Source organism: Ursus americanus, chromosome 24 (genome assembly GCF_024610735.1).
Source record: "Ursus americanus isolate L20-20 chromosome 24, mUrsAme1.1.p, whole genome shotgun sequence".
In the NCBI taxonomy this organism is placed as follows: Eukaryota; Metazoa; Chordata; class Mammalia; order Carnivora; family Ursidae; genus Ursus; species Ursus americanus.
Window position 1 is genome coordinate 36,608,590 of NC_142150.1, and position 71,113 is coordinate 36,679,702.

The 71,113-nt window shown below is 40.9% G+C and overlaps 3 protein-coding genes and 1 long non-coding RNA gene across 11 annotated transcripts; 1 reads left to right on the plus strand and 3 right to left on the minus strand.

Annotated features, from left to right (window-relative positions):
- The first annotated feature begins 6,293 nt into the window (after positions 1-6,293).
- On the plus strand, positions 6,294-9,936 carry LOC123785353 (membrane-spanning 4-domains subfamily A member 4A-like). Its single transcript, XM_087855250.1, has 6 exons — positions 6,294-6,554; positions 6,985-7,116; positions 7,333-7,389; positions 7,796-7,927; positions 9,263-9,361; positions 9,811-9,936. The coding sequence occupies exons 1-6, from the start codon at positions 6,357-6,359 to the stop codon at positions 9,889-9,891; spliced, it is 699 nt and encodes a 232-aa protein (XP_087711376.1). The 5' UTR covers positions 6,294-6,356; the 3' UTR covers positions 9,892-9,936.
- LOC123785354 (uncharacterized) lies at positions 9,905-14,740 on the minus strand. Its single transcript, XR_006777614.2, has 3 exons — positions 14,515-14,740; positions 14,310-14,408; positions 9,905-10,026 (listed from the first exon to the last, which is right to left on the minus strand). It is a non-coding gene; the product is annotated as an uncharacterized LOC123785354 (long non-coding RNA).
- Positions 14,741-17,700: 2,960 nt separating this feature from the next.
- On the minus strand, positions 17,701-26,425 carry LOC123785355 (high affinity immunoglobulin epsilon receptor subunit beta-like). Of its 4 annotated transcripts, XM_045787097.2 has the most exons (9): positions 26,299-26,425; positions 24,265-24,365; positions 24,019-24,137; positions 23,678-23,835; positions 23,138-23,269; positions 22,452-22,508; positions 21,647-21,790; positions 19,894-19,995; positions 17,701-18,402 (listed from the first exon to the last, which is right to left on the minus strand). In XM_045787097.2, exons 4-9 carry the CDS (start codon positions 23,783-23,785, stop codon positions 18,277-18,279), a joined length of 669 nt encoding a protein of 222 aa, XP_045643053.2. In that variant the 5' UTR covers positions 23,786-23,835; positions 24,019-24,137; positions 24,265-24,365; positions 26,299-26,425; the 3' UTR covers positions 17,701-18,276. The 4 variants fall into 4 exon arrangements, 3 of the variants coding, with proteins under 3 accessions (XP_045643053.2, XP_045643052.2, XP_045643054.2); XR_006777615.2 differs by lacking the exon at positions 24,019-24,137 and having other exon boundaries at positions 21,647-21,983; XM_045787096.2 differs by lacking the exon at positions 24,019-24,137.
- A 6,099-nt stretch (positions 26,426-32,524) lies between these two features.
- On the minus strand, positions 32,525-44,229 carry LOC123785098 (membrane-spanning 4-domains subfamily A member 6A-like). 5 transcript variants are annotated; one of them, XM_045786776.2, is made up of 7 exons: positions 44,027-44,229; positions 42,231-42,390; positions 40,587-40,721; positions 39,372-39,428; positions 36,800-37,009; positions 34,827-34,928; positions 32,525-33,881 (listed from the first exon to the last, which is right to left on the minus strand). In XM_045786776.2, exons 2-7 carry the CDS (start codon positions 42,360-42,362, stop codon positions 33,786-33,788), a joined length of 732 nt encoding a protein of 243 aa, XP_045642732.2. In that variant the 5' UTR covers positions 42,363-42,390; positions 44,027-44,229; the 3' UTR covers positions 32,525-33,785. The 5 variants fall into 5 exon arrangements, with proteins under 5 accessions (XP_045642732.2, XP_087711050.1, XP_087711049.1 ...); XM_087854924.1 differs by lacking the exon at positions 44,027-44,229 and adding an exon at positions 43,375-43,575; XM_087854923.1 differs by lacking the exon at positions 44,027-44,229 and having other exon boundaries at positions 42,231-42,481.
- Positions 44,230-71,113: the final 26,884 nt, after the last annotated feature.

Consider the following 71,113-nt stretch of genomic DNA (forward strand, 5'->3'; position numbering starts at 1 on the left):
TCCCACATTTCTCTGAAATAGCCTCCACTATTCCCTGGCCAAAATTGAGGTGCTCAAATTTTTACCCTAAGATTCCACTCCTGATACTACCTCTCTCCCTACTTCAGGACTATTGTAATGGTGAATAAAAACATTTAGAATGTTCCCTGCTGCCAAATGGAAATAGACCTCTCTCTTCCTCACTCCCATCTCTTTTCTAAATCATGTCCTTGAGAAACATAGTATTTGTGAATCCTTCTTATGTTCCTTTGATATGTATGTATGTAATTTTTTTGGGGGGGGGGGCTAAATAGACCTCTTGCCAGCATTACAACTCAGGAATATTCTTCTTAAAGGCCTAGAGCCTTCTCTTTGAAATGTAAACAATAAGAAAAATAGTGTCACCATTTCCTTGTCACTGTGGGAGTTTGGCTTAGTACCTTGCTCCAAACTGTAACCATCTACTTGTCATAGGGATACCAGATGTTTTATTATTCCTTCATACAAAGACAGTGAGCTAGCACAGATGGCTGTTCCTATGGCTAGATAAATTTAGGGATGAAATATAAAAGAAAGTATGTGCTATCAAGAGGTCTGCCATGAGGTCGGTTGCCATTATTCTTGGGAACATGTATCTAAAGGATTGTATCTACTGAGCTGTCTAAAAATCCCTTTTGTGGATTAGCTATAACTTGTTGAGGAAATATAATTAAAAACAAAACCTGCTCTCAACCCAGAAAATCACTGCCCAAAGGAAAAAGAGAAACAAAACCATTTCATCATTGAATAAGTGTTAAACCAGAAGGTGAAGTGAGTAATAAATTTCTCCTGAGTTCCTGTCAATCATGTAAGTCATGTCACGTTTATATGACAATGTAGGCCTTACAACAATTTTTACATCTTCCCAAATAATGTTTCTCAGATGCAAGATACAAAGACACACATGGCCACCATCTAGTCTATCAGGAGGCAATTTTGCAACTTAGTGAGAGCCACCTGTTGGAGTTGGACTCCTACCCTCCACAGAAACTGGGACGTAGGGCACTGCCTTGATGACTGTGTTTCAAAGTTATGGTCCCAAGTTGTTGAGAAGGACATTCCTGAGTCTTAAAACTGTCAAAGAGACATATTTTGCTTTTCAAGATGATGCTGGAAGGCTGGGTATAGGGACCCAGATTGGGTCCTGCAAGACCAGCCAAGAAGGTCTTTGGCTTCTCGAAGGACATAATCAAATGTGAGCCAGCAGGAAGTGAGAGCAGAGTTTACTGAAGATGTAGAGAGAGAAGATAAAGAGAGCATCCAGGAGACTCAGAAATAAAAGGAAGATGAGTCTCATCTTTCTTCAGGGTCTGGGATTTTTATTGAGAATGGAGGTCTGGCGTACATGTCTTCTCAGGTGTCCAGGAACTGGTTTGAGCAAAGATGAGGGCCCAGGAGTCATTCCTTAGAGACAGGGGGTCTTGGTGTCGAGATATCTAGTGCCAGTGGTCTGGAATACACATATAATGGCTTTGTCTGGTCATTCTTACCTGGTCCTTCCTTAGATGTAATCTATTCTAGAGAAATCATTAACTCCTTGTCCCTTACCAGAAGGACATACGTTATTTGCATTCTGAGGCGTGTACAGTGTGGGGTGGAGGTGCAGGTCCTAACAGAATAGAAGCAGGAAAAGGAGAAAAAGCAGATTTTTATGGAGTCCTTCAGTTTCCCTGTCTCAAAAAGGTGTACATACATTTCAGTGAGACAGAGAAAGAACTTACCAGTTTTCTAAAGTAAATATTACAAGAAAGGGAGGAAGAGGGAAGTCTTTTCCCTCATTCTCAACAGGGCAAATTAATCCTTCTATCTTTAACTTGTATTTGCTCTTACAGGTGTATTTGGTACATTGGCTCATGGTTTTTCAAAGTAACATTGGAAAATGTGTGAAGGGAAGTGGAAGATATAGGCTTCCAGTTCTAGCATGAATAGGTCACAGAAGTGAAAGGCACAGCATAGAGAATATAGTCAATGGTGTTGTAATCATGTATTGTGACAGGTGGTAGCTATGTATTTGGGGAGCACTGCCTAACATTATAAGGGCCAAGGGCAGGTCACCCTCAAAATATACCACAACAGCATATTGATTATCTTGAATCAAAGCGACTTGGTAAACAGTTGTTGCCAGGACACTCAGAACTTCCTCTGCCCCTCTGAAAGCAGGAAACAAATGTCCCATATAGAAAAATACCCTTCCTGTACTAAGAAGTAAAAGGACACCCTTATCACCTGAGAAAGGGACTTTAAAGGCAAGAAAGCTGTAGAAATAAACCTTGTTACTTTTTTGCTAATCTACTACTCCAGCCCAAATTCTGCTTATAATTCCTTACTCATTTAAGGTCCTAACTACCTGTTTTCCTTTTCCTGTAAATTCCTCCCAAATGGAGAGCCTCTTTGTCTAAATATATAAAAACTGCCTGCTTTGGTCATTTCTTTGGGCCTCAACTTCATTATTGGACCTCTGTGCACACATAATTAAACCGTTTTTTCCCCTCCTGTTTATCTATGACCTATAAATTGAATTCTTAGTCCAGCTGGAAGACCTTGAATGGCAGAGGAAGAATTCTTCCTCCCCTGCAACATGCAGACATGTCTAATCACTATGTTGTACACCTGAAGGCAATATAACATTGTGTGTCAACTTTACCTCGATTTTTTAAAAAGGGAAAAATTTGTGGATATAGTAGGCTTGCAATACAACTGTAAATAAATTTGCTAGCATTAAAAATGAAGTAAAACTGTTTTCTGTCTTTTCTACATTTTGTGGAAAGGATTCTGGGTTGGCAGGATTTAAAATTTTCTTCATCATCAAAAATCCTCTCTTTATCTAGACATTTGTCTCAGAAAGCACCTGTTCAGCTTTATTACAAACCACTAATCAGGGACTCCTGGGTGGCTCAGTCAGTTGAGCGTCTGCCTTCGGCTCAGGTTGGGATCAAGTCCCACATCGGGTTCGTTGCTCAGCAGGGAGCCTGCTTCTCCCTCTGCCTGCTGCTCCCCCTGCTTGTGCATTCTCTCTCTCTCTTCTCCCACCCCTGGCAAATAAAGAAAAAAAAATAAATTCTTAAAAACCAAAAAGAAACCACTAATCAATTTTCAAGAGAGGTGGTACAACTTTATGATAAAAAAGCAAGAACAGGGTGAATGGATACGATGGGAATTGGCTGGTGGGACTGATGTGGGGTCATTGAGCATGATGGTCAAGAAAACATTCTTGAGATGTTTTGGTGCAAAAAGGTGCTTTTATTATAGCATGAGGATAGGACCTGTGGGCAGAAAGAGCTGCGCTGGGATTATGAGGTGCAACTGATTATATACTTCTAAGCTGTGGGGGTAGAGATATCGAAAATCTCTAAAAGGATTTCCCTATGTTAAAGAAGACTTACAGGACCCTGGAGGTCTGGCTGTTGTCAAGATAAGGTTGCTTTTAGTCTCTTGCAAAGCATCAAGGCAGCTGTGAGTTCCTCAAGGAATGTCGCACTCTGCGTGTCTCAGGGATTTATCAGTGGGCTACAAGTTGTAAGGAAATCTAATTTTATTGACATTTCTCTTGCCTTGGTTCTCCTCATCAGGATGACTCCCCATCTGTCCTTATATGAGTGGGACTCAGGAAAGACAGACCAAAGAGACTGACAGGGAGCACTATGTGTATGAAATTAGTTGAAGATTCCATTACCTGATTATTGTTAGTGATCCTGCTTAAAGCTTGACCTCTGAAAGAATAGGAGGTGATTGGTTTTGCTTTTCCTGGGTAGTCTTCTGCCTCGGTGACCTCCTGAGAAGATTTTTATTTACTCAGAAATTGCTCAATTAAAATCACCTACTACTCAAAAACTTCATGGAGAGCAGAGACTAGGACCAAGGGGATAGGAAATCCTGAGAGAGTAGTATAGAAGAACTAGCACACTTTCTAGAAATATCAGCAGAAGCCTGGCAGATAATTACTGACATGGATTCTTAACATCTCAACAAGGAGACATACTACTAATTTTAAATACTGCCAAGTAGAAAGGGATATTTGGGCACATGATTGGTCCCGAAGAGGAAGTACATTTTTGAGCTGATTTTTTTTGGAGCAATTTGAGCCAATTTTTGTGACGTAACCTGTCACAGTGGGTAAAGGCATGGATCCCACAGTGTTGCCCTCAGAGGACAGTTCCTATGCATGGGTGTAGTGTTAGCCCAGACAGTTTTTTGTTTTGTTTTTGGTAATGCAAGTGTCTGACAACTTACGCTTTGATTGTGAGAGGCATTCGTTTCAAAGAGGCATCCGCCTCAAAGACAGCTGTCTGGAATAAATACACTGCCAGCCACATGGTAAACAGCCAGGCCTCCTCTTGCACGGACTCCTTCGTTTCAGAGTTCTTTGTTGATTTTCCTAAATGATCCTTTGGGCCACTTGTTTCTTCTCTTCCCAGTGCTTTCAATTCCTGCTCTTGTGTTTTAAATTCACCAAAAAAGAATGAGTCCCCCAAACCCTAGGTCCTCAGCCTCATCCCCAATAAAAGCAGAACCCTAGACCCCTGCTCTCTCCTTCCCTCTCACCCTTGACCTTGCTATGTGACCCCAGTGTGCTGCGTAATTTCCAGGTCTTTCTTGATGATTGCTGCTGGAGGGCGTTTTGCAATCCTAATAACCACAAATGTTGGTCCAGCCTTAACATTCGTTTGGTAAGGGGAGATGTCTGTGGGAGGCTCACTGGGGCCCAGATGAGTGTTCCCAGGCATTTCTAGCCAATTGCACTACTGTCGATGGGCTGAGACCGCACAAAACCCTGGAACTGCATGGTGATAACAAGATTCACACCGTGGAGGAGGGATTTGTCAGTATTAGACTCACAACAACACATCTTGTCTGAGAGAGGAGGATTCCTGTGGGATTGCTGTGTGGATTATAGCCTAAAACCAAAACTGTCCCCAAGTCATCTTAATCATGTTGAAAAGGACTTGCTAGCCCAAATAGTGACAGTAGAGGGAGCACTTTCCCTCGGGAGTGGATACTGTGGACAATCCGCTGTAGAATTGACTAAGTATTCTAATACAACACATGACCATCATCATCACTGGGCTTTTACTCTTATTGAGGAAATACTGTTGGGTATTGGTGGAAAGCTGATGTCTGAGAATCAGTGTTCCAGCCTGTAAGAGGACCAGCTAAGGGGTGGAAGGAATGACTTTGTGAGAGAGATACAATCTACATGAACGATCACTGTCCTTCACGGGCACATATGCCATGAATAACTAGGAAATACTTCTTGTGGTGCATCAGGCTAGAATTAGATGGAAGAACAGCACCACTTTTATTTAGTGAAGTGGGTATGCCCTGGGTTACAAGTCCAGAAAATTCACATAGATTATGTTAAAAATTTCCACTACACAAGAAAGTTTAATATGGAAAGTGTATTGCATAGTTAAAAATGTATTGTAATAAAATCAACTTCACTGATCATATAAAATAACGTAAGATAGCATTAATGAAAACAAGGGCTTCAGGAAATCTTTGGTTTATGAAAACTTATAAAAATCAGGGTAGCATGGGCCCAAATAGGTGAGGATGTGGCATGCACCGACTTCTGCACAGAACTCAGGAGGAACGCAGCAGTGGGGAGGAGCTGGTGTTGAGAACATGTGTGAGCTTTGATAAAGTCCTTAGTGCATGGGAAGTGGAGTCAGATTATTATCTTAAGGATATGTTACCAAGATGAAGAACATCACAGATACTCATCTGGCAGGTTGAATGAGATAAGTCACAGGAAACAAATGGCCAACACAGGACTCTGGGCAATGTTTTCTTCACACATCATACATCAGAGCAGGCCATTGTCTTTGAACACTGTAAGTTAGAGACCACACACCAGAAGGGACAATAACCCATTTGTGTGTACTGAGAATATGCAAAGGTAGGAAGAAATCTTTTCTCATCTTAACCCCATGCTTTGTCTCCGAGAAGGCATCTAAGTGGGAGGGATACAAGTGCCTAGACTATGGGGGTCTCTATAAGTTGAGCTAGAGGAAATTTGTAAATGGAAAACTCTTGTTTGAAATCTTGCTGTGAATGGGCAGTTGCTTTTGCTCCTGAAAGATGAGGGGGAAAGGTAAATATCTGGGTTTCAGTCTTACAGGGCTGCAGTCCCTGCTTTAAGATCAATAGCTGTGTGTACATTGCTGAGGATAGGAAGCTGTAATTCAATCTAGATTTATCTGCTTGGGTAGGTATGGGAAAAATCTGGGTTATGCCTTGATCCAAACATGGAAGTAAAATGTGGTACATTTCCCAGAGACACGAAATCCCCTGCCATTGGATTTTGCTATTGAACAAGGAAAATATTTAAATGTGAATCTATGCTGAGAAGTGTTTTCTTTCCTGGTGTGAACAGCCACGCAGGGACATTGCAGGCAGAGACAGCCCAGGACGACACGATAAACCTTCCTGAGAATGAGAGTATAACCCAACTGCGTCGGCTGGGTACCTGGGTTTTACCCTCCCAGCAGCAGAAGAGTCTGCTGCTCTTCCTGAAGGGACAGCCCCAGGTCCCAGGGGTGAGTGGGCACATGATCTGAGCACAGGCTGTGCTGTGGGGAGAGGAACAATTCCTGAGTTGGGACTGGGATTTCCTCACGGCTCTCCAATTCTCTAGATCATTGACTGTGATGGACTGAGTGGAGCCATCCTGAACGGCACAAACCTTATAGATTCAAGAAGTGGAAAGAAATGTTGTGAAGCTGTCCATCACTGGAATTTTAAAAATTGTCTCTACTTAGGTAGCAATTATATGAAAAAAGAGTTTTAGGCTAATGTCAATGTCCTGCATTGGACGGGGAAAAAGACTTGATAGGTAGACTGTTAACTTCCTGGGAGGTCATCTCAGGATTGGGGTCTCAGAGGTGAGAGAGAAGTTAACGTGCACTGATTTGCGAGAGAATCTCCGTCCTGAGAAGCTGCCCCTCAAGGATGTCTTTTACCCTCCAGGTGGCTCAGATCCTCACTGGGCTGTTAACACTGTGCCTGGGTGTGACAATCAGTCCTTTTTCTCCATACGACTATGGACATCGACGTTGCATGATCACTAACATAGGCTATCATGTATGGGGTTCCTTCTCCGTGAGTATTAGATTATTCCAGTGTTTGCAATTTTTCCGGTATCTGCAATACCTTCACCTTTCTCTCTCAAAAATCCATGCACTGCTGTTTAGGTCCTAAGCGTGGGCTGACTGTTTGGGTAGATAATATTGGCAGGGGAATGGGGGGCGCCAGGAGGATGTTGTAAGGATGGGAGTGCAGGTACAAGCTCTGAGTAGGTTCTCTCTCTTTGGTCAGTTCCTCATTTCTGGAGCACTGTCCGTTGCTGCTGGACAGAAAGTAACCAAGTGTCTGGTAAGTGTCTCATTGTTGAGGCTCGGGTAGGTCTAGTGAAACAGGGACTTGTTCAGCTACAAGGCTAAGGCACATACCAAAACCTGCTTGTTCTCTAAAGAAGGACCCTACAAATGTTTGGGCGGGTTGTCCCTAGAAGTGGTTCCTCCATGACACGTAGGCAAGAATGAAGGGCTTAGTGCTGTTGTCTGACTTTCCATGGGCAACATGCTCCCTGTGCCTGAGCCTGAGGCAGACAAAGCTGCAACTATGCCGGAGGGTCCATCCTTCTTCCTTAGACTGGGGAAGATCCCCAAGTAAATTCCCAAACTCAACTCAGAGCTGCTGAATGGCCCTGACCAACAAGTCTAACACAGGAAGAACAGGAGAAGGGTTTGCAACAGCTTATCTCTCTCATTCTTTTTAGATCCAAGGCAGCCTGGGAATGAAAATGGTCAGTGCTATTGTAGCAGGGTTTGGCACAAGTATGATCATTCTTGAAGAACTAGTCATGTATGGAAGTAGGATATGGAGGTCTTCCAGGGAAAGTTTATTTATAGTAAGTATATCCTGTCTTCATCATGGAAATCTGTAAACTGGTTTTGTCTGAATTTTCCTCTGTAAATTCTCACCATGGAACTGACCGCAGCCATTGGTTACGTAGATGCTGGACACCCTCCTGAAGGCGAAGGGATCTAGGCCTTTGCATCTTGCCAGGAGCACTGAGCAAAAAAAGTTAGCTTTTCGATACCATTCAGGTCTGAAGGCCCTGATGTGTGGTCGGTGAGTGGAAAATTCTGTAAGAACTCAGTTCTCGGAGGGGCAGTTTTCTTGTGATTTTAAAAACTATCTGAGGAGGAAAAGGAAAACTGGTGTTCTGCGTGCTCCATGATGTTCAGGGATTCTGAGCAACCAACTGAAGGGACGGGGGAGTGTGCGTTCATATTCTCAAATGCATGGGCAACCAGAGTGAGGGAGAAGTTCACGGGGTTAACTGCAGGCTGCTCTAAGACACAGCTGCTGAAAGACCAAAGGAGCTGTGTAAGCCAAGAAGTCAACACCGGTCATGAGAGGTGGGGAGGAGTCAGGCAAACACACAAAAGCCAGTATGGACAGGCCTGGGCTTACCTGACATTCTTGAGCCTGTGAGGAAAAGAGGAGAATTTTCTTTTTTAATATAATGTTAGTCACCATACAGTACATCCTTAGTTTTTGATGTAGTGTTCCATGATTCATTGTTTGCATATAACACCCAGTGCTCCGTGCAATACGTGCCCTCCTTAATACCAGTCACCAGGCTAGCCCATTCCCCCACTCTCCTCCCCTCTGAAGCCCTCAGTTTGTTTCCTGGAGTCCATAGTCTCTCATGGTTCATTTCCCCCTCCGTTTCCCCCCCCTTCATTTCCCCCTTCCTTCTCCAAACGATCTCCCTACTATTCCTTATGTTCCACAAATAAGTGAAACCATATGATAATTGCCTTTCTCTGCTTGACTTATCTCACTTAGCATAATCTCCTCCAGTCCCATCCACGTCAGTGCAAATGTTGGGCAATCAGTCTATCTGACAGCAGAGTAATATTCCATTGCACATATGAACCACATCTTCTTAATCCATTCATCTGTTGAAGGGCATCTCGGCTCCTTCCACAGTTTGGTTATTGTGGACATTGCTGCTATGAACTCTAATAATATCCATTCTCGAGTTGTTAATTTGGTATATTTGAACTGGGAGAAAATTCAGGAATTCCTGTTAAAGAAAAGGGTTCATGTTGTAAGTAGATGAACTAGCCCCAGATGTGAAATTTGGCCAACAGCTTCTGCCCGATTCTTTCCTCTCCCAACACCCGCTTTTCTGTCTTCTATAACCTGTGGGGATTTTCCGTGTGTTTGACAGGGAATGCTAACTGGAATGCTGTTTCTCTCTCTGGCGGAAGGCTGCATCGCTTTGTCCCTCTCTATATTTGCATGCAGGGTGGCCTGTTCTGTCAACAAGGTGAGTACTCTGGGTCTTTATGGGGTCTTTCTCTCTCTCTCTCTCTCTCTCTCTCTGTGTGTGTATGTGTGTATGTGTTTGTGTGTGTCCCATTTTTGTGGGGCAGATTAGGAAAAGAAAGGGGAGAAATGCTGTTTCATAGAGAAATCTTTATCATCTTTGAAGGAGGTAGCGCAGGTGGAGATGGGGGGAAATGGCCAACCACACTCAGCCAAAGAACTGTCCCTAGACGCTGAAGAGTCCTCTTTTTCTGGTATGAAGGTCATTTCTGGTATTGTTGAAGAGGTGTAAGGAGAGGAGGGTTAAAACAAGAATGGGAACATAGACCCACCAGGTGTCAGGATTCTGAAGGAAGGTGCTGAGCAGCCATATTGCTCCTAAGCATATGGGACAACGACGTCCCCTCCAACTGTAGACTACAAGAATCTAACGTTCTGATTTTTCCACAGGTGGTGGTTTTCTTACCAAATAACAACAACGGCCCCTCAGTAGTCTCTCCTGAACACGTGTATGATGAGGTCGCATTTTAGTAGATCGCAGTGGTTCGGCATTTCCAATCAGTTTGATCTATTTATTCTCCCTCATTTAACTGTTTATCACATACAACTAAGACTGTGAGAATACATGTGTCTGACTCTTCTTAAGTTTATATACTTGCGATCCATCTGTGACAAAACACAGGATAATAAAGACTTATTTTATTTGCTAATGAGGATTATTCTTTTGATTTCCCACCATACATTTACCAACTTTCCAAGGAATCATACAGTGTTATTCTAAGGTCCCCAGATTTGCATAAACAGAAATAAGTTGCTTGATTTGGATTTTCTTGTACCGGTCTGTGTTGTGCCAAATCTTTCACAGGAGAAAAAGAAATGCGAAATGCATGTCAGTTATTTCTCATTCCAACAGCTCTGTGTGTCCCTATTTTTTTTTCTTTCTTTCTTTCTTTCTTTCTTTCTTTCTTTCTTTCTTTCTTTCTTTCTTTCTTTCTTTCTTTCTTTCTTTCTTCTCTCTCTCTCTCTCTCTCTCTCTCTCTCTCTTTCTTTCTTTCTTTCTTTCTTTCTTTCTTTCTTTCTTTCTTTCTTTCTTTCTTTCTTTCTTTCAGATTCTGCCCCTCTGGCTGAAGAGCCAGGATATTTCTACTACCAATGAATTCTTAGTCAGTGTCAAGCAAGATAAAACCTGTGTTTTTCTTCCTGGGTTCCTTGATAACACTCTCAGACACAGGCATTTTGGTATTCAGAATAACAGCCCCACAAAACTCATTAGATCCTGATTCCTAAAACGATTAAATATATTACATGGCAAATGGGAGTCAAACATTGCAAAAAGAATTAAGATTGCTAATTCTGGACTTTCTCTCAGGCCCAATATAATCATATGGGTTCTAAAAGTAGAGAACTTTTCCCAGTTGTGGTCATGGAAGTGGTGTGACAAAGGAAAGGAGAGTCAGAGATGCAACATGACAAGGGCCTGACCCACCATTGCTGGCTTCGAAGGGGCTGGAGCCAGGGAATGTGATTATATTGGGCCTGAGAGACAATTCAGGAGAATCTCCCTATTTTATTTTATTTTATTTTATTTTATTTTATTTTATTTTATTTTATTTTATTTTATTTTATTTTATTTTATTATCTTTTTAATTTAATTTAATTAAAAAAATTTTTTTTAGAGAGAGAAAATGTGAGTTGGGGGGAGAGGAATGAAGGGAGAGAGAGAATCTTAAGTGGGCTCCAGGCCCAGCACATAGTCTGACACGACTCAATCTCACAATGCTGAGATCATGACCTCAACCAAAATCAAGAGTCAGACGCTTAACTGACTGAGCCACCCAGGTGCCCCTCTTCCTATTTTAAAGTCAGATGTAAACAATCCTTTAAGAAGCAATCCTTACTCATCCTGTTTGAGGAGCCATTGGCTTTCCTTCCAGTTAATAAATTACAGATGATATAGATGTAGGCTGGGGAAAACATAATCATTTAAATCAATGATGCTGGACCAAGAGTGTTAAGTGAACTTAGGAGGGAGAAAAGGTAAAATTAGACTCATAATTCACATCATATAAAAGGCAATTCCACATGAATAATGGATTTATTACATCATATAAAAGGCAATTCCACATGAATAATGGATTTAGAAAAGAAAATCATCACAAAGTCTAGAAGGCAGTATAGAATGATATATTACTATGTTGAGGCACAGAAAAATTTCTCAGACAAGATGCTTAAATCTTGCCTGAAAGTATGTTTTATACAGTTGTTGCAAAATTAATTTTTCAATGAAAAAGAAACATAAAGAGAGTGAAAAATCAAGAAGTAACTTTCTAAGGCATAATTGCAACACACAAAGCATCAACAGGATTAATGTGCAGAATCTTTTTTTAAAAAAAGATTTTATTTATCAATTTGAGAGAGAAAGTGAGAGAGAGCATGAGCAGGGTAGTTGATGGGTGGTGGGGAAGGGTAGAGGGAGAGGGAGAAGCAGACTCCCTGCTGAGCAGGGACCCCAATGTGGGGCTCCATCTCCCCATGACCCTTGGATCATGATCTGAGCCAAAGACAGATGCTTCACTGACTGAGCCACCCAGGCACCCCTAATGTGCAGAATCTTTACAGACTGCAACAGGTCAATTTTTTCAGAAAGACATAGAAAAGGACAAAAAATATTAACAGGGACTTCATAGAAGAGGACACGCCGATAACAAAGAAGCACAAGAAAATCCACCTTATCAGTCTTCAGGGAAATGTAAATTAAGTCCATGGTGGGTGCACAGCTTCCTGCCAAGTAGGGAATCTGATAACACCAGCTGTTGGCTAAGATGTAGATTAATGTGAAAATTTACTCTTATTTTGTAGGAGGCATTTGATTTAAAAAACACTTTGGAAAACAATTTTAAGTTTTCTCATAAAGTTACATACCATATTTTCCAAAGAACTAGTTCTTGCCCTCTTAGGTATAGACCCAAGGGTATACTTTTTTCTTTTTTTTTTAAGATTTCATCTATTTATTTGAAAGAGAAAGAGAGTGAGAGAGAGAAAGGACAAGAAGGGGGAGGGTCAGAAGAAGAGGCAGACTCCCCGCTGAGCAAGGAGCCCGACGTGGAGCTTGGTCCCTGGACTCCGGGATCATGACCTGAGCAGAAGGCAGATGCTAACTGACTGAGCCACACAGGCGTCCCCCAAGGGTATACTTGCACACATGTAGATTAGGACTCAGGCACCAAAAAGAATTTTTTTTTTAAAGATTTCATTTATTTATTTAAGAGAGAGGAGAAACTGCGAGCTGGAGGGAGAGGGAGAGAGAATCTTAAGCCCAACACTGAGCACAGAGCCCAACGGGGGACTCGATCTAATGATCGCAAGGTCATGACCTGAGTTGAAACCAAGAGTTGGCCACTTAACCGACTGAGCCACCCAGGGCTCCACTGAAAGGTATTTTAAAGCAAAGATGGTGTTAGCAAACATTGAAATAATGCAATCATCCATCTACAGTGTGATGGATAAAAAATACACACACACACACACACATACCCACATACAGAGAGAGAGAGGAGAGTATGTATTCACTTAGGAACATTACAAAGCAGTGAAAATTAATGAACCACAACTCCATGTGGCAACCTCAATGAGCCTATTATGAAGTGAGGAAGAGGAAGGACACCAAGTGGACCAAAGAGGGATATGCCAGTCAGAGGAAGTAGAGTAATGGTGCATATGGTCTATCATCATGGGGAGATGCTCAGACCAAGGAGAGAGGGGATTCTGATTATTTCTGAAAATGATAATTAGGCCTAAACAATAATTAACATTTGAGATTTCTTCATTATTTTTCTTTTTTGTTTTGTTTCCATTTTCTTTGGTTAATTCAGTTATAAGAATCTTTTTCTTTAAAAGTTTTTAAAAAAGATTTTATTTATTTATTTGAGAGAGAGAGAGAGACAGAGACAGCAACAGAGAGCAGAAGCAGGGAGGAGAGGGAGAAGCAGGCTCCCCGCTGAAGAGGGGAGCCCAACGTGAGGCTCCATTGCAGGACTCTGGGATCATGACATGAGCCAAAGGCAGATGCTTAACCGACTGAGCCACCTAGGTGTCCCAAGAATCTTTTTCTTTAAACCACCAACCCATGATCTTTATGAGAATGAATGTGGATATTTGCAGTACCCCCTCCTTAAATGCTTCAGTTCATATTTCATTAGCATAAAGCATGTCAGAAAGGGTTCTCTATTTCCTATGAAAACTAGTGTTATTTTGTGAAGCATAGTGCATGGACGGAGTCTCCCACAATAGATAGAGTCAGGTTTGAACTATGGCCAAACCAGTTATGAGTGATGTGACCTACAGCAGATCTTGTGTTTGCTAAGCCTGAATTCCCCATCTATAGAAGAGGGGTAGCTCTTAGGGGGTGTGCTATGGCTGGAGGGTTGCTTTCTCTTCTAAAGTGTTGCCTTCCATGGGGAGGGAGCTCCACCAGAACAACACTTCTGGCCTCTTTTTCATCCGTCTCTTCCTACTTGCACAGAAAGGAGGAAGCAGTGTGGTACATTTGGAAGGAGGGACGAAGTGTAGAGGGTTGCTGCTCCCTCTGGAAGAACTGCCTGGTTGCAAAGCTTAGAAAGGTAGTACTAACCTCGTGTGGGTCCATCCTTGCCATGACTTTGCATGGTTGTGTCATTCTGAGACCCACCTTTGGGAATCTAGAAGCCACCAGTTATAAGCCACATCTACTGGTATCAGACTTACTGGTCTTCTTCTGTTTTACTCTATGATTTTCTAAGAGGTTAGAAACATGTTGAAGGAAGATAAATAATATTTACTGTGTGTCCCTCAAATCTCAATACTTTGTGTTTAAGTCAGGGACACTAAAAAGAGAATAAACCTAATATTTTGGGTCACAGAATAATGCACACAAATCGAAACATCTCACTGGGGCATGGAGGATGGACTACCTTTCCGTTGTCTTATAGAGGGGCCTTGCAGGGTGTCTACTTTGACAGTCATTTAGCTCATAATAGCATGGTCCCTTGGTGAACAGTTATATCTGTAAACTATGAAAGAAGCAATAGGAAATATTTATAACTCTTTCTTTATCTATGTATCTATCTATCTAGCAAGAGAGGAGAAAGAGATATTTACTTTAAAGAATTGACTCACATAATTATGGAGGCTGGCAAACTCAAAATCTGCAGGGTAGGCCCGCAGCTCGAGACCCAGCCCAGGGAAGAGCTGATGTTGCATTTTGAGTCCAGAAGCAGTCTGATTGCAGAATTCCCTCTTTCTCTTGGGAAGTCAGTCTTTTTTCTTTTAAGGCATTCAACTGCTTAGATGAGAGAGTTGTTTTTTGCTGTTGCTGCTGTTGCTTAATTCAGAGGTCTCTGACGGCAAGGAATCATGACCGGAAGGCATGAGACTACCCACACTCAGAGATCCTAGTTTTTAATACGGGTACATTGACTGGGTGGAGCTATTTCCTTCGACGAGAGGAGCAAGTATGTTTTGAGAGTGGGAAGGAAGGGTGCCAGTGGGTAATTTTGCACCAGAATTACAGATGGCAGAGGAAACTAGCTCTTGCCCAGAATCTATCTTGCTCTCCATTCTGGACATGGAGTTTAACTGTACGTTTTAGCATTGGATGCTGGTAGTTCTATATCATGACCACATTCTGGAACATTACTGACAGTGAAGCATGCCAGGCCGGGCACCAGGACTTTCACGGTGACCCTCCTTTGTTGTGCCTTCCTTACAGTTTGCTACACATTCATACACGGTTCTAAAGGAATGACAGACCAGGCGGGAGTCAGGGTCACCAGATCACAACCTGGGGGAACGCTGCCTCTGGCCAGGGGCTCCCAATGTGAGTTATTATGCCTGAGAAATGAATTTCTATTATATGTAAGGTGTTAGACTTCCATATGTCTGTTTCAGGGTCTATCCCCATCACACCAGTTTCTACGTTCTGTATGTGTTGCACAAAGCACTTAACTTCTCTGGATTTCATTTTCCTAGTTGGTAAAAGGTTGTTTACAGGCACTGTCCTCAAATAAGGGTTGTGAGGATTAAATAATTTAATAGATTTAAGATATTTAGGACACCTTGGCACATACTAAGCTCTAGATAATATTAATCATCATCTCTTAAAGAACCCTCATTTGATCTCCAGAATGCTAGGTCTTCAGAAATAGCCCTTCATTTTTTTGTTTTTGCTTTTTTATATATATATTTTTCTCTAGTAATTTTCATTTTGAAAACATTTCCTATTTTAGACCTAAAGTTAATAAAAAATGAGCTGTAACTCACGGAAACCTCTGATTAATGGTGTGTTTTACTTTTAATTGAGTTGTTGCTCTATCTTTTAAACTCTATGAAAGATCAGATTTCTTAATGACCAAGGCTGAAGGCAGGCCCTTGTTTGAGGGACGCTCAAAGATAGAAGATACCTGAGAAGATTAGTGTGCTCTGCTTACTTGGTTGTGAAATAGTCTGTAGCTAAAGGGTGGCATGACTTGCTCGTGAGAGTTAAGCAATCTCATATATTCATCTGACACTCACAATCAGATTAGGCTCTAAAAGGGGAACCTTCCGGTGTACCTCATCTTCACTAAAGAACATGGAAGATTTGAAAGTAGTGCTTGTCATCCAGCCATTGCAGGACTGGGGAGAGAAGCAAGCTAATTTCGACTCCTCACTCTCTTAGAGAGTCGGTAACGTGCTTAGCAGAGACCCACACAGTGAGTAGTCTTGGGGCAGAGATAGCTCCTCCCTATTGTCTGGATATTTGTAGAATAGCTGTTCTTCCTCTAACATGAGTTGAATTTGGGGAACTAAAGCTAGATGTGATAAGATCTCACCCTCTCGATCGGGGAGTGGATGGGTTGTAACCTGATATAACCTCCACCGTGGAAAGATAGAAACACAAGACTGAGCAATCTGGGTCTAGTAGTAGGAAGACTTGGAGACTGAATCCATACTTTTTGAGACTATCTAAGCAGATTGTAATGCTGTTTCACCTGCCAGGAAAGAGCATGTGCTTAGTTTTACAAGTGACAAGGAGTGATTCACGAACTTCTATAAAGAAAGCACTGATTTTCATGAGAATAAAGGCAGCTAGAAGAATTGTCTGAAGAACTAGGTCTTCTTTATCTAGCCATCTACCATATTCTGGAGGAATAGTCCTCAGGCCTGTTAATAATGTCTTAAAAACAAAATAAAGCCCTTTATTGAAATATAACTAGCATATAAAATACTGCAGTTATTTTGAGACTACAATTTGAAAAGTTTTGACTTACATATACAATCATGAACCATCATCACAATCAAGATAACACAAACATCACTCCCCAAAAGTTTCCTGCCCCTCCTCGCCCCCATCCCCATTCCCATAAATCACTGATCTGCTTTCTGTTGCTCTAGATTAGTTTGCCATTTTGGAACTTCATATCAATGGAATCATACAGAATGTACTTTTTCTGTCTGTCTTCTTTCACTTGGCATAATTATATTGAGATTCACCCGTGTCACATTGTCTATGTACAGTTCATTCTTTTTTATTGCTCAGTGGTAGTATTCCACTGTTTGGCTATGCCACAATCTGTTTAGTCACTTACTTGTTAACAGACACCGAAAGTGTTTTCAGTTGAGGGTTATTACAAATAAAGCTGTTATTGGCATTTGTGTACAAGCCTTTGTACTAACATATACCTTTATTTCTCTTTGATAATTACCCAAGAGTAGATTAGCTGGGTGATCAGTAGGTGTTTAAACTTTTAAGAAACTGCCAAAATATTTTCCAGTATAATTGGATCATTTCACATCCCCACCAACTGTGTATGGGGGCTTCTATTCTCCATGTTCTTGCTAATACTTGTTATGATTAGTCTTTTTAATTTTAGCCATTCTAATGGGAGTATTGAGGAATCTCATTATGGTTTTAATCTGCATTTCCTAACAGCTAACGAGATTGAGTATTTTGTCATGTGTTTATTTGTAATCTCTATGTCTTCTCTGGTGAAGTGTCCGTTCAATTATTTTGCACACATATTACTTCGGTTGTTTGCTATTTTGTTACTGAGTTTTGAGAGTTCTTTATGTATTCTGGGTACATGACTATTATTAAATATATACTTTACAAAAATTTTCTCCCAGTCAGTGGTCTCTGTTTTCTTAAAAAATATACCCTCAAATCCTAATCTCAAAACCTGCCTTTGAGAAACCAAACCCTAGATAGTGCCTTATAAAATATTTTTTAAACACTGTGATACATAGTCACCAAGAAAGAAGCAACATTACTTAAAAAAAAAATCATTGAGGGGTAGGGTGATTAAATTGGCATTCAGATAATAATGAAGTTGCATTAGATTTTTATTATATGTCATACATTATTGTGTGATAATATACACTTGGTATCTTATTATATTTTCTCAAGTTCCCCTTGACATAAGCAAAGAAGAGTTGGTACATTCAACAGTCAAAGGAATTTAGATTGGACCCAATGCCAGATGGTATGCCACTACTTATCCAAACTATTTGTACAAAGATGTTTCACTTGAATAAACTGTCAACCAAGAAGGAAGTACAGTTTCTAGGAAGAAGCAAGTGTGTAATAATAAATTACTCTGTGGGACCTAAGAACTAATATTTGCTTAAAAATGGTAATAGACCATCCAAATGAAAAGAGGTCTATTCATCTATGGAGTGCTAATACTAGTATTTGCTGGTCAACTATAAATTAAAGCACATATATTGCTAATCGTGTGTGTGTGTGTGTGTGTGTGTGTGTGTGTGTGTGTGTGTGAAATTGCATAATGAAAGACGTGGGAAGGAGGGTATTTGTAGGAGATTCCTATCAGAAAATCTGTCTTTGGTTGCCATCATGGATTCAAGAGGCACTGGTGTGGTAAAGAATGGTATGATGGTGTCTCATGGATCAGAGTGAACAGGGTCTATGTCTTGCAGCACTAAGTCTTCATACAATTCAGGTTGAGTCAATAAGTCTTGATAAGGATCTTCAGAATGTGATCTGATCACGCAACTTAGTGCAGAAACCTAGAAATATGACATAATGACATTTACAATGATTTCACCTAAATTTTCAGTGACTTTTATCTGATCTTGTCAATTTATCTCTGCAATGCTCTATGTAGCTCACTGATTCTCAACTGATGGTACTCTTACTCTCTCCCCCAGGGGATATTTAGCAATGTCTGGGGACATTTTGGTTGTCAACATTGGGGGTGGAAGAAATTGTTGACATCGAATGGATAGAACCAGGGATGCTGCAAACATCCTACAGGGCACAGACCATCCCGTCAACCCCACAACAAATAATTACTCATTCCAAAATGTCAGTAGTGCCAAAGCCAAGACACCCTGGCCAGGCAAGGTTTTCATGACAGCCTAGGCAGAGACAGGGCAATTCCAGCCATGTCTGGAACCACCATAAAATATACTTTTCATTGATCTCATCAGGTATTTATGTAGCCAACAATCCATGCCAGCTTCTACAGGAGTTTGAGGAGGAGTAAGAGAGAGGGCCATTCCATAAAAATAATAAAATGCAATCCACGAAGGGGTGCCTGGGCGGCTCAGTTGGTTAAGTGTCTGCCTTCAGGTCAGGTCATGATCTCAGGGTCCTGGGATTGAGCCCCATGTTGGGCTCCCTGCTCAGCGGGGAGTCTGCTTCTCCCTCTCCCTCTGGTCCTCCCCCCACTCATGCTCTCTGTCTCTCTATCAAATAAATAAATAAAATCTTAAAAAAATGCTATCCATGAACACAGTGAGATATGTTGCTTTCTCTTTTGTCCTAGGGACACGGAAACAGAAATATCGATATGATAAGTTTGGGGTATAGCAAGGCCAACCATTTATGAGGGCTTTGCAGAATCTATGACATGTGATTATGTGGGAGACTACATATACACATAGGGATATGTACGTACACATGAGGACATGAACATGTCGGTGTGTATACGGTTGATGGGATTACATGAAAAATTACGAGGTGTGGAATTACTATTTAAATTATGTGTTCCTGTCAGCCCCGGTCGCCTAATGGATAAGGCGTTGGCCTCCTAAATTATGTGTTCCTAGAGCTATCGTATCTCTTACTTGACTGCCACTTTTTTCGTTAAGTATTTGTTTTATCTGTTATGACTTTCACTAGTTGAAGACATGGGCAAAGCCACTGTTTCCTTATCTCACAACCCAGGAAATATAATACATATTCAGTATATTTTGGGTGAAAGGATAAGAAATGCAAGTGTGAGGGAATGAGGGGAACTGTGTAAGTCACTACGAATGAACTGTTTCTACGAAGGAATGAGTAGAGGAAGAATGGCTGGTGAGTGTAACACAGAGCCACTGATGTCTAAACTCACCGGCTCCCTGTCTTCCCATTAAGAGAGTTTTTGGGGGTGTTTTGATGTGGTGGTTTTGCCAACTCTATTCAACCAGAGATTGAAGTTAACACTTAGCACCTATGATTCTCTGAAATGTTTTAAATGCTTCCTCACCTTCCCGATAAAAAGGGTTACTCACCCAGCTGATCTCATTGCCATTCACCGTATAAGTGAGCCCACAGAGTGAGAAGGAAATAAAACTCTGCATGCAAGTCACTACCATTTGAAGGATCACAACACTCTGTGGAAGAGAAGAAGAGCAAGAGTTTAGATTTCCCCAACCAGCTTTAGCCTGCCATGTTCTCATCCTGGTTGCCCAGGGGGCAAGGGTTGGCGGATATTTTGCAGAACAAGGCACTTCCTATCCAAGATATGCACATTCTCTTCAGACAGAAGATTGGATCTGACACTAAGCTTGCTTCAGTGAGCACCCATACATAAACTCCTACAGAAACAAATACGAGTTACGGGAATTCTAAATGGCAAAGCTCTACAAAAGAACTCCCTTCACATTCTAGAGTCAGTTATTCATAGTTCAGCCATTTTGTCACAGGTATTAGACAAACACTGACTATGAACACACCAGGATTTCTGTCTGTCTGTCTCTCTCTCTTTCATACACACACTCCACATATACATATGCATACACATACATACACACACGTCACATGATTCGAATTTACTCACAGAAAAGATGGATTTACCAACATTCCATTGGCTTTTTTTGTTGTTGTTATGTTAGTCACCATACAGCACTTCGTTAGTTTTTGATGTAGTGTTCTACGATCCATTGTTTGTGTATAACATATAGTGCTCATCGCAATACATGCTCTCCTTAATACACATCATCAGGCTAACCCATCCCCCCACACCCCTCCCCTCTGAAACCCTCAGTTTGTTTCCTGGAGTCCATAGTCTTTTATGGTTCATTCCTCCCTCTCTTGTCCCCCCCTTTCATTTTTCCCTTCCTTCTCCTAGTGTCCTCCATGCTATTCCTTATGTTCCACATATGAGTGAAACCATATGATAATTGTCTTTCTCTGCTTGACTTATTTCACTTAGCATAATTCCCTCCAATTCTATCCATGTCAGTGCAAATGGTGGGTAATCATCCTTTCTGATGGCTGAGTGATATTCCATTGTATATGTGGGCCACATCCTCTTTATCCATTCTTCTGTTGAAGGGCATCTCGGCTCCTTCTACAGTTTGGCTATTGTGTCCATTGGTCTTTTAAATTAACATTAAAAGGATGCAGACCAGCTCCCAAATTTTGTATAATTTTAACTATAATTTAAAAATTTAATTTAAATAATTTTAATCCCTAGGCTAATTTTCTTTTTCTTTTCTTTTTTTAAAAAATTTTATTTATTTATTTGACAGAGATGGAGACAGCCAGGGAGAGAGGGAACACAAGCAGGGGGAGTGGGAGAGGAAGAAGCAGGCTTCCAACGGAGGATCCCAGAACTCCGGGGTCACGCCCTGAGCCGAAGGCAGACGCTTAACGACTGAGCCACCCAGGCGCCCCCTAGGCTAATTTTCAATTAATGTTCCAGATCAGGTCTCTCTTGAACAGTCAAAGACTGTTCATAGATCAGTGGGGGAGAATAAACTGTACATAGATCAGTGTGCCCAGAGAAGAGAGAGAATTTGGAATGATAAGAGTATGTTTTTCAAATGACACGCTCACATAATTCTTCAATTCTAAAATCAGGTTTTTGTTTCATTTTGTTTTTTAACAAAATTCATGATTACATTTGTTTGGGTTTTTTTTTTTTTCTCCTGTTACTTTTCAACATTGAGAAACATCATTGTAGGCTTTAGTCACTGAGGACTAATGTAACTGAAAACAAGCACCACATGTGAAAACACCATCCAACAAAATAGTACTTACACTTATAAAAGATTTAATCAATGAACACTCAGATAACTCCAAGCATTCAAATAAGAATACATTAACTAAATTCTTTGAGAGAAGAACTATCCCAGTGCTTGAAAGTAGTGTGCTGATAATGTTAGCTCCAATACTGACTCCAACCTGCAAGAGAAAAGCGCATTTCGTAGAAGGGCCTTTTGTATTTCCAGACACATCTTCAGTATCCTTGAAGCACACCCTGGCTCACGGGCTAGTGTAGGCAATCCTTCATAAGCAATTCAATTTCCTTTGTTACTGAAGCAGTTTGCTGGCAATCCACCTCACATCATGGGAGAGAAGGAAATATCTGGTCCTTCTGAAATGAAAGGTCATGGACAAAGCCAACATGATGGGTGTTCTATTTGTTCTGGTATCACTGGTAGGAGTGATCTTTCATATGTCCACCCTGAATTAAAAGCTCCCTGATACAAACACACAAACATATGCACCATCCTCCCCTGCCATTTTAGTCCTCCAAAATGTATCTCTTCAACCATCACAGTGGGGTCTATATGTAAAGACTCCCTTACTTTGCTTCTAACCAGGAGATTTTTAAAAAACGTTTGCTAAAATTCATACAGTTGGACACTTTCTCCTCTTAAAAAAGCTAAGTATATGCCTCATGTTCTAAAGAATTAATAGATCATTGAAGAAAAAGTTGCAAGGTAGTCAATGAAATGGACTGGAATATTCAAATTTTGTGTTGGTTTGGCTTTGTGGAGAGAGTCAGGGTCCACTGTTCTTATTAACTCATGAAATGAGCAAAAGGGAAAATGATACTCACCAGAAATTTTGTTTGTTTTTTTGTACATGAGATGGTCAAAGATCCAGATGTGATGAACTGTTCATAAGACAGGGAAGACATTCATGGGGAGAACTCCTTTCCATCCACATCACCCACCTCCACCCTGGATGACCTAACCTGAACCCCACATCTCTCCCAGTCAATATGTATATTCTAACAGGATATTCCTAAAGAACAAATCATTGAACTGAACCAAGTTGAATGTGAGTGTATTTTGGGTGTATGGATGGAAGAATATTGATGTGGAGAGAAGGTGAGGCAAGAGCTCCACTTAGATGCCATCAATTGTGACACGGTTGGACGGGAAGAATGATGCTGTCCTACACACCCCCATCCTGATCTATCCAAACGTATTCTAACCTGAACGTTCATTTGCTTTCTAACGTATGCCTGGATCATCTCAGTTCACAATGATCGCTCCCTTCAAAGCAGGGAGCATGGGACTCAAGGGCATTTTTTTTTTCTTTGCCAAGCTCCTGCAATTGGTGCCGAGGCTACTTTTGTCACCTTCTTGCCTACAAATTCCCTATCTACTCAGCATGGTGCCTCTGCTAAAAAGAATCTCAGCTGTTGTCTATAAAAAAAAGAGGATAAACTATTAAATATATTTTTCCTTTCTAAATAACTTCTTTGGTTCCCAAAGTACTTCTGACAGATATACTCACCGACACTGCAGCCCAGAATGGGTAGCCAATATAAAAGCAGAATAAAAGACTCCTGTCATTAATGAACCAGTAAAAAAAAATCTCAATGATCCCAAATAAGCAGCATTTCAGGCCAATCATTATCTGAGCTACCTGGAGGAAGAAAAACAGAACATAGGGGTGAAGTAGAAACTCTCCACAATTAGAGACGTCTTTCCCTCAATCTCGGGATCACATATGAATTCACTTGATCTTTTCCATTTTAATTGGCTCTTAAAAATAAACCTTGGAAGAGTGAAATCCAAAGAAATTGTGTTGGTTTACTAAGCCCCGTGGATGGATACTACCTCATGGGGATATTATGTTTGGGAAAAACATCCCATTTGATCTCTGGGAGCCCAGAACAGCTTCACACCAAAACATTTGACCTAACGGTGCTCCCAGATATATTTTCCTCATCCACTTCTTACCAAATCTTATGAATGGGCATGAAATAAAATTATAGACCACTTAATTTTCCATACTCACCCTCAAATGTCTACAGGACTAAAGGTAACTTACACCCAGGGGTTGCAGATTCTTTTTAAGGAAATGATGCAGCTTGCTGGGTAGATGGGTGAGCGGAATCAGATGGGTCTGCTTGTCCCACCTGCATGCTTCGAATTTCATTTGTTGAAATGCTCTCAACAAACTCACCAGTACCAACGACACCGCTCATTCTGAAAAAGACCACACATCGAGTTCTTCATTAAGCCCCAGAACACTCAGGGTGCAAGATGCTGCACACATTTCTGGGAGGGGTTTCAAAGAAAGCAGCAGCACACTTCGTAGTACTATGAGAGGGTTATATTTCATAGGAAGAGATGACACTGGCAAAATGTATCACCTGTAAAACTTGTTACCTTGGCTCTCAACAAATCTATCTGAAGGAGATGAGAAGCAACCCTTACTAGAAGCCTGGAAGGGTGGGTTCTGAGGCCCTGCAGGATGAAATCAATGGAACATGGGATTCTGCAGCACCCTAGTGGGAGACAGGAAGGGGCAGGTAAATGGGGTGCCACTGGGGCTTGGACAGTTTTATTATCACTTTCAGGAATCAAAGATGCTCACCCTTGCGAAGGGTGAAATCTGATTGAAAGGATGCTTACCTTCATGTCAGGCACAGCCTGGCAAATATCCCACCTCTCCCAGTTATTTGTTCTGGGGCTTCAGAAAATTCACGTATATTCTCCGAGTTTCTATTCTTCAGCTGTGATTGAGGAACAGCAAAGCTTATCTCACCTCATAAGGACTTTATGATGTAATGTTTTTGAGATAATTCATCAAAGTTATTTAATAAGCAGCAACATTCCAGTTAATTTCTTTTCTCCTCAGAACAAGAGCAATTTAAGCTTTCCTATGAATTCTCCTATATCATTGCCTAAAATTTCAATATGATCAATTTTTAGACTAGAACAGAATAGACCTCACTCTTTTGGCCTTTTCCTCTAAGCCTAAATTATTATTTTTTTTTCTAGAAAGCTATACTATTTTTTTTTTTTTTGGGAGATAAAGAGAGAGAGAGAGAGCAAGTGAGCCAGTGGGGGGGGGGGAGGGGCAGAGGGAGAAGGTGAGAGAGAATCTTAAGCAGGCTCCACACCCAACACTAGCCCAACGTGGGGCTCGATCTCACGACCCTGAGATCATGACCTGAGCTGAAATCAAGAGTAAGAGGCTTCACTGACTGAGCCACCCAGGTGCCCCAAATCTATACTATCTTCATGTACTTAACATAGTAAATGCATTATAAGATTTTGAAAAACAGAGAAAAATTCATGAAAAGTTGGATTAACTGCACACAACTAGCAACGTTTGTCTCCATTCCACCTCAATATTCATGGATATACATAAGTGGTTTTTGAGCGCTTAATTATGGTTTATGTGTATACTTGTCTCTGAGTTTTTTACACTTAGTGTTATAGACTAAAAATCTTTCCAAGTGTCTTCTAATCATCACTTTTACATTTGTACAATATTTCATAAAAAGGCTAATGGTATAATTTAATAAAAATTCTCAAGATGCCATATATTTGATATTTTTGCTATTGCAAATAAATATCCGTTTAACATTAATATTTATAATAAAATTTCCTCTGGTGGGATTATGGCATCAAAACGGAAGGCTTATATAGCATGTGTTACACATCCCAAATTTCATGCCAAAAAGGTTTGCTCTGTTTTCACTCTCACTAGATATACCTGGATAATCAGGTTCTGACACCCTCACTGAGACACTTCTTTTCTAAAGATTAAATCAAATATTTGCAAAATATTTCAAGCTAAGTATAAAACGTAGTCACAGATGTTTTTCTTTTTCTGGCTGTGACATCCTAGTAATTTAAGATTTTCTTTATTTTTGTTTCTTTACCATCTAGACCATCGCTTGGCATATAGTGGGAGAATAACTTTTATTTTTAAATGAATTAATGATAAGCAATGAAAGGATGATATTGCTGAAATTCTAAAACAAAAACAAGTAACGCTTTTATGGATAAAACATGAATTCTGATGCAAAGGACAACAGAATTAAGAATTAACTTCCTGAATTACTTTTGACCATATAGTTTACATTTGCCTCTGTGAAAACTTCTCTGTGTATTTCGGAGTTTAAGAAAAGGACATATTCAGCTTTTGGTGAAGAAGATCATTTTATTTTCCAAAACTCTAATTTTAAAATAAAACACTGTCCTAACCTGTGTATGAGCACATATGCATGTGGTTAAAAATTTTACATGGATAAGAAGGGAAAACTAATGATTGTCTCTGAGTGCAGAAGGGGGCAAAAGGGGCTGGAGGCTCAGGGCTGGTAAATAAAGATTTATTTATTTTTATTATGTAACATGGAAGCAAATGGGGCAAGAGCGGTCCGTTGACTCTGGGCAGTAGGTGAAGTATTTGTGACACTGTTGTCGGTGCGTATATCCTTGCCGAACAGGTAACAGGAAGAAGATACTGACACAGAACAACCACCGAATTGGCAGAGAAAGGATTTTCTGCTCCCCGCTCCCCTCCCCGGGTCCTCACTCTGCCAGCCTGGGTCTGCTCCCAATCCAGGGATTTTGTGTATCCCCAGCCCAGACTCATCACAGAATCATTGCCAAATTCTACCAGAATACATGATCCCGAAAACGCCCTGCACCTACCTTGCCGTCTGTCCGAGGTTGCTGGGGTTTTAAGTACAAAGCCGTCCTATCCTGGTTTGCGACCTTGTGCTTCATGTCTTTCAGGGAGTGGCTCCCCTGCCTTCTGCCCTGGAGAAGGATGGTTATGGCAGAACTGTTATTCTAGACGTGTTTATTTCCAACTTGGGCTTCCATATAAGGGCAGTAGAGATAAGCAAGCCTTAATAGTATTGGAAGATAATCGACAATCTACCAAGCTCAGAAACAGATCTCTTAGCAGCTTCCTGAACTCTGCTGATGGTAAATATTCTATCGTATTTGGTTTCACTTGATTCTTTTATTTGGACTCCAACTCCCTGAATGATGTTTATATTAATAATTCTGTTTAGTTCTTGTGATGTTCTCAACACGCCCCTATCAACAAAAAAATAACTTCAAACCCTGGCTTCTTCCCTGCGCCACACACTTTTTCTCCTTGCTGACAGTTCACTTTTGAAAGGTGAAAATGTTTCCTTTCCCTTATCTCAAACATCAGAGAGGTAGAGTCAATGGCGCTCCAGTCCTCACATGACACAAGGATCTGCTTATTACATGTATTTTAGAATTTTTTTTTTAAAGGAAGCTGAGGATTGATCCAAGCTCACACAAGCAGTAACTAGTCAAAACAGGTCTGTCAAAACCCGTGCCTGTTAATTTCAGCAAGCCTATAACCACCTGAGCCGTTTTGGGGGAGTCCCTGCAAGGCGCTGACCCTTCGTCAAGGCATGAACACATTGACTTGTTGTGTTGCTTTGTCACCATGGGTGTGAGGAGTTTCTGGGTGGTTTGGGCCAGCGTGTCAGCATTATTTATTGAAAACAGTGTGACTAGTGATTTGCACGTGGCTTCAGGGAGACCACAGAATGTGTGCTGTTGGGGCTGGTTACATAACATGCCCCCAGAACAAGGCAGGGGGAAGAAGTCCAACCACCACTACGATTTGGAGCTCCTTGGTCCTGAGGTATTCTGTTGGGATTCCCTATCAAAAACAGAACGTGCATTCCAGAGGAAAGGGGGAGGCAATTGGAACTCAAGCCTGGCATGATGGACCCCTGCTGCGAGGTGGTTTTTAGCTGGAACGTATATCCTTAGTTTAATGCTATTGTTGATACCGTGTTCTATCTCTGCAATAGATCCTAAAGTCGTACGCAGAGTCCTATTGGGTCCTATGAGTCTTCTTTAGAAATTCAACCCTACCTGCTTCGGTTGGAACATTTGGCATCAGAATTGATATCGCACTGAAGACCCGGATTCATCTTTAACTAAAGATATTGCTAAGGATTTATTTGTAGATAAAAATGATGCTTTTGATAAAGGGGATGCCCAGGTGGTTACTGAACCACTGTGGCGGGAAGGAGCAGAGGCTTTAAAATCAGTTAGTGATCATAGAACTTCCTGGTATAATATGGAAACGGTAGAAACTTGATCTTAGGACCTAGCAAATTGGATGAGTAAGAAACTGCAAAAAAAAAAAAAAAAAAAAAAAAAAAAAAAAAAAAAGTGGCAAGTGAGCTAAAATTTCTCTTCAGCATTCCTACTTAGCCAAAACAAAAGTGAGCTTTTCCCTTTTTGGCCAGCAGGGGGAGTGCCAGCCAAAGGAACCTGGACGGCTGGCACTGGTAGACTGTCCCTCCATCTGTTGACAAGGCTCTTGAGAATTGAGTTTCAAAAGGATTAAGGGAGAGGTGCATCCTCTACACTCAAAAAGGGGCACCTGCTGTGCTCTCCCTCCTTTGCCTTATGATGATCAACGGCTACGGAAGCCGTGGAAACACTGCGGAAGCTGGTGGCATCAGAATGGCTCCACAAAGACTGTGAGACAAGCTCCCAGGTGGGATGCCCCTTGGCTAGGTGATGACTGATACCGTGATAAAAGATATCCCACCAGAATGGGCACCTGATTTGACTTTGTCGTTGTGACCTGAGGAAGATGGAAGATGGCAGTCCTGAGGCATATTTTTCTGTAGCTTTCTTTCCTTCTAGTGTTTTCTCTGGCTTTGGTATCGGGGTAATCCTGGCTAATGGAATGAGTTGAGAGTGCCCCCCCCCTTTCTTTTGTGAAGAATTTGTCAGGGATTATTATTTGGTCTTTTTTTTTTTTTAAAGATTTTTTATTTATTTATTTGACAGAGATAGAGACAGCCAGTGAGAGAGGGAACACAAGCAGGGGGAGTGTGAAAGGAAGAAGCAGGCTCACAGTGGAGGAGCCTGACGTGGGGCTCGATCTCGTAACGCCGGGATCACGCCCTGAGCCGAAAGCAGACGCTTAACCGCTGTGCCACCCAGGCGCCCGTATTATTTGGTCTTTAATTATCTGATAGATACATTCGTCAGTGAAACTATTTGGGTTTGAGCTTTTCTCGGTGGCAAAGTGTTTGAATATTATTTTGATGTTTTCACTTGTTATAGATACATTCATGTTTTCTAATTCTTCTTGGATCAGTTTTGGTAACTTATGTCTATTTAATAATTTCATTTATTTGTGTAAATTGCTGGCATAAAATTGTCCAGAATTATATTTAATGCCCTTCTACGGCTTTTAATTTTTCTGGAGTTTGTGGTGGTGCCCCCTCTTCCATGACTGATTTTGATAACGTGTGTCTTCTCTCTCATTTTCACTTGGTCTGTCCAGCTGAAAGTCGTCAATTTTGCTGGAATTTTCAAAGAATCAACTTTTGGTTTCATTGATTTTTCTTTATTATTTTCTGTTTTCTGTTCCTTGATTTTTTACTTTAGACTTAATTATTTCCTAATTTCTGCTTCCTTTGAATTTAGTTTTTGAATTTAGTTTTTTCTCGTTTGATAGGAGGGGGCTTAGTTATTGATTTGAGACATTTTTGTTTCTGCTGTAAGTACTTAAAGCTATAAATTTTCTTCTAGGCCCAGCATTAGCCACCTCCCATACATTCTGATATGTTTTCTTTTTTATTCAATTTAAAATATTTTCCAATTTCTTTTTTTGATTTCTTTGACCCAAGGTCAATTGAGAAGTGAGTGATTTAAATTTACAGTTATGTGGGGATTCTACAATGTCGTTCTGCTATTGATAACTCATTTAATTCTGTTCTGTTCAGAAAACTTACTTTATAGTATTTCAATCTTTCAAAATTTCCTGTCTTTTAAGTTCGAGCATGTGATTGGCATTTGTTTTCTGTTGCTGTAGAAAAAATACATGATTCCCAATTTCATGGCTTAACACAATCCAAATGGATTATCTCACAGCTTCCTTGGGTCCAGAGTTGAGCATGGCGGGATGGGGTTCTCCGCCCAGGGTCTCAAATGGCAAAAATCAAGTGTTGGCCAGAGCTGCTGTATCATCTGGGCATGCGGGCATCTTCCAAGCTCATTCAGGGTGCTGACAGAGTTTAGTTCCTAACGACACTGGGAATGAGGTCCCATCTTCTTGTTGGCTGTCAACCGGGGGCCTCTTGGAGGCCATTCACCGTTCACTGCCACATGACTCTAAGACGTGGCAGCGGCCCCATCATGGCCAACAGGAGTATGTCTCTGCTGCTTTGAATCTCTGATTTCCTCAGTCCCTGACGTCTAGACCCAGATTTAAGGGGCTTGTGTGATGAGGTCAGGGCTGCTCAGACAATCTCCCCTTGATTAACCCCAAATCAACTCCTAGTAATATTAGTTATACCTTCAAAAGTCCTTTTGCCATATAACATAATTCGGGGAGTGGTATTTCATGATATTCGTTAGTTTCACTCAAAACCCATTCACAAAATGGGTGGAGGATTTTAATAATATAATACATATTTATATATTATGATATTATATTAATATTATTATTTATTAGTATACATTTTATTTTGTTAGAATTTTTTTATAATAATATTTTTTTATTATGTTAGTCACCATACAATACATCTCTGGTTTTTTATGTAAAGTTCGATGATTCATTAGTTGCGTATAACACCCAGTGCACCATGCAATACGTGCTCTCCTTACTACCCATCACCTATGTATTCATCAGGTTAAGTAGGTTAATAGTGTTCAAGTCTTTCATTTTCTTCTTGATTTTCTGTCTAGTTTTTCTATCAGTGGTTGAGGATAAAATATTGAAACCCAATATTGCTGAATTCTCTTTTCAGTTCTATCAGTTTTTCTTCCTATATTTGAGGGGCTCTGCTGTTAAGTACACATTTATTTACACTTGTTTCTTCCTGCTCTGCTGACCCTTTTATCATTATAAAATATCCCTCTTTCTCTCTAATAATATCTCATATTGAAGTGTACTTTATTTCATATGAATTTAGCCATTTCAGCTCCTTTATGGTTATGCTTTGTGTCCTTTTGAAGATGCAAATAATAAATAATTTCTGAAAGATGCATTGTCCCCCCTCACTGATGACATGTGCAGACAAGTTTGTGGGTATGATTTCGTGCTATCAAATTAGCTGCCTGCAGGGAAATTCTCCAGGGATACTGAATTATTACACTGGCCTGCCTTTCTATTTATGTGGGGGGAAAGTGTTTCTTTTTATCACCACTGGATGTCAGGAGAGTCACTTGTGGCAGAAGCTCTGAAAAGGGCCATTACTGCTAAAATCTTCCTTTGCAGCAAAATAAAATTGCTGTCTAAGATTCTCCATTTAAAGCAGTATACAGACTCTCTCGAAGAAATGAAGGATTTGATGAGATTAATCGGTTTCTAAATTCCAGAGGTGGATTGAAATTAAAATTGATTAGAGGATCAACTTGGTGTAGGGGAGCTGGGGGGGAGGTGACCGAAGAGAAAACACAACTCAAGGTAACTGAGCATCTTCTGTGTGCTGGATGTAATGGTAAGCACTTCATACATGTGTTTTCAATACGTCTCATATCTCCAGGTAGACGGCAGGCTCATCGCACGCACGCTAGAGGGGCACTGCTACTTAGCAGTTATGTTGAACCTATGATGAGAACTGACTTAGAGTGTTGCCGAAAGGGCTGGCTGCCTTTTCTGAGAAAGGAGTCAAAGCTAGGGGAGGCCCAGGAGGAGCTCCAGTACTAGACATTTTGCTGGTGAATCATGATGGAAGTGGTGGAGTGGCGTGGCGGGGATACAGTGGAGTCAACCAACTGTGTGTGGAAGGAGGGTGGCCCCATGTGGTTGACAGCCCCACTGGGAGTGTCCACTGGGGAGTTCTCAAAGGAAGGAGTCATTCTCTCACACACATGCACACGCACATTTATCCCCTACATTCTTTTCGGCAGAGAAGAGTGTTCTTGAGTCTGTGCTCAAATAGCACTTAGTGCCCTGTATGGTGCTTCTGTACCATTACTGTCATCTGTTTTCCCCAATTGATTATGAATTCCCTGAAGCCAAGGAGTGTATCTTATTCACCTTTGTAACCCTGGCATCCAGCATAGTGTCTGGTACCCCCAAAGTGCCCATAAATGTTGAATATCCACAATAAGCAAATAAATAAGAATGGTGTACCTGTGTGTGTAGGGAGGGAGGGAGAAGAAAGGGAGGAGACAAGGAGGAGAGAGTTTGAAGAAAGAGCTGAAAGCAAAAACCAACATTCTCCTCTCAGAATGAAAAACCCAACGGGGAAACAGCATCAGATCTGACACAGGGAGTATGACCCTGACATAGTGGGTCAGGACAGGGGAAACGTGAGAAAATCATTCCAGGAAATGCAGCTTATATAAAATTAGGAGAAGTCTTTCAGCACCAGCTTGTGTGTGTGTGTGTGTGTGTGTGTGTGTGTTGAGGCTTAACATTTACACCTGAACAAGTGTTCTTTCTTATTTTGAAATCAGGAAAAAATATGAACTGGCTGACTCCTAGTAAATATTCTAGTTAGGCTTTGTTTGCTTGTTTTGTTTGAATAGCTGATGAGGAAGAAGGGAGTTCAAATTTAGGTTTATATCTATCACTGTTGACTTACTTTGTGTTTAAAAGGAAAAGTAAACAAATGAGTTTCCACAATTATGTAAGGATAATTTTGTGATATTTATAATAAGAAATATATATTTAGTCTTCCATCTAGTTCCTGGCACAAATCTGTGGAATTTCCTGAGTGATAGAGCAGTCAAGGTGTCTTTTTTTATGTTAATGAGTTGACTGACTGGGAAAGCCCTCAGGGAACCTAAGGATGGGTTGGGGAACCTTCCTAGGCAGAGGAACCAACCTTATGATTAGAGGATTGGCACTTTCAGTCCACCTGCCCCCCACCCCCCACGACATCTGGAAAGGAGAGAGGGCTAAAAACTGAGTCTAATCACCAATGGCTGATGGTTTAATCAATCGTGGGTATGTAACAAAGCCTCCATAAACCGCCCAAAGGGTAGGATTGGGATAGCTTCTTGGTAAACCCAGGGAGATTCCGGGACAGTGGTGCTCCAAACTCCTTCCCATTCCTTGCCCTCTGTTTCTCTTCCATATGGCTCTTCTACAGTTATATCCTTTTATAATAAACTGGTAATCCAGGAAATGAAATGTTTCTCTGAGTTCTGTGAGCCACTCTTAAGAAAGTAATTGAACCAAAGAGGAGGTCTTGAGAACTTCCATCTGTAACCACTGAGCCCTTCAGCTGTGTGGGTTGTGATGTTATTTATCTCCAGGTAGATAGATAGTGTCAGTACCGAGTTGATGGCTTGGTGGTGTGGAAAAAACACACATAATAGTAATGAAATACGGATTTATGTTGAAGCCAATTACTTACACAGCTGCTGACACTTAATCGTGGGGGGCATGTCTGCATGTTGTAATGAGAATAATCATGTGATGCAACACTAGTGTCTACGATGAAAGAGTCTGAACACCACCATTACTCGGTTGACTCCTGTTTGCAATGAAGGAGGACAAGAAAGAGTTGTCTCTCAGAGTCCATAGTCTCTCATGCTTCACTCCCCCCTATGATTATCCCCCTTTCTTTATCCCTTTCTTTTCCTACTGATCTTCCTAGTTCTTATGTTCCATAGATGAGAGAAACCATATGATAATTGTCTTTCTCTGCTTGACTTATCTGAGGACTTCAGAGGGGAGGGGGTAGGGGAATGGGATAGGCTGGTGATGGGTAGTAAGGAGGGCATGTATTGCATGGTGCACTGGGTGTTATATGCAACTAATGAGTCATTGAACTTTACATCAAAAACCAGGGATGTACTGTATGGTGACTAACATAATATAATAAAAAAAATATTAAAAAAAAAAAAAGAAAGAAAGAGTTGTCTCCTTTACTTCACCATGACCTCTGAATCACACAATTCTGTCTAGTTTCTTGGGACATGTCTATCTGGCAGTCTAGGCAGTGGTAATGTACACATCTGCACCTTGCCTGATGGCAAATCAAGAGACCCCCCTCATTGAACACATATATTCCATAACAAGAAAACAAAGATATATTATTTTCAATGTTCATAATATAAAAGCCTACTTTTCAGAGAATTCAAACTTGCTTTCTTGAGTTGAATCTTTTTGGTTGGTTTTTATACAGCATCATAAAACCAAATTTCTGATGAATATTTCCCTAAGCAGGCAGTAGTTCTTCGTTTCCAGGGTCAGAAAATGCCTTTGCAGGTATGGTGGATTTATTCTTGTAACTCTGAGGCAAGAAAAGGACACTCTAAAAGAAACAAAATATGTTAGTTCTTCATATGCTTGTTCTTCATATGTTAGTTCTTCAGACATCACTCAGGTTCAGGTTCACACACACATACACACACACACACACATATGGCGTGGATATATATATATATATATATATATATATATATATATATATATATATATCGTTTCCTCCATCTTTGTGTGTGTGTGTGTATATATACATACATATATATACACACACACACATTGCTTACAAGATGAATAGTATGTCATTAAGTTCTTTACATAAGTGTGGCTCCTTAGCTCAATATTCATTCTGCTTTCTTTAATACAGTTTTGGATAAATCAAGGTTTTGTAATCCAGTGAAATGAAGCCATAAATCCATGAGGGTGGTAGGGTGCTGTCCCGTGGACTTTGAAACAACTATTTTTTAAAACTATCTTTTAAGTGATAAAAGAATTTTGAGATCATAGGAAGGCAAAACCAGAGCATAGGACATTTATGAATCGAGTCATGTTTGCAAATGGCCTTGACCAAGTCAAGGTGGTTAGAGAGACTAGGGCTGTGGTAGAAAGTGTTCCTGTCTGGAAAGGACACAAACCAATTATGGGCTGTGGTAGAAAGTGTTCCTGTCTGGAAAGGACACAAACCTGGGCGCAAACTCATACACAATGCTGGGCAAGCCACCTAAGTTCCAGGTTTCTGCATTTACAAAATAGAAAGATTGAACCAGTCGATTTTTCAGGTTCAACCATCCCATTTAGTCAATCCTCAGCCGGTCAGCTACTCAATTGCCATCTGCTTTCCTCATCTGTCTTCCACCCCCATCAAGCCGTCTCCCATGTGTATCCTGTGACCTACACCTGCCGACCCATAGGCGACTCTTGCTGACATCACTCAACACAGCCCAGACCCGGAGATATACCTGGCAGACTCAGGGAGGCCAGCCAGCACACTCACCCCAGCAAAGTCGGACTGAGCCTCTTTCCACCAAACTGCAGCAGCGAGCAAGGCCAGACAGAACTCCAGCACTGTGCAAATCAGCATCACAGACAGAGTTCCCTGAAATTCAGGAAAGACAAGGTTGGCGGTGCTTGAGTCAACTGACGCCCTCATGCCTGTTCAGTGTTGACCACCTCAACCATCGGAAGGACATCCGCAGCAGGAGAACAGTGCTCCTTGCTAGCCTGCAGCTGGCTTCATTTGCTTATTTACTGCCTTGAGAGGGGGGGTGAGCAGAACCACATCAGCTACACATAACCCGCTTTGTGCATTGTTTCTGAATGTCGCTGAAACATAGCGACATCCGATTACACTGTTCACTCAGTGAGGGACACGATAATGTCCAGGACTGACACAGGACAACCTCCATTCTGGCCTCACCTCTACCACTTAGTAGCTGTGTGAGCCGGAAGTCTCCACACTTACCAAATGTACACAGTGATACTTCCTTCTCAGACACACCTGAGAATCAGTGAGGTTTTGACCTCATTGGTGCAAGCCCTTTGTAAAATTCAACATGAACACCCCCTCTGGATGGGCTTTCTTAGCCTTTCTTGATGTCCATAAGAGTTAGAAAGAAAAATCAAGGCAATAAACGTAGCATAAACAGAGCTGCCTCCATTGCTAACAACCCACACCAGCTCGAAAAAGATACGACGCCCAAAGACTAGGTTCTACCATTTCTGTCCTTAGGCATCCTTCATGCAGACCTGGCAACCTGATGGAACAGGAGAGAAAATGTGATTGCACAAACCTCTAGTCTCTTTACGTACAGTTCAAGAGGAAATACAATTTGTTTACATTAATTAGAAACTGTCCCAGCAAGCATGCGCAGTATAATCCCTTTGCGTATAAAGCAAAATTATCCCTCATGAATGCATATTTATTCCTTCCACAAATCCCTCCCAGCTTCTCTCCAGAATTTTTCCCAACATGGGGCTGCCTCCCCCATGTGTTGGTTTATGCCAATTACTATCAACCTCATTTGCATGTGCCTTTTCTCATTATAATATCATGAACCTGCAGAGAAGTGCAGGGCGCCAGGTCCACAAGGAGAGGGGTACAAGCGCGTGCTTGACCAACTCCGTTAGCATCTGGCCATCCTCCAACTGCGGCCTTGATGTAACTCGCTTTTGTGACTGTGGGACACCAGACACTGCGCAGCCTCTTTCTTCTCATGCTGCCCGTGTCTTTCCCGGGGCTTTCTAAACACACACATGCACTTTGATGCTCCAACTGAAGACATTATGTCTAGGAGCCAAACTTCGTTGCTTTCTTCCCCAATAATGGCAACCGTAATCAGTTCCCATTCTCCATCTTCCTACATCTCTTATTTCCCAATTTAAGAAATCCCACCCTGGCAAGTTACCACAAACAACAACGATGCTACCTTCTCCCCTGATAAATCCTGTTCATCACTGTGCTCCCTGCAAGGAGGAGAAGCCCTCACCTCTGAGGCCATGTTTCCTTCTCTCTGCTTCTCAGTGCTGGGCCCAGTGTCCACTCAGACTGAGTTTATACCCCAGCACACATACTTTCCAGGTTTCTTGACCACTTGGGTCTTCCTGCTGTCTTTCCCTTTCTTAATTTACCATTCCATGTGCCAAGATTTTTGGTTGAACAAACTCCTATTTTATACCTCTAACAACACAATTATTTTGATTATTAAGAAACTCTATCAACAGTAAGTTTTCATTTTTCATCATCAACTTGATTTGACATTTGCTCTTCCATTTCATCTCACTGGTATGTAACCCCAGAGCCTAGCCACTTTATCTCAGTCAAGCAGTCCCCTCCCATTCGCATGGCCCTGGCCTTCCCCCAGATACCCAAACTAGAAAGAATTAGACAGATCTTCAAAAGAAGGATTAACGAAAGTCAAGGATTTCAGAACCTTCCAGAGATTGGAAAACCTGTCTAAGAATACTTACAGCCAGAATGGTTTTGGCCATGGAACAGTTAACCTTAGCATATGGCCAGAGAAAACGGAAAAAACGATGTCCTTTGGGCACCTTGCCCTCTTTGTTCAAGGTACAATTCCAAAACGTAGGATCCAGAGCAGCCAGGTTGACAGAGAGGAGAATAAAACCCATGAGAGCACACAGAGAGCTCAGAATGTTAGCAGCCACGCCGCTCCGAGCCTAAAAGACAAAGGCTGAGTCAGAATCACTGTTGATGAGCAACACATGCCTCTTATCCCTCTTTGCCAAGGCAGTGCAAAAATTTATTTTCTTATCTGTGTCCGTCAGGGGACCTAGCATCGGTAGACTTCAACCAGGATGTCTCCCCAGTATTTAGCAACATCTCTGAACCTAGAAGGTAAATCTTGGCCAAGTGAATGAATATATGAAATATTTCTCCCTAGGCAGGAATTCAGTTGGTGGCAGAGACTATTGCTCTTCTACATTCTTGATTCAGGACTGAGAGTAGGGCTCCATGAGGCCATGCCTGCAGAATGCCCATATGCAGCAGATATGATTTCTCTCTCCCTCGACTCATTCAGAAACCCCTTGAGGAAGCCATCAGCCACTCAGAGGAAGCAGATGAAGCAAGCTACTCTTCCTTACACATGACCCACTTAAATGCACACACACTCCCAAAGATGAGTGTGGGAACATAGTCCTCAGGCTTAGGTGAGCCCTGCAGTGGACAGGTTCTGATGGTCATGGGCAGAGCTCCATAGGAATGAGCATAGCCGGAGTTCTAGCCCCAGCCCCAAGGATGGTGTAACACGTTAGCGGCAGGGTGAGGAACAAGATCAGACTCGATGTCAGGACCTGAGGTCCAGTGGTAGCTTTGCCTGAGACCCTCTCCATTTTCTGGAGTGCTCAGTTCCCTAATTTCACTTCCCTCTATGGGTTTCATTTCTACATTTATAAGGTGAGTAAGGGGAATCAACAAAAAGATCTCAGAAATCTGTTCCCTTCTTCTCCAATTCACGGAAGGGGGAATTGATCTAGGATTATCCTGAAAGCTCTATTTATGGGTAAGTGTAGTCCAGGGCAGACCAAATAGCCATAAATTAAAATATTATATAATCCCATCCAGGTTGCTCCTTCTTTAGGGGCTCAGCAGTAGGAGCTTCGGGGGCACGGTAGAGAATAGGCAGCGTATTTTTCTCCTCCTAACCACAGTTTCCCAAAACAATGACTATAAAGTGTATGATCCTGGGCCTTCTGATAGCCAGCAAGACTCATGATTTCCAGAAGATACATTTCTTAGAATGATTTGGGTTTGTTCTGGGACAGCTTTCTTCCCCAACCTCCAAAAGGGCAGGTAGAATGTGTGACCACAGTAGAATTCCCTACAGGATGGATGACTCTGGTGAGCCTGAGCTAAACCCTATATCCTTGAGTTTACTGCCCTATTCACTCTGGTATTGTTCTTCTCTGGGGTAAGAGCCCCAAAAGCCTCCCCTCGAGAATCTAGAAATACTGTTCTTGTATTGTGCTAGCCAATGTGGTTGTCACTAGTCCCATGGCCTACTTATATTTAAAGTAAACAAAAGTAAAATTTAAAATTCAGTTTCTCAATATCACTAGCCACATTTCAATCTATCAGTTGCAACCTGTGACCACCAGCCTGGGCAGCATGACTAACTGCATCTCTATCGTCACAGGAAGTTCTACTGGACAGCACCGATCTAGCAGTTTAGAGATTAGGTGAGGGTTCCAACTGATCGATCTCTAAATTCTGATGGAAAAAAAGAGATAGTTTGACATTGTCCTTGAGCACTCTCTCTAATTTCCTGCTGTCTTCAGGAAATATTTGTAAGCGAGCTTCCAAATTACATTTTTGTGCTACTGTGATATATGGCATTCTCACCCATGACCCCCAACATCAAACTACTTGAGGGATCTAGGATTGAGTGAAGACTTAGTGAACATTCACAGATTAGAAATCTTCTCCTTATCACACAGGTTTCCTCTCCCTGCCACTCCCAAATCTGGTTTTCTTGGAAGAGTTAAATGCAGGCAAATTTGTTTTCTTAGCCAATACCAATGACAAATGACAACTTGTAGGACCTGAGAGTTCATACTCAAATCCAGAAAAGTATAAATTTTACATCACATAGATAAAAGAATGAGAGCTAGGTCACATTTTGACTGTGTTTCCTCAAGGGTTTGGACAGATGGGTTTACACAGTGAATCCACAACAAATAGACATCTTTATAACACTGTCACCTTCTTTGTTGTTGAAGATCTAAATCTGAAGGCCAGTTACCATGTGAAGGGCATTATAAGGAGGCAGTCTTTTTCTAGAATAGATTCCTGGACACTGACCCAGGCATAATTTGACACACTGAATGAAGAGTGTGATTTAGGGTACAGTGGTTGGAGGAGTGTGCAGTGGACAGGAATACTGAAGAGCCAGGCTCAATTCCTGACTCTGCCAAATATCTGCTCTGGAACTTAGTTTCCAACTCTGCAAGGTAGAGAGATTGACCTTGAAGAGTTCTCCTTCAATTTCCATGCATTGTGGGTTTTGATTCTCATACTCACCAAAAGCTTAGTTGACTTTTTCTCCATGATGACAGATAGAATTCCAGAAATGACAAACTACTCAGAAAGGAGAGACAATGGTGAGGTCAGTTTCTATGTACAGGTGAAGCTACAATGTCATGATCATGGTGTTTATGGAAAACTCCTATGAAAACAGTCCTGGAAATCCATTGACCTACAATGTTAAGACCCAATAATTACACAGATATGACTTTTGTTCCCCAGAGTATGCAGAAAAGCATGAACATAGGCAGCTATAAGTAGGAATCTATCCTAGGAAACAAAATGAGGGCCTTAAGGGCCAGGAAATAATGTGTACAGAAGAAAATGTTGGAGTTAGACATTATGTAGAGAAAAATATGAAAGCAATGGTATGGAAAAAGAAAAGAGTGGGGGCAGTTAACAGATATGGGAGGACAGAGACACACATTTTAAGTTGGTGGCGTCCCCGGCTAGGGTGGAGTGGCGGCTGCGATCAGAGAGAAGACAAGGCTGGACACAACGAATCATTAAGGCTGTGTTCCTGAAGTCAAAGCTACTATTTTACAATATTCATAACCTAATAGATTTGGGACAATGAAGTAATAGGAAATCCTTTCACAATGGGAAAAAAGGGGGACAAAACAGGGAGAAGAGAAGAGTTGTAGATCCCACAGCCCCAGCATTAAGTACTTCAGGTCTACCTAAATAAATCCTGGGTCTTCAAAACTGGACAAGGTGCCTCTACCAATGTGAGCTGTGCTTCTTGACTGGCTCTCAAAGAGTAGAGTATGGAAAGATGAAGGAAGAAGTGACTTTGCAGCAGAGGAACCTGACCACTCCACCTCAGCCTCAGGGTCAAGGTTAACGTCATCAGAGACAAATCGTGTTGATAGCATATGCCCTTGATAGGATATCTCACCTCTGTCCCTTCCACCAGAATATCCATCACAATTAGTCTGAACATGAGAAAAAAATATAACCCAAATTTAAGAACATGCTAAAATTCAAAAAATCCTGGCCAGTGCTACTCCGGATACCAACATCCTCAAGGACAAGTCTGAGAAAGTGTAGAGAAGCCGAGGAGATACAAGTTTAAATGTAATGTAGTCTCTTTGATGGGCTCTTGGAACAGATAACAGGACAAACTTGTGGCATCCTCAGAGATTTCTTCCCACCTCTACCCGCCAGCCCCCCCTTCCCTGCCCCACCATCCTCCTAAGGATCTCTACTCACACTCAAGGCTCCTATGAATGGGTAAGCAGCCTTCAACAGGATGGAAAACATCGGGGTATATTGTGGAGAGGAGGGAACAGATACCAAAATAATCCCCCAACTCAACACCATTGCCCCACACAGGATCTGGATGGTCTGTTGGAAGAAGAAAGGAGATGGAGGACCTGGGTGGTTCAGTCATGAGTGTCTGCCTTCAGCTCAGGTCATGATCCCGGAGTCCTAGGATTGAGCCCCATATCAGGATCCCTGCTCAGCGGGGGGTCTGCTTTCTCCCTCTGCTCCTCACCCTGCTTGTGTGCTTTCTCTCTCACAAATAAATACATAAAACCTTTAAAAAAATATATCAGCATTTGGAAAGGCAAGACATCTGAATCTTTCCCAGGGTGCTCGCACATGATCACTCTCTGAAGGACCCCAGCAAGGACACAGACATTGAAAAGCTCTGCAGTGAGAACTCTGCAAAGATGTTTTGGAGGAGGTGCTGCTGTGCTGCGGACAACTACTGTCTCGGGACACCGGGCAAGTGCTCAGCAAGTCTTCAGGCATCTCTGCCTCTCCCCCCTTGCTTGTTCACATGGTGCTGGGTCCCAGCTCCGTGCAAGACTGTTTCCCCCTGGCTCTCTGATTCTGTTGCTACTCACTCTCCTACTACTTCTTATGGGAACAGGGGGCATCTGAAAGCCCTCACACTGTCTTTGCCCTGGTGGCATGGACATGCCTCCTTATACCCCCCAGACCCTGCTGAACACAACAGAGAGTCTGGCCCTCTGGCCAGCTCCTTGCCCCCTCCAGTCCATGTTCCTATAGTGGAGGATCTTGGCTTCCAAGTGGCCAGTTTTCCTCCTTCACGTCTACCTCAGACAGTTATGGCTCTGTTAACATTTACCAAGCCAACGTTTTCCAAGCATTATGTCCCATGAGCCTCATACTAATCCACAGGATTGGATATTTGAGGCAAGACAATCGTTCCCAGCAGGTTCTGCAAACTTAGATCATATCGTGTAGAGACAATTCCAGGAGACAGAGCTCTATAGTGCCCTCCCTGTTCTAGATATATCCTCCCCTCCTCCCTCCATTCCGTAGAGCTTCGTTAATAAATCTTGCATGAGAGGAGAAAAACCACCAAAAGGCAAATATCTCTGTTCTCAAAAGGGAAGGAGAAAAGGGGGAAGGAGGTTAATTCTTCCTACAATTTGTGGTGACGGAAAAATTCCTTTCAAAAACATCAGTCAGATTATTAAACACGCAGTTGGTGAACACAGGAAAAACATGTACTAAGATATGGAATTATTTACCATTACTTTTGAAAATATACAGATGTACAGCTTTTTGTATGCCTATTATTCCTCAATGAAGTGTTTTATTAAAAAATAAAATGTTGAGAAGTGTGCTCTTGCAAAATACAGAAACATCAGCAAAGTCACTTGCTCAGATTCAGAATAGGAGAAATACAGTTTTCATATCATCTTACGTTTGTGGAAGGTTCAGATGGCCCTCCAGGGGGCTCCCTTTGGTCTTCCCATCAACCTGAAGTTCCTCTGGCAAAACTTAAGAGCCTCCATAGTCACGATGTGGTCTCAAGACTTCAGTTCTTTCCTGCGCCCCCTCGTCATCCCAGTCCAGCAAGGTCTGAATCGGACTTACCCCAAGAACTTTGATCTCTGCCTTTAGACGTTTCTCTAGGCTGTCTTGCGTCTGGTTGGTGGGTTTGGGTGTCTCTGTTTGGGGGAAGTTGATGCCATTTGGTGTCAGAACTACGATGGTCTGATTGGCCATGGGTTGTGATATGATGGTGCCACCAACACTGGAAGAGAAAATAAATTCAGCTCTTAAAAAGTGTAGAGCTCTCAAGGCTCCCCACACTGGGAGCCAGTATTTTCCCATTAGTCCTGACTTGACCTATCCTTTCAGGAAGGAAACCGATCACGTGGAGCTGTGAAAACCACAAAAATTTGGTATCATGAATTTTTTTTGCATAGCGTTTGGCACAGTCCATTCATTATAGATAAGAGACGCTTCACAGGGAAGCAGCAGCACCAATCGTGAGAGGTCTCAACGTCCAGAGGCAAAGGGTCACAAAAAACTTGCAATATGTAGGAATCTCTCTTTCCTCTACTTCTACCCACAACAACTCAATTGCCAAATATCAGTGAACTTCACCCTCAAACTTCCCTACCAGTCGTGAGATGCAGGAAGGGTTCTCTTTGTCAACGTTTTCCTACTCAGGTTCTGCACATCTCAACTAACTCTGCTCATTTTTTTAGTCCAATAATAATACTTATTAGGGTTAATCCTACGTGTTCTTTTTTTTTTTTTTTTAAAGATTTTATGTATTTATTTGACAGAAAGAGACAGTGAGAGAGGGAACACAAGCAAGGGGAGTGTGAGAGGGAGAAGCACCTTTCCCGCGGAGCAGGGAGCCTGATGTGGGGCTCAATCCCAGGACCCTGGGATCATGACCTGAGCCGAAGGCAGATACTTAATGGCTGAGCCACCCAGGCGCCCCTAATCCAAGTTTTTTTTTCATATTTTACTGGACATTATACTGTAGTGCCTTTTTTTTTTTTTTTTAAACTAAGCCCTACACCCAATATTGGACTTGAACTCATGACCCTGAGATCAAGAGTCACATGTTCTACTGACTGAGCCAGCCAGCCACCCCCACCCTATAGCACCTTTAATCTTACAACATCCCTGTATGTTACTTAGTTCTTTAGTTAGCAAAACCATGTCGTAGTTAGGGAAACTCAGAAAGAAAAAGTTTATTACGAATGGAAATAATACCCACTTTGCATACATGCATGGCAAAGAGATAATGCTGAAGAAATATTTGCAGTTATGATGTTTACTCAGGCACCTTCACACAACTGGGCAGCTGTAGAACCAGGGCTGGACCCCACTCTCTCTGGGTCTGGAGCCTTTGCACAATGCATTAGAGCATGCGACCTCTTCGTCCATCCCACCTAGCCTCAGCTCCTGTGCCTGCATTGATTCTGTGTGGAGAAGCAGCAGCACGCAGAAGCATGGGAACGGGACCTGGAGTCATGAAACCCAGGTTCAAGCCCGGGACCTCCACTTGCCTGCCTCAAGGACCTGTGATGTTAGCGGTATTGGAGGTATTAGTGGCCAGCTGAGCTTGGATCTCTTGGGGGCACCATTCTCAGCCCAGGGACTGTCCGGTGTGCACAGGGCCCAAGAACATCCGAAGAGGTACGACTGTGCTCCCATTAAACACATGACCTCAGGTAAGGGATTCATCAAGATCACACAGCAAACAGCAGAAAGAGTTCAACCAGATACTCCTTCCCTCTGCTCCCTCCATTTCCAAAATACTCTGGTGCCCCTCACGTTATTTCCAGGAGCCACCAATCAAATGTCCTCTCTCAAGGAGGCACAGCAGGAGAGTGAGAAGTTGAAAACAATCTCTCAGCACTGCCTACCTGTCTCGTGGATCAGCCCCGTGGTTCCAGCTGAGCGCTCACACACTCCCAGGAGACTGTAACTCTGGGTTCTCACACCGTCCTGTAGAATTTTCTACTTGTCTTTATCTTTTGAAAGCCACCAGCCCTTCCTTAGTCCAGAGTTTACAGCCACACGGGACGTGACCCTTACAGACTGGAGATTTGTGAAATGTGCCTGCACTTCCTTTTCCCCAAACTCCTAGCAGTTTGCTTCAGAAAAGTCACAAGGAGAACCACCTACTGGCTGGGAGAACATGGGATTCCTGGAGCTCTATGTGTGCACTGCCACCCCAATAATCACTAGCTCTGTTATTGGACAAGTCTGTGTTCTTCTGTGACTCAGTTTCCAAATCTCTTCAATATGGAAATAATATCAACGCTGCTGATTTATTATAAAGTTTAGAGAAAATGTTTCTAGAAGGCCTTTACTGCTTCCAAGGACCATTCCATAGTATGCGACTAGTCATAGTAGTATTGACTGTAATAGAGAAATTGATAAATAATGGTACGCAATAATATATATCTAACCATGGTCTGACTATACTGCTTTCAAGGAGCAATATTTCAATAATAGGTAGCTAATAATAGTAATAATATAGAAAGAAATTTTTTTGTTACTCATGTATATTTTTCTTTTTTCCAGTTCCCTGGGCCCCGGACAGGCTGAACCAACCCCTTAGCACCCACTGCCTAGGAGCTGGCTGCTGCACAATTGCCTTTCTTCTCTGGCCTCTCTCTCTAGCAATAGATCCCTGTCCCCGGACAGGTTGGACACCTCTAGGAAGTGGTGAAACCAGCTGGTGGTGTAGTTGGGTAAGGACGTGCACGAATATCGCGGACTCACATCTGGGACAGTTTTGTGAAACAGAGGGGCCCTGTGCCTCCTCAAGCCCTCAGGTGGGTGTTCTTTGGAAGCCGACTTGCATACACCAGATGAAGTAGCAGCACCAGAGCCAGTCACATAAGCTGAACACCCCCATTCCACAAGCTTCCTCCTGCTCTTGGGGGAGTGCCAGAAGGAACCTGGGAACACAGCTGGACCATCATCGTCACCTCAGGGTTCTGTGGGTTCTGCACTTAACTCCATACTTCAAAGAAAAGAATTAAGAAACACCATTAAGGTTGGCTTAGTTCCCAGGACCAGTTGGCACAGATTACTAAATGCAATTCTCTTTTCTTAAATTCTAGAGATGAGTCTGAGGGGGAACGGACTCACCCAGAAGCTGTGGAAGAGCTTCAGAAGAACCTCTATCGTCTCGTTCCTGGGCTTCTGTGCCTCTTCTTCTTTCCCAAGGTGCATACTGGCATTTTCCCATCATGCCCTATGCCCTTATCACCATCCCAGCAGCCAGTAAAATAGTGGGGTACAGCTCTCTCCTGGGCTTTGACAAAGAAGGAGCCCAGCCCCATAAGGGACAACCACAAACTCTTTCCCTTGAGTGGAATGTGCTAAAAACCAATTTTTTAAATAATATTTTTAATTATATTATGTTAGTCACCATACAGTACAATTAAATCTATCGGCCAAGCAAAGATTCCCTCTACACTCTGTCTTCCTCTCTATAGTATTACAGCTTTAAATGATCTCAGAGGAATTATAAGGATCGCAAGAGACGATACTAGTAAGGTGCTTGGTACAGAACTGTACAGACTAGTAGCCCAAAAAGGACCTATCAGCGGTCTTCCCTCAACATCCACCCCACCCAAACTCCCAATTCCAATCTCCCTCCCTGCTTCTCACCCCCACTCTGCATCCTCCTCCTTCTTCTCCTTTTCTTTTGGGCTTCAGTAATATCTGAACAAGAGGCTCCACTCTCTGTGCTCTCACCTTAGGTCCACCCCAGCTTGACCATCTCTTGTTTCCAGAGTCTGAACTCTGCCAGCCCAACCTGGAGGGAAAGGGAAAGGAATGAAAGAGCAGTAACACCTGAGGTTAATAATTTGGGACAGTGCTTCTCTGAAGAAGCACTAATGACATTCTGATTTGCATAATTGTTTTTATTGCAGGGCAGGGGTCCTGTCCTGTGCCCTGCAGGACGTTTAACAGGATCTCTGGCCCCTACTCACTGGATGCCAGAAACACTGCCCACCCCAGATGTGATGTCACCAGATATTGCCAAATGTCCCCTGATGGAGAGGGGACAAAATCTCCTCACTGAGAACTATTGAGCTAGAAGCAAAATGTTTTTCTGTGACTTCTGTGTAAAGGCAAGCATGCAAGAAATAAATGATTATTGTTTTTTAACTCATTAATTTCTTTAGTTTTTTTTTAATTGTGGTAAAAAAACACATAAAATTTATCACGTTAGCCATTTTAAAGTACACAGTTCAGTAGTGTTACATATGTTCACATTATTGTGCCACAGTTCTCTAGAACGTTTTCGGTTTTTTGTGAAACTGCAGCCCTACACCAATTGAGTGACAATTCCCCATTTCCTCCACCCTCAGCCCCTGGCAACCATCGATCTGGCTCTGCTTCTATGACTGTGACTACTTTAGATACCTCACAACCATAGAATCATACCTCGTTTGTCCTTTTCTGACTGGCATATTTCACATAGCATAATGTTCTCCAGTTTCATCCACATTGTAGCAAGTGATAGGATCCCCTTCTTGTGGAAGGCTGAATAGTATTCCATTGTCTGCATATGCCACTTTTGGTTTATTCATTCATCTGCTGATGGGTATTTGGGCTGTGTCCCTGGCTGTTGTGAATAATGCAGTCATAAACGTGAGTGTGGAATCTTTTCGAGATAAGCTAATTCATAGCTCTCCTTTTCCTTAGGGTCAGTTTCTAAAGATTTATTTTGGTTTGGTTGGGCCATGCTTTCCTGTTTCTCTCTCTGTCTTGGGATCTTTTGTTGAGATTTGGGCATTTGGGGAAAAATAGCCACCTCCTCCAGTCTTTCACACTGGCTTCATAACGAGGAAAGCCTTTGCCATCAGCATGGCTAGAGATTCTGGGGACCCTTCCAACCTTTTCTGGGGATGTGTCTGCTCTGGGCATGTGTGTGTAAACCTCCCAGTTAAAGAGGTCTGCCTGCTTCTTCTCTGAAGCCCATGCTCTTTCTTCCCCTGCATCCATGTGAGGTACCATGGTCACACTGGAGCTGTGACAAGCCACAGTGCTTGCTTTGTTCTGAGCAACCCCCAGTCTCACATCCAAACTGTGCCAGTTTCCCTCAGCACTCCAAATCCGTGAGACAGATACCGATCCCTCTGGTGCCCCCTCAAGAAGCCAGAAGGCTGGACACATGCTCTGTGCCTCCACTCCTCTTTCCCTCCTGAGGAAAAAGCTGGAGTTGGGAGTTTTCTCCCAATCATATCACACTCTGCCAGAGCGGATAAAGTATCAAACGTTTTTCCCATCCACTTAGATACATCTCTTCTTGCCTTTGTGCTTGCCTAGGGTGCTGTGACTTCTTAACTGGTTTCCAGAGGGCTCCCAAGGCAATTTGGTCCATATATTGTTAATTGGTGTCTCCATGTGAGAATGGGAGCTTGGGGCTTCCTATTTCACCATCTTGCTGGTGTCGCTCAAGTTAATTTCTTGTGATAAGATCTTATTCTGTCTGCTGAGAGGTGGAAAGTCTCCCTTCTACCTGTGGCAGAACCTGCAAAGCAGGTGTTTATAGAGTGATAGAGAGTTAGATTGGGGAGTAATTTTGGTGTTCATTTCTCAAAGCAGGTCATTGTTCCAAGGATCCACTTGAAAAGTAGAAAGCCCAAACTCTTTGGACCCAAAACAATCACCTGGGTCTTCATTGTTTTAGCCAGGTTCCATCTGCTTCTTAGCTTTTGTCACTGATCCCCTGCCCCCTCTCTTCTCAGAACCACAGGAATCTTCTTCAAGTCACCAGAGACATCTGTTATTCTCTTAATTGTCATGATTACTCCTTCCATTCCATATCCCCTCTTGTTCCTAAACAGAAGGAACTCTTCTCTTTCTGACGCACTTATCATAACTTCTTTAGTGGTATCTGATTCTTTGGACTTCTGGAAAACAAAAGCTATAAACTAGTAGGCAAAATCTCCTTTTCCTTCCTCCATTTATATATTCCTGTACTTCCCCCACCATTTCCTCACTCCCCAGTTAATAGTTTATCTTAAGGAAAAAGCTAAGAAAGTCCTAAAATGCTTGGACTGAGAAAGAAAAAGACAAATAGTGTCTTGCAAGAATTTTAGTCTTGCTCACAGTCTGTGGATAAATTGCTGTTGGGCAATAGGAAGTCTGAAAACACAACCGGACCCTTTAAGAGCTTTGGAGAAGGAAGTGCCAGAGCCCAGCACAAGATAATTCATGGCAGAGACCAAGATGCTCCTACATAAGTGAGAAGTTTCTTCCCAAAATGGAGAAGAAGCCTGCAGTGGGCAGCGAAAAGCGGAAAACTGTCTTCCAACTGAGAATTAAGTGGACTGAAGTGTGTAGGATCTTTCTGATTTGAAGAAACAGACCCCTGACTCTGATCTCTGTGGGCATCAGGGTATTTCCAAAGGGATAAAACCTTGTACGTTTTATAGTTAAGGAACAGCCTCAGGTCAATGGCTTTCTATTTGTGTCCCATATACACAGAAATCTATTGCATTTCTGTATACTAATAATGAAGTAGCAGAAAGAGAAATTAAGAAAACAGTCTCGTTGTTTACAATTGGACCAAAAAATAATAGCATACCTAGGAACAAACTTAAGCAGGGAGGTGAAAAACCTGTATTCTGAAAACTATAAAACACTAGTGAAAGAACTGAAGATGACACAAACTAATGGAAAGATATTCCATGCTCCTGGGTTGAGAGAACAATTATTGTGAAAATGTCCATACTACTCAAAGCAATCTACAGATTTAATGCAATCCCTATGAAAATACCAACAACATGTTTCACAAAACTAGAACAAATAATTCTAAAATGCGTATGGAACCACAAAAGACCCTGAATAGCCAAAGCAATCTTGAAGAAGAACAAAGGTGGAAGTGTCAGAATTCCAGCTTTCAGGATAAATTATAAAGTATTAGTCAAAACAGTACAGTACGGGCACAAAAGCAGACACATACATCAACAGAACAGAATCCATAGCCCAGAAATAAACCCGTGCTTATATGGTCAATTAATCTTCAACAAAGGAGGTAAGAATATGTAATGGGAAAAAGCTTCTTCAACAAATGGTGTTGGGAAAACTGGACAGCAACATGCAGAAGAATGAAACTGGACCACTTTCTTACACTATACACAAAACCAAACTCAGAATGGATTAAAGGCCTAAGCGTGAGAACTGAAGTCATAAAAATCCTAGAAGAGAGCATAGGTAGTAATTTCTCTGACATCAACTATGATGATATTTTTCTCAATAGGTCCTCAGACGTAAAGGAAACAAAAGCAAAAATAAACTATTGGAACTACATCTAAATAAAAAGCTTCTGCACAGCAAAAGAAATTGCCAACATACAAAAAGACAATCTACTGAATGGGAGAAGGTATTTGCAATTGATATATCCAATAAAGGGTTAGTATCTAACACATATAAAGAACTTCTACAACTCAACACCAAAAATCAATCAATAAATAATCTAATTAAGAACTGGTCTGAACACACGAATGTACATTTCGCTAAAGAAGATATACAGAGGCTCAACAGATGCATGAAAAAATGCTCAATATCAGTAATCATCAGGGAAATGTAAGTCAGAACTGACTTAGGAACTGAGGACAAGACACCAAACATTATAACAAAAGATGCTCCCATTGATCTTATCACTCAGGAAGTTCCAAGGGTTTTGGGAAAAGTGAATCAGGAACTGTGAATGAAGACTGAATATATATGAGAAATAGGTTTTGGTTATCTGAGTGACCAAATACATATTTCTCTAAATTACAGTCTGTGTGTTCCTGCACAGTCAGTATTATAAAATAGTATCTATAGATGTAGACAGATAATGCCCATCTAATGAACAGTGCCAGGGACAAGTATGTTGTCCAACAGAGTGGGTTTATTGACTCGTTGCCACAAGTGATGGCGCGCACCATAAGAACTAGGAGACACCTAACCAGAGGAAGAAATGGGATTATTTTAGCATCTGGGGAAAGGTGGAATTTAGGTAAACTTTAGATGTGGTGTTTTGATTGGCTTAAAACCAAGCAGAGCTGTGTATAAAGCGGTTACCAGCAAGCCTGGGCTAGAAGTAGATTCAGAGTGTCATTTCCTTGGAAACCAGAAACTTAAGAAAAAATGTGTAATGTGGAATCCCCAAAGCCCTTATGTAAAGATCTGCACTGGGGGGTGCCTGGGTAGCGCAGTCATTAAGCGTCTGGGGCGTGATCCCGGTGTTCTGGGATCGAGTCCCACATTGGGCTCCTCCCTGGGAGCCTGCTCTTCCTTTCCCACTCCCCCTGCTGTGTTCCCTCTCTCACTGGCTGTCTCTCTGTCACATAAATAAATAAAATCTTAAAAAAAAAAAAAAAAGATCTGCACTGATGATTTTTGGATTTGTTTGACTTTTTCCTTTGCTTTTAAACTAGGAATGAAAATTTAAATGCTGGTGTAATTCTTTGTTCCTGCACAGACAGCCTGGAGAAAATGATTAATGCATAGACCAATTTATGTGTATGTTACATACAGGTAAACCACTTCATATGTAATCTACCTGCATGAGGATGAGGAACAGCTATTTTGAAAATTAACTTTCAATGGTCTTAGCCTAAGTTTCCAAGAGCTGGAGACAGGGATTTAATGTTGATGTTTTAGTTGGAGGAACATCAAAAGTGCTTAAGTCTTGATAAAAAGCGTAAAGGGAAACACAAAGGGAACACAAATGTTACCCTCTCCTAGATCAAAAGTTAGAAAAGTGCCAGCACCCAGAGGCACGCAGCCCTTGAGCTCCCTTCCAGCCATTACACCCCCATGGGTAACCGCCCTATTGACATCTAATACCCGTGATTCGTTTGTCCTGGTTTTGGTATCTCAATAAATAGAATCATACAGCATGTACTCTTTTGCGTTTGCCTGTTAAAGCAGAAAACCACAGAGGCACCTGGGTGGCTCAGTCAGTTAAGCATCTACCTTGGGCTCAGGTCATTATCTGAGGGTCTTGAGATCGAGCTCTACTTAGAGCCCCATGTCAGGCTCCCCTGTGCTTGGCAGGGAGTTTGCTTGTTCATCTTCCCCTCCCCTGGCTCGTATTCTCTCTCTCTCAAATAAATAAAACTTTAAAAAAAAAAAAAAAGGAAACCACAGGCCCCTAATGGAGTCATTATGTTAAAGCTCCATGTCAGCAAACCAAGACTTAACACTTAATGCAGTTTCAACCCCCCCAGAATGGAATCTCTAACCAATCAACATGGAATTTCCTGGTCAGCACTAGGAAATTTACTGATAGACCCCTTCCATCCCCCTTAGGAGGATGGCCTTGACCAAAACAATGCATTGTTTGCTACTGATTTCCTTTTTCTGCCCCCTCTTTGTCTTCAGAAGCCTTTCCCTTCCTGCAGCACAACATAGCTCCTTTCTATTTGCTAGAATGTGTGCTGTCCAACTCATGACTTGTTCAATAAAGCCAATTTGATCTTTCAGATTACTCAGTTGAGCTTTGCTGTTTAATAGCCTTCTCTTCACTATTTTTGTGTCATATTGCTGGGTAACGCATAACCCCAAAACAGGAATTAAATTAAGTGTGTATTATCTCTCTTGAGTTTGTGGGTCGGAGGAGTTTTAGTATGGTAAAGGGAAGCTAGTTATAAGGTGAACATGAAGTTTAGAGACGATGCCAGATTTTTATTGTCACTTTTAACTGAGAATTCTGCATTGACTATGTTAGAACTGCCTTTCGAAGAGTAACTCTGGAAATAGCTAGAACGTCAGCTCTGTGAAGTCACAGACAGCCTGGTTAGTTCATTGCTACATGCTTGGCAGATAGTAGATGCTCAATAAATATTTGTTGAATAAAGACATTGTAGAGATGGAGTTAATTTGCAGGTGTATCTCTATCCCTGGGGATGTCTGAATGTCTGGATTTTGACTCCTGGTTGAGACAAGAACTTTGGAATTTATGATCTGCTGTTTAGAATCCCAAATGGCCTTCGTGACCCCCTCTATCAGCTTCTTTACTCATAGTTTGCAACTAACCTAACCGGTTTCATGAGGCTGGCTTGATAACTTAATGAGACATTGAGAGATTCTTGCACAAATCTGGGCAGTTAAAGCCAGCGTAGCATGGTTCATGCATCTGGCTGGGTCAATGAGGAGCATGTACTGTGGAATGTCTCCAACGCTTGCCTGTACTTTCTCTTGCTGCAGCGTACCTTTTGTCTTTAGGTAAAAGCCTTAAGTGAGAATACTCTGTGGAGTCCGGTGAGTCCTTTTAAATAGCCAAACTGGTGAAACAAGACTGATTTAGGCAATCTAACTAAGAATAAAGAAGAAATAATATTTGCAGGCAAGAAATAATATTTGCAGGCAAGACATAATATTTGCAGATAATATTTGAATGAATTTTCTTTTTGGACCAGATGTCTTCCAGATAGAGAAATAAAAAAAATACTTGAAATATGAAACCTGCGTTCACTAGGCCAACTAACACAATTTTTTTCAGTTTTTTAACTTATTGAAGTGATCTCTACACTCCACCGGGGCTCGAACTTGCAACTCCGAGATCAAGAGTGGCATGCTCTTCCAGCTCAGGCAGCCAGGTGCCCCTAAAACAAGTTTCGTATAAAACTTCTGTAGTATTCCATTGAAAGGTGAATCTTTGGATTGTATACACGTAATGGATTTATAGGCAAATTTGTGTCACATTTGTATCACAAGCACATCCCTAGTTACAAAATAAATTTGATTAGAATGATATTGAGATAATTTAACCAAGTACTAAATAACTAAATTTTGTAGTCGAGATATAATTTTCATTTGGTAAAGACAGTCTTTATCAACAACGAAAGGACTCTGATCTTACACCCAGACCTTGCCAGGGCTTCATAACTCAAGAAAACACACACACACAGACATATAGACAAACACTGTAACCTTAAAATTTATGTATATGTATATATTACATATATTATACACATACATATGTGTGTATGTATATATGTAATATGCAACTTAGGTCATTTGGGGACCTTGGTGTGGACACAGCTTCCGTGGCTTCAGAGCTAGAGGTAAAGTGGAAAATTTTTTCTTGCTCTCTGTCATATTTAATCAAATTTGGGAGGGAAGGAATACTAAGTAGAAAAAAACAATTGAAGGAAAAATCAGTTTTCAAAGGTAATCAATACGGACCACGAACTCTGGTCTGGTAGCCAGGCAAAAGAAAACAGCCTGGATGACAGCTGGGCTGCAAAGCACCATGAGGTGCCTGACCCCCAGCTAGCCCATGACTCTCTTCCTCCCGACAGTCAGCCCTACTTGGTCAAGCTGAAGGAGTCCATCAAGAGGTGGGTGATTCTGGTGAAGCTGTATGTATTAATAGAGAAGAATTGGAACAAGGTGTCTGACTTTTTCAATGGGGGAACATTTCACACTTTGCTAAAATTGACAATAAAAATAGGAACAACCAGCGAGCAACCTCAGGGACTTTCGGAACTTCCTCCACCTGATGTCTGCACTTATTGGACATGAATAAAAATGTCTATTTTTTAGCCCTACAAGTTAATCAGAGTTAGCTAAGTTCCTGAGAATCACGTGGGCTGCAGCAACCCTAACAAATGTCAATCAGTAAAAAACAAATCGTTGACCTTGAAGAGGTTCCAGAAGGAAGCCAAACACATTGTCAGCTTTGTTTAAACCATATCTCATATTTAGAAGTCATATTTTTTCCTTATTCACCAAGAAATCAAAAGAAAGTGATTTTATGTACCTTTTTTGTGTTTATCATACAGCTATTTAAAAAATCAAACCAAGGAATATATTTTGATTACTTCAAAAATTTAAACACTTGCCCTGAAATTTGTATAGCTTTGTCTCATTGTGTTACCACTATTTTAATTGTGTGAAAACAAAAATGTTTGAACATGAGTCAAAACTTTCCAGATATTACTATATAAAGGCATTGGAAAATATCAGAACTTACATATAAAATAACTTGAAATGTGCAAGTGTCTTCTATGAGTTGGTTCTCAGGGAATCTAAAGAGGGTGACTTAAGAAAATGAGCATATGAAAATTGTTCTACTTGAAGTTTATGGTTGAAGATTTTAAATGATCAGGCAAGTATTAACTTAATTAAATGACGTCTTTAGATAGCCTTAGATGAATTTTACATGTTGCGAAAGGAAACAAAGAATACAAACATATTGTTTATTGGGATCCTTTTAAAATTGAAGGAAAAGACCAATTCTTCTTGTCATCATGGAACCAGACTTACTCTGTAGACCACTTTGTACAATTATACAACTAGAAACAATTCTAAGTAACTATTTTCAGACATTGGACAGTAGTCACTGCAGGGCTTACAACATGGAGAAAATGGAAACAAATGTGAATATAACAACTGGTCTGGCTCCGCATGAAGAAACTTTCTATACCATGGTCAGGGAGATGGATCCCTACTGATCTCGCTCCATTGAGAAGACAGCAATCAGAGGTTAAGGGAGGTGAAGCAGCTAAATTGAATTAGTGAGTGCAGAACCAGAAAGGAGGTAGGTATGCAGAGAGAAGACTTCCTAAAATCTGTAAGAAAGTCTCCTCGAATTTGTTGTGAAATACTAAGCTGACATTTACAAGTTGAAATTCCAAAAGTCCAATTAAAGACTAAACAGAGAGTTGCAAGCTAAATGATTACCAGATGTCACACAGAGCTGGGAGACATTCAAGTTTCTGTAAGTGGGAGTGCAGAGTCTCCATGAACCCTTAGGATATAAGGACCTTCAGAGGAGTTAAGCCTTAATAATATATCTAAACTAGTCCAGAATAATAATGATTCTAAAGCCTCCCTATAAAGGCTTTTAAAAACATTAAAATAGGCCTAGAAATGCCACATAACACAAATCTATTTTTAAATATTTATGTACATATATGTATATATGTAAATACATTAGCAAGTTAACAATGCTTATCTTTAATGGTAGGATTACTGGTGGGTTTTGTCTCATATATTCCTAGATTTTCTAGTAATTCCGCAGTGTATTAGTCTTATAATTAGAAGAAAGGAAAGAAAAAATACCACAAATCATACTTTCTTTCCCTTATAAGTTTTAGAACTTTACCAAATTAGTGTTTTTTTACAATAAAAGCCCAGATTAGAAAAAAAAAAGTCTCAAAAGAATCAACCTGATCTACAAGTTTAACTGCCTGTCAGAAATATAGTGTAGTATTCTGAAAAGAGAAAATTTGAGCAGTCAACCACATAAAAATGACTACATCTAGCACCCAATCCAAAATTATTACACATGCCAAGAAGCGGAAATAAGACAATAACCAATAATCAGGAGAAAAACCAATCAATAAAAACAGACTTATATATTACTGAAAAGTTTAAAATGATACGATGTGAAATACAGGCAGGCAGTCTTCTCTAAAAGTTAGAATCATAACATCTTGCTCTAATAGCCTGGAATGTTTGTATGAACTTCTTACAAGTAAAAATGCACTACTCTTATATTGCTTATATAAATAAAAACATAGAAAGGTTTATGGATGCAAAAATTCTTGCCGAAGGAAGACATTCTCTGGCCATTTAATATAAACCCAAAGCAACATCTCAGCAAATACAAGTATAGGTATTTTATAAAATCCAAGAAATAGCAAAGAATCAAATGATGTAAGGTCTCGCAGGACTTAGTAAGAGCTTTGGCTTTTATGTGAATTAAAGAGGAAACCATGGTAAGATTTTGTCCAGTTACTGCACTACTTGAATAGATCTATTTCAATTCCTTTATATGTCTAAAACTTCAGGAATTGGCTTGACTCCAGATGTTGGCTCAGTTCCAGGGATACCTTGACTCCAGAGATTCAAAGGACATTGTTAGGGACTGATTTTTCACTTGGAACCTCTCAGATTGGCTTTCTTCTGTAAACATTTGTCTCTGATAGGATTCATACAGTAGCATGACGACTGTTTAGAGCATTAGATTTCTATCCGTACAGCTCTAAGCACAACAGGAAAGAAAACAGAGGAAGATTCTCTTTCCTGGTCAGTGAAGCAAAAATACTGGAATTAGCATTGCTTGGAAATGTATCATTTGTACAACTAGATTTTCTTAGGTCCCTAAGCTACTTCAGAACCAGCCACGTTAGTCGGGTTGATGTGATTCTGCCATTGCCCAGATCTAGGAGAAATGGAGGGTAGAGTCAGGTCCACCTTTGTGATTAATTGGGGGTAAGGGAATGGTGGTTCCTTAGAGGAAATTCAGGTCATGATTATCAGAACAAATGGGAATAAATGCTGTGTATTGAAAATGTAAAATGTAAATGAAATATTGGAGAAAAAACAATGAGGGAGGGAGTGGTCGTTTAAAATATCAACATGTATAAAATAATTAGAAGATTGTGGCTAGTACAAGAAGAGACAAACATGTTTCTATTGCATGGTAAAATACTAACATTTAATGTCAGTGTTTTCTAATATTCAACAATAGTAATAAAAATAAATGCTAGAGACAAGTCTATAAAGCAAGAAAAGAAAATATTAATGAATATATTGTAAAGTTGAAATGAGAAATTGAAACTGTGAGAATTCATAAATAAAATGATTTTTAAAAACTCTACATTAAATTCAAAAATAACTTTAGGGCAAGAGACAACAAAAAGAAATGTAAGAAAAAAAATAGCTCACTAAGAAAACATAATTGCATCATAGACTAAATATAGATGATGGATTAGTATCACCAATATGAAAATACATATACATAATAAATAAAAAGGAAATCAGCAAAGAACATGAACAAATAACTCACAGAAGAAGAATGACAAAAACCCAAGTTATGATTAATAAGGAACTCAACTGAAATGGCTTAAACCATAGAAATTATTCATTAAAAATCATAGTTAAGACAAGCTTTAGGATATAGCTTCTCAACTATGGCATCAAAGACCCATCTTATTTCCATGTCTTGCTATTTTTCTTCATTGAATTTTATCTGAAAGCTAGTTGCTTTATAGGTAAACACATCTGCCAGTAATAAGCCAGGTTACCGGTATCCACATTGATGCCCAGCAATACAAATAGAATATCTATGTTAACATAAAAGCATGAGAGACTATGGACTCTGGGAAACAAACTGAGGGCTTTAGAGGGGAGGGGGGTGGGGGATTGGGATAGGCCGGTGATGGGTATTTAGGAGGGCATGTATTGCATGGTGCACTGGGTGTTATACGCAAGTAATGAATCATGGAACTTTACATCAAGAACTAGGGATGTACTGTATGGTGACTAACATAACATAATAAAAAATTATTATAAAAAATAAATTAATTAATTAAAAAAATAATGCCTATATTAATATAAAAGCAAAGTTTTGGGGTTCTACCTTGATGGGTCTTGCTAAATCACTGTTCAATCTTCAACCAGAAAAGGGAATGTCTTAATTGCCTTTTTCTACCTATTGTCAATCTGCAGATATGGAGAAGGCAAACAGGTTGGTGTAGAGGGAGGGAGGCCTTACATTTTCATGAATGCCCTTTCTTCTTCATGTGTTCTAGGCATCCTTGTCAAAGATCAGTTGGCCATAAAAGCATGGCTTTATTTATGGGCTCTCTATTCTGTTCCATTTTTCTGTGTGTCTTTTTGCCAGTACTACACTCTTTCAGTTACTGTAGTCTTGCAAGGAATTTTGAAATCAGAAGATATAATGCCTCTAGCTTTGCTCTTCTTGCTCAGTATTGCTTTGGCTGTTTGGGATCTTTTCTGGTTCCAATATTTGTGTTGTTGTTTCTATATCCATGAAAAATGCCATTGAAATTTTAATGGGATTTCATTGATTCTTTAATCATTCTGAGCAGTATAGACATTTGGACAATATTAAGTCTTCCAATCCACAACACAGGGTATCTTTCCATGTATTTGTGTCTTTTTCAATTTCTTTCATCAATATCTTAGAGTTTTCAGTGTACAAATATTTCTTGAGAGAGAGAGAGTGTGCGCGTGCACGCGTGTGAGTGTGTGTGTGTGTGTGTGTGTGTGAATAGTGAAGGGGAGGGGCAGAGAGAGGGTGGAGAGAGAGAAAGTAACACAGGGCTCTATCTCATGACCTTGAGATCATGACCTGAGCTGAAATCAAGAGATGGACACTTAACCCACTGAGCCACCCAGGCATGCCTTCAATGTACAAATCTGTCAATGCCTTGGTTAAATTTATTCCTAAGCTTATTATTCTTTTCAATGCTACCGTATATGTGATTGCTTTCTTAATTTCTTTTTTGTTGTTATTGTTAGTGTATAGAAGCATAGCTGATTTTTGTATGTTGATTTTTTATTCTGTAACTTCAATAAATTTATTAGTTCTAGAAATTTCTTGGTGGAGTATTTAGAGTTTTCTATATATAAGATCACAGCATCTAAAAACAGACCATTAATTTCTTCTTTTCCATTTTATGTCTTTTATTTCTGTTTCTTGCCTAATTGCTCTGGCTAGGATTTCCAGTTCTATGTTGAATAGCAATTGCAAGAGTAGCATGCTTGTCTTGAAAATTTTCTGCTTTTCATTATTAGCTGTGGGCTTGCCAAATATGGTCTTTATTATGCTGAGGTATATTTCTTCTTTTTTTTTTTTTTAAAGATTTTATTTATTTATTCGACAGAGATAGAGACAGCCAGCGAGAGAGGGAACACAAACAGGGCGAGTGGGAGAGGAAGAAGCAGGCTCATAGCGGAGGAGCCTGATGTGGGGCTCGATCCCAGAACGCTGGGATCACGCCCTGAGCCGAAGGCAGACGCTTAACCGCTGTGCCACCCAGGCGCCCCTGAGGTATATTTCTTCTAAGCCTAATTTGTTTTTTTTTTTTTTTTAGGTTTACTTATTTATTTTTTTATTTATTTAAGTAATCTCTATACCCAACATGGGACTCAAACTCACAACCCCCAGATCAAGAGTCACATGCTCTACTGACTGAGCCAGGCAGATACCCCTCTTCTAAACCTAATTTGTTGACAGCTTTTATCATGAAATAAAGTTGAATTTTGTCAAATTCTTTTCCTGCACCTAAACTGAAAAGCTTCTACATAGCAAAGGAGATAACAAAATGATAAGACAACCTATGAAATGGGAAAAATATCTGCAAACAATACATCTGATATATACATTGGATAATTGATTTCCAAACATATAAGGAACTCAAACAACTCAATAGCAAAAATACCCCAAACAGGAAACAAAACAACAACCCAAACCCAAATAACCTTATTAGAAAAGGGGCAAAGGACTTGAATAGACATTTCTGCAAAGAAGACATACAAATGGCCAACAAGAATGAGGAAAGATGCTCAACATCACTAATCATCAGAGATATGCACATCAAAACCACAATGCAATATCACTCACACCTGTTAGAATGGCTACTATCAAAAAGACATAACAAATGGTGATGAGGATGTGAAGAAAAGGGAACCTTCATGCACTCTTGTTGGGAATGTAAATTGGTTCACCATTATGGAAGAGTATGTTGGTTTCTCAAAAAATTAAAAATTAACTACTGTATGATCTAGCAATCCTGCTTCTTGGGTATAGAGTCAAAGAAAATGAAATCACAATCTCAAAGGGGTATCTGTACTCCCATGTTCACTGCAACATTAGTCACAACAGCCAAGATATGGAAAAGGCTAAGTGGCCACCAGTGGATGAATGAACGAAGAAATGTGTGTGTGTGTGTGTGTGTGTGTGTGTGTGTGTGTGTGTGTGTGTGTGTGTGTGTGTAATTTCAGAGTTAGAAGGAAATCCTGCCATTCATGACAACAGGTTGAGGCTGGAGGATGTTATGCTAAGTGAAGTAAGCCAGACACAGAAAGACAAATGTTGTATGTCTCACTTACATGTGGAATTTAAAAAATTCAAACCCATAAAAGGAGAGAGTAAATGAGAGTTGTCAAAAGCTGGGGAGTGGGGAAATGGGGAAATGTTGGTCACAGGGTACAAAGTTTGTTATGCAGGATTAGTTAAGTTCTGGCGATCTCATGTACAGCATGCTGACTACACTTAATAAAATGTATACCTGAAATTTGCTAAGAGAGTTGATCTGAAGTGCTCTAAGCACCAAAATATAAAAGTTGACTTTGTGAGGTGATGGGTATGTGGTAATCATTTCACAATATATACATATATCAAAACATCACATTGCATACCTTAAATATATATAATTAGTATTTGTCCATTATACCTCAAAAAAGTTGGAAAAAGTTTAAAAAGGAAAAGTTAAAAGGAGAAAAAAAAATGTCCATGAACATAAGGAATAGCATGGAGGACCACAGGGGGAGGGAGGGAAAACTGAATGGGAAACAATCAGAGAGGGAGACAAACTATGAGAGACTCTGGACTCCAGGAACCAAACTGAGGGTTACAGAAGGGAAGTGGGTGGGGGGATGGGGTAACCGGGTGATGGGTATTAAGGAGGGCATGTGTGGTGATGAGCACTGGGTGTTACATGCAACTCATGAATCGTTGAACACTACATCAAACACTACTGATGTACTATATGTTGGCTAATTGAACATAATTTTTAAAAATGCAACGATAGTATTTCTATCATGAAAATGTTACTTTCTCAGAAAGAACTGTCCTGGTTACTTTTTCTAATGTCCACCCTCTCCCCAGCCATTGTTAGCCTGCTAACTTGCTTCATCATCATAGCTTCTAACAACACATGAAAATCTTTTGACTGCTTGTTTACATGTTCAGCTATGCTCTGCCCCCTACGTTCAACCTACATGAGAGGAAGCACATCACTCTCTGGATGCCTGCCCATCACAGGCACTTTATAAATATGTGTTTAATAAAATGAGACTGCAGGGATATACCCACAAATACATATACATGCACATAAGTATCCATGTATGTGTGTATTAAAGCTTTTATGGCTCAGTCGTGCCAGCCAGAGTGGTAGTTGCTCTACCTATATTATCACAAGTCTATGAGCCATGGGATATTATTACTATTTTACTGAAGAGAAATAGGAAGTACAGAGACATTTTGTGGTATGCATGGCAACTGGGAGAGATGGAATTTTCAAGATGAAAACCCAGGATTGTCTGATTTACAAGCCCCCATTGTTTACCACCACACTACATTTCCTGATATCATCACTTAGTTCCTTTCCACCATATCACATCTGACTAGGAAGTAGGCAGTGCATGAACTTATTGTTTCTATTTAATTGAATTTATTGTTGCTCTGTAATAAATCAAATGTATTTAATGAGCATTCAGGAAATACCATGTATTGCACAATCACATATATGGTACTGGATACATACTTGATTAAGATATAATCCTGCCCTATAGGAGAGAGAGAATGGGGAGGGAAGAGAAGGAGAAAAATTGGGGGGAGAGAGAGAAGGTAAGGAAGGAGGGAGGAAGAGAAACGGGAAGAGAGATCAAAAACATAAATTAAATCTGATGCATGAAATGATTTTTCCTCTATTTGTACTTAATTCAAATAATGGTTTGTGCCATTCAAGGGCTGAATGTGCTATTAGAAGGTATCAGCAAACTAAGGAAAACGCTGGTCTTTCTTCCACAAACTCAGTGTGAAATGGAGTATGTATGTGTGTGGGGGGTGGGGGGAGGATAGGAACAGGAAGACATGAAACTTCAGCATTAATGCCTCAAAGACGTTGCTTTTCTGGATTCACACCAAGGGATGTTGTGGGAGCAGTGTAACTCCCAGCTCTGTAACTCCAGGAGCAGAAGGGAACACAGGCCTAGACATTATGATAAGAAGATTACTACAGAATTTGCTCCCGTGTGCCGATGCTGTGGTCAATGAAAATAAAAAGCTTCACTTAATGAAATTACAAAGTCATTAGGAATTGCTGAAGACTCTAACCTCTAGGGTCTTACAATGCCAAAGGCCATGGACAGAGTTAGTCCACCTCTCTTCTGTGGGGCAGGAGATGTGGTGTAGCACAGAAGCCCCAAAAGAAAGTAAAGAGACACAAAATGGTGGAGAAGAGCAAGAGAAAAAATAATCTCATCGAACTATTACTATTTTAGGATTTGCCTTTGGATAATAAAACTATGAGCGACTCTTGGCATTTTAATTCAATTCTTGGAAGATATCCTTGTCCTGTTCTTCCCAGTGCCTCTTGGTCTCTTCTCTCTTCCCATTTGCCAATCCCCTCTCTCTATGTGATGTTCTTTCAGTGGCCAGGAGGCTCTGCTGCAGGTCTCAGGGTAAGAGATGGGCAGGTATGCACACATTGGTAAAGAAGTTTGAAACACTGACTTTCTTCAGTAGCCCAGGGAAGGCTGCTATGATAGGATAATGGAGCAAAATCTGGCACTCTTGGGGGACCTCTCCATTGTGACGTAGTCTCTGATCTGGACTAAGAGAGGACTAGGGGGAGTAAGGATGGAGAAAATTAGTTTGTCTTTATTCATTGTGGTAGGCAGGATGCTAAGATGACACCCAGAGACTCTGCCACTACGTGACTCCCCCTGCTTGAGTATGGGTGGGGCCTGTGTAGATGACGGGATAGCGCTCCTGTGAGTCGGTTACTGAGCAGTTGACTTTGAGTTTATCAAAAAGAACAGTATTCTCATAAACAGTTTTCCAAGGAAGACATACAGATGTCCAACAGGAAAAGGTGCTTATTAACATCACTAGTCATCAGGGAAATGCGAATCAAAACCACTGAGGTGCCACCTCACAGACCTGTCAGAATGGCCAGCATTGGTGGGGATGTGGAGCCTCCTGCACCGTCGGTGGGAATGTAGATCGGTGCAGCTGAACATGAAATATTATTGGTGCATTATTTGATCGGTGCGGAAAACAGTGTGGTGGTCCGTCAACAAATTAAAAATAGAAATACCAATGATCCAGTAATTCCACTACTGAGTACTTACCCAAACAAAATGAAAACACTAATTTGAAAAGATATATGTGCCCCTATGTTTACTGCAGCATTATTTACAATAGTCAAGATATGGAAGTAATGTAGGATCCATTGATAAATGAATGGATGAACAAGATGGATATATACTACTCAGCCATAAAAAAGAATGAGATCCTGTCAACCATGACAATATAGATGGGCTTAGAGGGAATTATGCTAAGGGAAGTAAGGCAGAGACGGACAAATACCATATAATTTCCCTCACATGTGGAATCTAAAAAATAAAACAAACAAAACAGATTCTTAAACACAGAGAACAAAATGGTGGTTGCCAGAGGGGAGGTGGGTGGGGGATGGGCAAAATAGATGAAGGGGCTTAAGAGGTACAAACTTCCAGTTATAAAATCAATCAGTCGTGAAGATGAAAAGTACAACGTGGGGAATATAGTCATTATATTGTAATAACCTTGCATGGTGACAGGTGACACTTACCACGGTGAGCACTGGGCACTGGATAGAATTGTCAAATCACTAAGCTGTATACCTCCATCTAAAAAAGGACATAATTCTGGGTAGACTTGGCCTAAACATGGGAGCTGTTTAAAAGAAACCTAGAGCATGGGAGGTTTCCACTCTCTCGCTGGCCTCAAAAGCAGAAGTCCGTTGTCGTGAGTTGCACAGCGGAAAGGAAATGAATTCTACTCCATGAGCTTGGAAGAGGATCCGAGGCCTCAGCTGAGACCACAGCCCCAGCCAGCTTCTTGATTACAGCCTTGTCAGATCCCAAGAAGAGGAACCAGCTGAGTTGTGCCTAGACTCTTCACCCATGGAAACTGAAAGTCATAAATGTGTGTTGTTTAAACCTCTAAGTTTCTGGAATGTATTACATGGCCACAGAGAACTAACACAGATGTCTTCGAGGCAAGCCCAATACTCACCCCCTCAGGATGGCAACAGGTTACTTTGCATCCAAAGGCAGAGAGGGACACAGCAATGCAGAACTCAAGCATACCTAGCAGAATCACCATAGCTTCCAGACCCTAGGAACAAATGTATAACCAGGAAACGTGAGAAATAGAGATGGCAAGATGAAAACATTGACCATCTGATTACAAGGCTACTAGGACTGGCCTGCTGTCAGAAAAACCGGCTCCTCACTGCGGCCATATATCCTTGGCCAGTGTTGGCCTGCTGAATGTCGCACACCCTTTCATTTTTTTCATTAATAAAATAATCACTTTCCCCCACCCATTATCTTCCAGTGCAATTGTAGATACAGAATGTGAAAACTCTTTAAAGAGGGTAAGGGATCATAAAGTTAACTTAGGTTTTTCAAACAGCAGAAATTCCATCTAGTTGACACGATAGTATGATCTCTTATCTTGGTAGTTATAGGCAGAGTAATAATCGTGGGCAGAATATTAATAGACCAAAGAGGTCCACATCTTACCCTCTGGAACCCAGGGATATGTCGAGTTACATAGCAAAGGAGAATTAAATTTGCATATTAAATTAAGGCCATTTATTAAATGACCTTGAGATGGAAAGATTATTCTGGATTATCTGGGTGGGCCCAAAATAATTAAAGAAGCCTTCTAAGTAGAAGAGGGAGGCAGAAGAGTCAAAGTCCAAGAGAGATTTGAAGATGTTGCACTGTTTGCTTTGAACACAGAGGATGGGACCACAAGCCAAGGACTGTGGGCAGCCTCTCAAAGCCGGCAAAGGCCAGGAAACGGACTCTCCCTCACAGCCTCCAGAAAGGAATGTAGCTCAGCCAACACTTTGATTTTAACCCAATGAGAACCATTTTCATACTTCTGACCTCCAGAATTGTGAGATAATAAGTTTATGTTGTCCAGAGTCACTAAGTTGGCAATAAGTTTGTTACAGCAGCAATAAGAAACTAACATAACAATAAAAATCAAGTTAATCAGTCTTTAATCCATCTCCCTAGAAAACTGGCTTTAGGTTTAGTATTTTCTTTTTTTTTAATTTTAATTTAAAAAAAAATTTTATTATGATACCTTAGTCACCATACAGTACATCATTAGTTTTTGATGTAGTGTTCCATGATTCATTGTTTGCATATAACACCCCATGCTCCATGCAATACATTCCCTCCTTATTATCCATCACCAGGCTAGCCCATCCTTCCAACCCCCTCCCTTCTAAAACAGTCAGTTTGTTTCCTGGAGTCCATAGTCTCTCCTGGTTCATTTCCCTCTCTGTTTACCTCCCCCCTTCATTTTCCCTTTTCTTCTCCTACTGATCTTCCTGCTATTCCTTATGTTCCACAAATGAGTGAAACCATGTGATAGTTATCTTTCTCTGCTTGACTTATTTCACTTAGCATAATCTCCTGCAGTCCCATCCATGTCGATGCAAATGTTGGGTAATCATTCTTTCTGATGGCTGAGTAATATTCCATTGTATATATGGACCACATCTTCTTTATCCATTCGGTTTAATCTTTCACCAAAATATATGGTCAGATTTGAGAAACAGTGGGCAGTACTCTTACTCCTAAAAATCTGAATTGGATGCCTGGGATTCTTTGGTCTAAATATTCTCTCTTTTTCTCTCCCTATCCTTGTGGAAGTCCCAATTGATCAAGAGCCCAGGACACAAAGTGACACAGACTCAACTGGGCCTTGAGATAACTGGCATTCATCATTTTTTTTAAATCTATTTACTTATCTCTTCAACATATTTTAGCCTCTATGTTTCAGGAATTGTTGTAGGCACAGAAGATGGAGCAGTAAACAGAACAATCTCCCTAACCTCAAGGATCCTACCATCTAGTGGGCTAGAACAGGAATTGACAAACTTTCTCTAAGAGGCCAGCTAGCACATATTTTTGTCTCCATTCCACCCTCGTGGATATACATAAATGGTTTTTGAGAGCTTAATTATGGTTTATGCACATACTTGTCTCTGAATTTTTTACACTTAATATTATATATTAAAAATCTTTCCAAGTGTCTTCTAATCATCACTTTTACATTTGTACAATATTTCATTAAAAAGCTAATGGTATAGGGGCGCCTGAGTGGCTCAGTCGTTAAGTGTCTGCCTTCGGCTCAGGGCGTGATCCCGGCATTCTGGGATCAAGCCCCATGTCAGGCTCTTCCGCTGGGAGCCTGCTTCTTCCTCTCCCACTCCCCCTGCTGGTGTTCCCTCACTCGCTGGCTGTCTCTCTCTCTCTGTCACATGAATAAATAAAATCTTTAAAAAAAAAAGGCTAATAGTATAATTTATTAAGCATTCACAAGATGCCATATATTTAATGACATTTTTGTTATTATAAATAAATATCCATTTAACATTAATATTTATAAAATTTCCTTTGGTGGGATTATTGCATCAAAACGGAAGGCTTATATAGCATGTGTTACACATCCCAAATTTCATGCCAAAAAGGTGTTCTCTGTTTTCACTCTCACTAGGTATACCTGGATAATCAGGTTCTGACACCCTCACTGAAACACTTCTTTTCTAAGGATTAAATCAAATATTTGCAAAATATTATAAGCTAACTATAAAACGTACTCGCAATTTTTTTTCTTTTTCTGGTGGTGACATCCTAGTAATTTAAGATTTTCTTTATTTTTGTTTCTTTACCATCTGGGCCATCACTTGGCATATAGTGGGAGAATAACCTTTATTTTTAAATGAATTAATGATAAGCAATGAAAGGATGATATTGCTGAAATTCTAAAACAAAAACGAGTAACGCTTTTATGGATAAAACAACGAATTCTGATGCAAAAGACAGACAGAATTAAGAATTAACTTCCTGAATTACTTTTGACCATATAGTTTACATTTGCCTCTGTGAAAACCTTTCTCTCTGTGTATTTCAGAATTTAAGACAAGGGCATATTCGGCTTTTGGTGAAGAAGATCATTTTATTTTCCAAAACTCTAATTTTAAAATAAAACACTGTCCTAACCTGTGTATGAGCACATATGCATGTGGTTAAAAATTTTACATGGATAAGAAGGGAAAACTAATGATTGTCTCTGAGTGCAGAAGGGGGCAAAAGGGGCTGGAGGCTCAGGGCTGGTAAATAAAGATTTATTTATTTTTATTATGTAACATGGAAGCAAATGGGGCAAGAGCGGTCTGTTGACTCTGGGCAGTAGGTGAAGTATTTGTGACACTGTTGTCGGTGCGTATATCCTTGCCGAACAGGTAACAGGAAGAAGATACTGACACAGAACAACCACCGAATTGGCAGAGAAAGGATTTTCTGCTCCCCGCTCCCCTCCCCGGGTCCTCACTCTGCCAGCCTGGGTCTGCTCCCAATCCAGGGATTTTGTGTATCCCCAGCCCAGACTCATCACAGAATCATTGCCAAATTCTACCAGAATACATGATCCCGAAAACGCCCTGCACCTACCTTGCCGTCTGTCCGAGGTTGCTGGGGTTTTAAGTACAAAGCTGTCCTATCCTGGTTTGCGACCTTGTGCTTCATGTCTTTCAGGGAGTGGCTCCCCTGCCTTCTGCCCTGGAGAAGGATGGTTATGGCAGAACTGTTATTCTAGACGTGTTTATTTCCAACTTGGGCTTACATATAAGGGCAGTAGAGATAAGCAAGCCTTAATAGTATTGGAAGATAATCGACAATCTACCAAGCTCAGAAACAGATCTTTTAGCAGCTTCCTGAACTCTTCTGATGGTAAATATTCTATCGTATTTGGTTTCACTTGATTCTTTTATTTGGACTCCAACTCCCTGAATGACATTTATATTAATAATTCTGTTCTAGTCCTTGTGATGTTCTCAACACGCCCCTATCAACAAAAAAATAACTTCAAACCCTGGCTTCTTCCCTGCGCCACATACTTTTTCTCCTTGCTGACAGTTCACTTTTGAAAGGTGAAAATGTTTCTTTTCCCTTATCTCAAACATCAGAGAGGTAGAGTCAATGGCGCTCCAAATGTCTTCTTCCAGTCCTCACATGACACAAGGATCTGCTTATTATATGTATTTCAGAATTTTTTTTTTTAAAGGAAGCTGAGGATTGATCCAAGCTCACACAAGCAGTAACTAGTCAAAGCAGGTCTGTCAAAACCTGTGCCTGTGTTTTCAGGGTTAATTTCAGCAAGCCTATAACCACCTGAGCCGTTTTGGGGGAGTCCCTGCAAGGCGCTGACCCTTCGTCAAGGCATGAACACATTGACTTGTTGTGTTGCTTTGTCACCATGGGTGTGAGGAGTTTCTGGGTGGTTTGGGCCAGCGTGTCAGCATTATTTATTGAAAACAGCGTGACTAGTGATTTGCACGTGGTTTCAGGGAGACCACAGAATGTGTGCTGTTGGGGCTGGTTACATAACATGCCCCCAGAACAAGGCAGGGGGAAGAAGTCCAACCACCACTACAATTTGGGGCTCCTTGGTCCTGAGGTATTCTGTTGGGATTCCCTATCAAAAACAGAACGTGCATTCCAGAGGAAAGGGGGAGGCAATTGGAACTCAAGCCTGGCATGATGGACCCCTGCTGCGAGGTGGTTTTTAGCTGGAACGTATATCCTTAGTTTAATGCTATTGTTGATACCGTGTTCTATCTCTGCAATAGATCCTAAAGTCGTACGCAGAGTCCTATTGGGTCCTATGAGTCTTCTTTAGAAATTCAACCCTACCTGCTTCGGTTGGAACATTTGGCATCAGAATTGACATCCCACTGAAGACCCAGATTCATCTTTAACTAAAGATATAGCTAAGGATTTATTTGTAGATAAAAATGATGCTTTTGATAAAGGGGATGCCCAGGTGGTTACTGAACCACTGTGGCGGGAAGGAGCACAGGCCTTAAAATCAGTTAGTGATCATAGAACTTCCTGGTATAATATGGGAATGGTAAAAACTTGATCTTAGGACCTAGCAAATTGGATGAGTAAGAAAGTGAAAAAAAAAAGTGGCAAGTGAGCTAAAATTTCTTTTCAGCACTCCTGCTTAGCCAAAACAAAAGTGAGCTTTTCCCTTTTTGGCCAGCAGGGGGAGTGCCAGCCAAAGGAACCTGGACGGCTGGCACTGGTAGAATGTCCCTCCATCTGTTGACAAGGCTCTTGAGAATTGAGTTTCAAAAGGATTAAGGGAGAGGTGCATCCTCTACACTCAAAAAAGGGCACCTGCTGTGCTCTCCCTCCTTTGCCTTATGATGATCAACGGCTACGGAAGCCGTGGAAACACTGCGGAAGCTGGTGGCATCAGAATGGCTCCACAAAGACTGTGAGACAAGCTTCCAGGTGGGATGCCCCTTGGCTAGGTGATGACTGATACCGTGATAAAAGATATCCCACCAGAATGGGCACCTGATTTGACTTTGTCGTTGTGACCTGAGGAAGATGGAAGATGGCAGTCCTGAGGCATATTTTTCTGTAGCTTTCTTTCCTTCTAGTGTTTTCTCTGGCTTTGGTATCGGGGTAATCCTGGCTAATGGAATGAGTTGAGAGTGTCCCCCCAATTTCTTTTGTGAAGAATTTGTCATGGATTATTATTTGGTCTTTATTTATGTGATAGATACATTCGTCAGTGAAATATTTGGGTCTGAGCTTTTCTCGGTGGCAGTGTTTGAATATTATTTTGATGTTTTCACTTGTTATAGATACATTCATGTTTTCTAATTCTTCTTGGATCAGTTTTGGTAACTTATGTCTATTTTATAATTTCATTTATTTGTGTAAATTGCTGGCATAAAATTGTCCAGAATTATATTTAATGCCCTCTATGGCTTTTAATTTTTGTGGAGCTGGTGGTGGTGCCCCCTCTTCCATGACTGATTTTGATAATGTGTGTCTTCTCTCTCATTTTCATTTGGTCTGTCCAGCTGAAAGTCGTCAATTTTGCTGGAATTTTCAAAGAATCAACTTTTGGTTTCATTGATTTTTCTTTATTATTTTCTGTTTTCTGTTCCTTGATTTTTTACTTTAGACTTAATTATTTCCTAATTTCTGCTTCCTTTGAATTTAGTTTTTGAATTTAGTTTTTTTCTAGTTTGATAGGAGGGGGCTTAGTTATTGATTTGAGACATTTTTGTTTCTGCTGTAAGTACTTAAAGCTATAACTTTTCTTCTAGGCCCAGCGTTAGCCACCTCCCATACATTCTGATATGTTTTCTTTTTTATTCAATTTAAAATATTTTCCAATTTTTTTTTGATTTCTTTGACCCAAGGTCAATTGAGAAGTGAGTGATTTAAATTTATAGTTATGTGGGGATTCTACAATGTCGTTCTGCTATTGATAACTCATTTAATTCTGTTCTGTTCAGAAAACTTACTTTATAGTATTTCAATCTTTCAAAATTTCCTGTCTTTTAAGTTCAAGCATGTGATTGGCATTTGTTTTCTGTCACTGTAGAAAAAATACATGATTCCCAATTTCATGGCTTAACACAATCCAAGTGGATTATCTCACAGCTTCCTTGGGTCCAGAGTTGAGCATGGCGGGATGGGGTTCTCCGCCCAGGGTCTCAAATGGCAAAAATCAAGTGTTGGCCAGAGCTGCTGTATCATCTGGGCATGCGGGCATCTTCCAAGCTCATTCAGGGTGCTGACAGAGTTTAGTTCCTAACGACACTGGGAATGAGGTCCCATCTTCTTGTTGGCTGTCAACCGGGGGCCTCTTGGAGGCCATTCACCGTTCACTGCCACATGACACAAAGACGTGGCAGCGGCCCCATCATGGCCAACAGGAGTATGTCTCTGCTGCTTTGAATCTCTGATTTCCTCAGTCCCTGACGTCTAGACCCAGATTTAAGGGGCTTGTGTGATGAGGTCAGGGCTGCTCAGACAATCTCCCCTTGATTAACCCCAAATCAACTCCTAGTAATATTAGTTATACCTTCAAAAGTCCTTTTGCCATATAACATAATTCGGGGAGTGGTATTTCATGATATTCGTTAGTTTCACTCAAAACCCATTCACAAAATGGGTGGAGGATTTTAATAATATATATTTATATATTATATCAATATATTATTTATTAATATTCACTTTGTTTTGTTAGGATTTTTTTTATATATGCATCCAGTTAAGGGGGTTAATAGTGTTCAAGTCTTCTATTTCTTCTTGATTTTCTGTCTAGTTTTTCTATC

Bases quoted from the DNA above. Each gene is read 5' to 3' on its own strand.
- LOC123785353 (XM_087855250.1), top strand. From the start codon at position 6,357: ATGCTGAGAAGTGTTTTCTTTCCTGGTGTGAACAGCCACGCAGGGACA. The intron at 7,117-7,332 runs GTGAGTATTAGA...CTCTTTGGTCAG, and splicing joins ATGTATGGGGTTCCTTCTCC to TTCCTCATTTCTGGAGCACT. The intron at 7,390-7,795 runs GTAAGTGTCTCA...CATTCTTTTTAG, and splicing joins AGAAAGTAACCAAGTGTCTG to ATCCAAGGCAGCCTGGGAAT.
- LOC123785355 (XM_045787096.2), bottom strand. From the start codon at position 23,785: ATGAAATTCGAAGCATGCAGGTGGGACAAGCAGACCCATCTGATTCCG. The intron at 21,791-22,451 runs GTGAGTATCATT...TTTCTCTTGCAG, and splicing joins AAAAACAAACAAAATTTCTG to GTTGGAGTCAGTATTGGAGC. The intron at 18,403-19,893 runs GTGAGTAACCCT...TCATATTTCTAG, and splicing joins ATGGCAATGAGATCAGCTGG to GTTTCTGCACTAAGTTGCGT.
- LOC123785098 (XM_087854923.1), bottom strand. From the start codon at position 42,470: ATGGGAAAATACTGGCTCCCAGTGTGGGGAGCCTTGAGAGCTCTACAC. The intron at 37,010-39,371 runs GTGAGTATGAGA...TTTGTCTTTTAG, and splicing joins AAAAGTCAACTAAGCTTTTG to GCTCGGAGCGGCGTGGCTGC. The intron at 33,882-34,826 runs GTGAGTGTGCTG...TGTTTCTTTTAG, and splicing joins CTCAGTCCGACTTTGCTGGG to AGTGTCCTTTTCTTGCCTCA.